Source organism: Dasypus novemcinctus, chromosome 21, assembly GCF_030445035.2.
Source record: "Dasypus novemcinctus isolate mDasNov1 chromosome 21, mDasNov1.1.hap2, whole genome shotgun sequence".
NCBI classification, from domain to species: domain Eukaryota; kingdom Metazoa; phylum Chordata; class Mammalia; order Cingulata; family Dasypodidae; genus Dasypus; species Dasypus novemcinctus.
The window spans coordinates 11,077,432-11,149,520 of NC_080693.1; the positions used below are offsets into that span (position 1 = coordinate 11,077,432).

General features: G+C 41.5%; 3 long non-coding RNA genes across 4 annotated transcripts; 2 read left to right on the plus strand and 1 right to left on the minus strand.

The window, feature by feature from the left end:
- The first annotated feature begins 13,727 nt into the window (after nucleotides 1-13,727).
- Nucleotides 13,728-20,406, plus strand: LOC131274952 (uncharacterized). Its single transcript, XR_009182282.2, has 3 exons — nucleotides 13,728-13,959; nucleotides 19,145-19,233; nucleotides 20,031-20,406. It is a non-coding gene; the product is annotated as an uncharacterized lncRNA (long non-coding RNA).
- A 5,077-nt stretch (nucleotides 20,407-25,483) lies between these two features.
- Nucleotides 25,484-46,341, plus strand: LOC139437119 (uncharacterized). Of its 2 annotated transcripts, XR_011646745.1 has the most exons (4): nucleotides 25,484-27,172; nucleotides 31,466-31,552; nucleotides 44,954-45,002; nucleotides 46,075-46,341. It is a non-coding gene; the product is annotated as an uncharacterized lncRNA (long non-coding RNA). The 2 variants fall into 2 exon arrangements; XR_011646744.1 differs by lacking the exon at nucleotides 44,954-45,002.
- On the minus strand, nucleotides 37,961-46,182 carry LOC139437118 (uncharacterized). Its single transcript, XR_011646743.1, has 4 exons — nucleotides 46,089-46,182; nucleotides 43,042-43,066; nucleotides 38,448-38,506; nucleotides 37,961-38,358 (listed from the first exon to the last, which is right to left on the minus strand). It is a non-coding gene; the product is annotated as an uncharacterized lncRNA (long non-coding RNA).
- Nucleotides 46,342-72,089: the final 25,748 nt, after the last annotated feature.

Here is a 72,089-nt window from a genome sequence, read left to right on the forward strand (position 1 = left end):
ACTGAATAGAAGTTAGCCACGAGAAGATTCCTGAAGGATGCTTTATTTTCAACAGGACTAAGGGCAGCAATCAACCCATAAATTAAAAAGAAAATGAGAATAGCCAACTGTGGGGTCCAGGTGGATAGGGCTTTGTTACAGGCTTCCACAGAATGCATCCTGAGAACCTTTGAAAATATATCAAAGTAGGACTTCAGCACAAAAGCAGAACATGCTAGTAGAATACAAGCACTAAGAACTATGGCAATAAACTCAGAAAACTGAACATCCGAAGATGAGACCCTCAAAATTTGAGCTAATTCACATAAGTATTGATGGATCACATTGGATTCTGTGAAGGGAAGCCAGAACATGATGCCAGTGTGGACAGCAGAATAGATGAACCCACTTGTCCATGAGCCACCAGCCGCCTGTGTGCACAGACATGGGGAGATGGTGAGTTCATAGTGCAGAGGGTGGCAAATGGCAACATAGTGATCATAGGACATCACCACAAGGAGGACCAACTCTGTGAATGCCAGCAAAATAGACATGAAAATCTGAGCAACACATGCTAGGAGAGAAATCAGTTTACAGTCTGAAAGAGAATTCACAAATATTTTGGGAACAGAAACTGAAAGGCAACAAAGGTCTATGAGGGATAGACTGCCTAGAAAGAAGTACATTGGAGAGTGCAGATGAGGGTCAGTTACAATGACACTAACAGTTAGAAGAGTCCCAGTCAGGGCTCCCAGGTAAATCACTAGAAAGAGCAGACCTTGCAGGATTTAGAGCTCTCAGGAGTTTGAGCGATCCATAAGGTGGAATTCAATGCAGATAGTTAGATTGTCCATTTCTCCTAATATGCTATTTCCCTGTAGTCAAAATATCAAAATGAGAGTAATATATTAAAATCAAATGGAAACAGTCCACATTACTCACAAGGAAAATACCAGCATCATGGGTATCAATGAGCATTTGTATCTTATGAGCAATTCAGCGTAGAGGAAATGGACCTAAGACAGTATTTTGAAATCAATGGATTCACCTATTTTCCTGTACACTTTCTTTCCCAACTCTGCTCTAATATGGCAGTTTCAACATTTACACAATCAGACAATCTAAATTATCACATTATTTTAAATGAAATCAAGGCCAATAAACCTTTAAGGTATAATTCCTGTTTATAGTAGTTTAGTAATCTATCTTTTCAAACTCTTCCAGGAGACATTCAGTAATTATTTTTCCATTTTATGCATTAACAAAGTTTTATTCCAAATATTCATAGTAAGAAAGCATCTTAATTAGCTCTTTTGTTTGAACGCTGAACAACTATTCTCATCATATACAAGGTGGCTACAATAATTGATAATACCACCCTGGTTTGACTAGCTGAATAACAATTGGCTTCAGTAACAGAGTTCCTGAGGTATTACTCAGAATGGTTTTAATCCAAAGGACAATAGAGATGATGCCTCATCACTCTTTCTTTCATCCTTTGAGCTTTTACATCCTTTCTGTCATCCTTTGCAGCAATGTAAAGAAAGAAGATTCTCTTTAGAATCTACTTGTTTCCTATTTTCCATTTCAGTGTTTCCAAAATTTCCTTGTTGTCTTTCAAGTTTATCTTTGCAACTGGCACAATGTCTAAGAAATGCATCCCATCTAATATTTCCCTTCTTCAAAGCATCATTCCTTTCATCAGACGTGAATTCCAATGTTTGATGAAAGACTAATTTTCTGTCCAGATATATTGCCTACATGCTCTTCTAGATTTTACAGAAACTTTCTTATTCAAAATAACTACTGAAACCACAACTATTTTATTTTTCCTTGAATTGAAACCTACCAAATAATAAGAAATCCTATTTCAGTCTCAATTATACTTTCAGTTATAAAACTAATAATCTTGAGGATCTCATTTGAAAAATATTTAATTTTATAATTGGAATAATTAAATGGAAGATAACAGCATATAATATGACTAGGATTTTATGTGTGTAATATAAATGGTGTTGATTTAGTCACATTGATTATAACCATAATAATTAATAGGATTTATGCAAAACATTAATGTAAATTATCTTACTATAATAATCTTTTCCATTATGCATATTTCTTATATCCTCAACTTTAAAAGTAAGAGAAAGTTCTTTTGACATAAGTTTTAATAGATATAAAAAACAATTAATTTGGGAAGCGGACTTGGCCCAGTGGTTAGGGTATCCATCTACCACATGGGAGGTCCGCAGTTCAAACCCCGGGCCTCCTTGACCCGTGTGGAGCTGGCCCATGCGCAGTGCTGATGCACGCAAGGAGTGCTGTGCCACACAGGGGTGTGGGAGCCCCACGCACAAGGAGTGTGTCCCGTAAGGAGAGCTGCCCAGTGCAAAAGAAAGTGCAGCCTGCCCAGGAATGGCCCCGCACACACGGAGAGCTGACACAACAAGATGATGCAACAAAAAGAAGCACAGATTCCCGTGCTGCTGATAAGGATAGAAGCGGTCACAGAAGAACACACAGCAAGTGCACACAGGGAGCAGACAACTGGAAGGGGAAGGGGAGAGAAATAAATAAATAATTCTTAAAAAAGTTAATTTGATGCTATTTACATAAGAATTGGTTATTGAACATAACTAAAATTCCAGATGACTTTTAAATTTACTTTATCAAATCACACATGTATATTCATCCTTAGAAATTTCATTCCTGCCCTTTTTCTCTTTAGATTGCATCTTTCCACTGGGTCTGTAAATTTCTAAAGTTTCCCTAGGATAAATTTACTATATATTTTCTACTTCAGAGTGCTTAGTGACAGCATTAGCCATAAGAATGAGAGAGAGTTCATGGTTTTTCCTGCTATTTATTATCTCAGAGATAAGTAGATAATATTTACTTCACAGTTTTTTAATGTAGAAAAAATGTGTGAGATACTATTACTCCTCAATTGTTAAGTACATGAAATACAAGAGCATAATAAAAATCTTATTTCTTAATATCTGAATATAAATTTAAAAATTATCATAAACTTCACTGTATTTATCTACAAATGCATCCATATATGAAGGACTGTTTTGCTTACAAACATTGGTTTATATGAAATGCTATGGTAACTCATTGCTGTCTCTTAATTTGTTAGCTATCCTTTACAATCTAGTTCAAGTAGTATTTAATTTATGGTGGTTTCACTAGTTCAATTTCTTGGTAATTTGAATCATTATGTTTCAGTATTGGAATACAGCCTATGAATCATATACATTTGATCAGGTATCATTTGTAAAATTAAACAACAATAACAAAACCAGAATCAGAAACTCAGAATTTCTATGAGTGTCAATTTATAATATAAGTAAGAAATAATTATGGTAATGATCTTAAAACATATCATGGCTATCTCAGTGCATTTTATTAGCTATTTTTAAAAAGCAGTTGAATTAAAGCATACAAAATATACCTGAGTAATGAGGAAACATTTTAATCTTCTGTAATATGAATATTTCTTTAGCACAATTGTGAAGACTTTACAAAATTTGTAACCTTGCTTCATTCTTCCCTTATTCTAATTTTGCAAGTCACTTCTCCAAGAAATTCATATTTACCAATAATCATAGGAACAATTCTGCTTCTAAATTCTCTATAAATATGACTGTTATTTAGGATGAATACATATGGGTCAAATCTCTCAGGAGACTGGTTATTTCCCCCATCTAGAGGAGCCAATTTTCTTTCAACTCCTTATTGATGAGGAATTTTTCTCTAAACTCTTCTGATTAGTTAAATTTTAGCAGTGCTTATTAGCAATAAAATTAACAAAGTTTTTTGGTTGCTTTACTTAATAAACAAGAAGTATTTCAAAATGTTTCATAGTTACTTGTAATTCAGTACATTTTCAATTTTATATTAGGTCATAAATATAATTTATTAATATAAAAATATATCCATAAATCAAGCAACCACAATAAAATTATATTTTAACGGTTTATAAAAATATTATTGCCTGAAGGAAAGTCATTTACTATTATGCATGTCTATTTTATAAGTTCACAAATTTTACTATACATTTATTATTTATATATTCATGTATGCATGATACACTTTAATAAAATTTTTAAAAATTAAAAAAAATCAACAAGATAAACAAATTTGGCCTGTAGCTACTAAGGTAAAGAAAATTGGGAATCACTTTAGAATGAATTATTTAAAAAATCAAGTAAAAGAATTTGGGACATATAGTAAAACTCTTACCAAAAGCGCCTCCTTGCAGGAAGAGTGCAAGGACTATGGTCAATGACAGTAACTGTTAGGAAATAGAGTAGATCATGAGTCACTGCTCCCACAAGAAGGTTATAGGGGAGTAGTCCATTTTTCATCATTCTGAAAAATGTTTGTTTATTGCTGCCAGTCAGGAGAGTATCAGAACATGGAAAGTACTAGAAGCTCAAAGGAAAGACTCGGAAATGAAGGCTCAAAAATAAAAGTCTCCAAATACCCTTACAGTCCTCAGCACAGTCATGAAAGTTGGCAGGTGGTGTGTGGTGGGTAGAGATAAGAAGTCAACTCTATGAAATCAGAAGCATTCCTTGACTTAGTATAGGGCATTTTTAGCTTAACCAGAGCCAGGTAACTTCACAAAGCCCAAGAAAACCTTTGTCAATTTTCATAATCACTCCATCTTCTTGTATTTCTTTATATTTATATTCACGGTAAAAATAAGCAAATACATGAAGGAATGCTCAGCTTAGAGGTAGAAAAATTCCCCAGTATGGCAAGGATATTGAGAGAGAAACAAAATACATTTAAGAATTGGACAGGATGACTATGAGTGAAATGATGGCCAGACATCTAATAAAGCCATACTAGTATTTTCGTGAAATCTAGCACTGGGAAGAAGGTAAGGGTAGGAAAAATACATGCAAAAATATATTCCCTTAGTTTCCTAGAAATATGGCAGAACATGATTTAATATAATTTACATAAATCATTGTTTCTTGTGTTTTTTTCTTTCAGGGTCTCTTTGCAGTCTAGAAATTATTGAAAATCTTACATAACTTATATTTCTGTTGCAGATATCTAGGGAAATTACCATATTAGAAATTAAAGCTGATATATGTATAACATTTAAATTATTAGAAATAAAAAAAGATTTCTATTTTAATGCAATATTGTATTTCAAAAATGTTATTTTCCAAAACCAAAATACATTTTGAGGAAATAGAAAAGTTTTCCTTCTTTTTGAAATTAAGTATATTTCTGGCTTACTGGGAAATAGCTGAAGTATCATATCTGCTTCTCCATTTTTTTTGCAATATATTGGTTTGGCTGAAGAGTTTGAAGAAAAGATTGTGTTACACAGCTATATATTTAGAAAGGTAAGAAATATTTGTTTAGAGCTTTAAGATGGTTTATAATATTCTACAAAAATAATAATACTCTTGGGAAGTGACTGCAGCTCAATTGATTGGGCTCCCATTTACCACATGGGAGGCCCTGGGTTCACGTCCCAGGGCCTCCGTGTGAAGGCAGCCTCGCCCACAGCCGTGGAGAGCTGATGGCCTGTGCCCACAGAGAGCTGGTGCAGCAAGATGATGCAACAAAGGGAAACAAGCAGACACAGAAGAACACACAGCAAATGGACACAGAGATCAGACAGCAAAACAAGCCACAAGGGGGGGATAAATAAGTAAATAATAAATCTTTTTTAAAAAATAATAATACTCTAAAATAAAACCAACAAGTGAAAATTTCTTCTAGAGTAGATCTTATTTGGAATGAATTTTTTTATTTTATTAGATTTGTAACATCAAGTAGTATTTATCTGCAAAATATTTGTTCCCAGAATGATTTGCAATTTTAAAATAACTATATTTATTAATATCACCAATCCTTTTAGACAAGATCTTTAAATATTGGAAAGTTCTCAAGCTCAAGCATAAGGTACAATTTTTCTAAAATTAATTTTTCTCTTGAAACAATCTTCACCATGATTTTAGTAGTTGTTGTCACTATAGTCATGTTATTATTAGAGCAGTTGGTTAATCAAAAAATTCTTGCAGAAAATAGAGAATTTCCATATATCCTGCACTTGTTTTCATTATCATTAATAATTTATATTCCTCTTTTTCTTTATTGATCTTCTGTCTAAATGGTCGATCCCTTATTGAATGTGGTGTATTGAATTCTCCCATTAGTAATGTACCATTATCTATTTCTCCATTCAAATTTATCAATATTTGCCACATATATTTTGTAGCTTCACTGTATATATATATATATATATAATGGCTCATATATTTATTTATTTGTTGTTTTTGTCTTTAACTGACCCCTTTATCATAATATGGTGTTTTTCTTTGTCCTAGCAGCAGTTTTATTTTTAAATTATCACTGTTATGGTTTACTAAAAAGTCATGCAGAATGAAGAGAGTTCCCATATAACCCCCTATTAATATTAATGAAATATTAATATTATCATTAATATTTTACATTATTGTGTGGTATCTTTTTATAATTGATAAACCAATATTATTATTCTTATAGGGTTAATCACAGTCCATACACATGTAAACTGTTTCTATTCCTTTCTGTCACCCCTTTTTTTGTTGTAATGTTACATATTATACCTTCATACTTTGTATATGCCAAACCATAGACTATCTTTAACTTTTATGCCCTTGAATTTTAGAAATTGTAAAATATGGAGTTACATATCAAAAACCCAATACATTATTACTGGCTTTTATAATTACAAAAAAGTTTACCATTACCAGAGATCTTAATTTTTATGTAATTTAACCCACTGCTGAATACCCTTTCATTTCTGTCTCAAAAACCTGCTTAAAATTGTGTATAAGGCAGCACAAGTGATGACGAACTTCCTCTGGGTTTTTTGTTTCTTTGTTTTAATATGGGAATGCAAGATAATCTTCTCCTCACTTTGAAAGTCTGTCTCACCAGATATATTATTAGAAGTGAATCACTTTCTGCCAATACTTTAAATATTTCATCTCACTTTGCTGTTTTGCCTTCTTGGATTTGTCTTCATGATTTCTGTTGAGAAATTCTGTTGCTTAATTTTATTGGAACTCACGTGGACAAAGCACATTGCTTTACTCCTGCAGCTTTCGGAACTTGCTCCTTTTCCTTGGTGTTTGGCTGTGGATGATAATGTTTCTGGGCATGGTTTTCTATAATTTTATCCTGCATGGTGCTCTTTGGGCTCCTTGATTGTGCATATACATGTCTTTCATTACATCTGAGAAGTTTCCTGCCTTATATCTTTGAATATTCTTTCTGCCACTTTCTATTTTCTTTCTGTATCTCCCACAAAGCATGTAATAGTATTCTTGATCTTATACCATATGTCCATTCCATCAGGTGTAGAAGGGCATTCAGATTCCTGCAAGCTGTGAACTTCATAAGGTTATTAGCACATGCCACAGACAAGACTCAGGCTCAGAAAATAGAGAAAGGAATGCATGTTTTGTCTAAGGCTGATCTTTTCTGTAGGAGGGCCCAACTTGATAACAAGAGGATCAAGATAAAATATGAAAATGTATAGTGTAGAGCAATAGAATACAAGACAAAAATATGAACTGCTGTCCCATACAAAGAAAAAGCATAAAACATCAGAAACAATTTTGAATTAAGAGAAGACATACCAAACAAAGAAGTAAAATTGGTTTTCAAAATGCTCAAAAACATGCAGAAAGAGCTACAGGATTTCAGGGAACCATGAATTAATATAAGGAAAAGGAACTAAACTAAAACACTGGAATTGAATAACACAATAGAAGAAAAAAAAGTCCCCAGATGGTTTCAATAGCAGATTAGACCTGACAGAAGAAAAAAATAAGCAGGAATATAAGATAATTGACATGATCCAAGCTGTGAGGATTTTGCTCAACCTAAACTTTCATGTATTTTGTTGGTAATGTGAGATATTTTAAATGTTTTGCAAAGGGTGAGCATTTCCTTTATAAAACTAATTATCATCTATCCTATGAATGAACAATTTCAGTCTCCATTATTTACCCAATAGAACTGAAAATTATTTTCAAAGGAAGTTGCACAAAATTGCCCATAGCAGATTTTTAAAAAATAACTAAACCATGGATATGGCACCAGAATCCATCAAAGAAAAAGTGGTAAGCAAACGGAAATGTTTATAAAATATAATATTATCCACAATTTAAAATGAAGAAACTACTAGTATACTCAACAATGTGGTTGAACCTCAGAAACAGTTCCAGTTTGGAAAAAATAAAAGACTGTTACACAAAAATTTACCATTGCATGATATAATGTATATAAAGGTTTTGAACAGGAACATTGAAACAATGGAAAAATAAATGAATAAATTAATAGAGTAGTAGTTGTCAACACAATGAATTACTGCTATAAATTCAGTAGACTGGAAAAAAGTAATCTGAAACCCCTAAATGTTGGTGAGGATTTGGAGTGAAGAAAGTCCTTGTATATCACTGGTATATGTGTACAAGTCAAAAATCATTTGATATTGTACCAGCTAACTAAGACCAAGTTATGTTGCAATAACCAATAAAATTTAAGTACTGGTGATGAAAGCAGCAAAGATTATTTTCAACTTGTGAAAATGGCTTTGCTACACAGCATCCTAATATTATGCTCAGGCTATAGAGCAGCCACAATATGGAAAGATAATGTTCCTGTGAAGAAAGAAGAGATATTTAAACATACCAATATGCTGGAGCTTATATACACATTCCTAATTTGTTCAAATGTATTTGCTAAAGAAGTAGCTAAATCTACCTTTCATGAATTGGGATATTATACTCCTCTCTTAAAAGGGGCACCAAAGAGAGAGCCATCTCAAAGAGTGCACCTTTTGAATACTGGTCTAACTAGGCTTTATTAAATTAGAACACACATGCTATGACCCTGCATTTCCAGTCAAGAGAGTGCTTACTTGCGAGGTGGAAGAAAAGGTCATGGAAAATGAGAAAACACACTAAAACTCTATGATTCTGGTGAGATTACATTAAGAGTATTTTTATTGTCATGGGTTTTATAAAGCATGATCTTGTGCACATCTGCATTCCTAGCCCAGTTAATTCTTCAGGAGACTTCCTTCTCAGGGGCCCAGAAATGAGACTTCTGACCTCTGCTGAGAACTCCTTCTCAGAGGGAGGAGGGGGAGAAGTTGAGGACAGTTTCTCCAAAATGATTCAATTCTCAGCAGTTTTTCACTTGTAGACCCTGGGACCATAAAACTGCAGGAGCCTTTTGCTCAAAGCTCCCTCAACAATGAGATGATGCCATGTCTGTGCTGACCCATCCACATCTCCCTCTCTACCACTGCTCCATTGGGAAATGGAACAGGGACAAAGCAGCAGCTCTACTCAGTTAGTACTTTGGCATATACTTTTTTGGTAAGTGATTAATATTGACTTTCTAGTTACATGTTTACTTAAACATTTTAATTGACTGCCATTGATCCCCAGAAGCTCAGCTCATACTTGACCAAATTAGCACCCAGAGCAAGGTAGCCAATTAAGCACCGTGATGTCCTGGGAAAGCAGAAGGTTTAGGGATCCCATGGGACATTCTTGAGAGATGCTATCTGTACTGTGAGGCACTTCATTTCATAAAGAGGATGACAGCAGAATCCATGGAATCTTCTTGAGGGGCATTAGTGAAATCCATGGGGACATTTCTTCAGCCTTAATATTGGGTCTGGAGAAATGTGAGTGAAAGCTGTGATCAGTCTTGGTGAATGCTAGTGTATTGTATGAATAAGCTTTGCAATACCAAGTGGGAATATTTGTCCTTCTCTTTAGCCCTTCCTTCCTGGCAGGGCTTGCCTGCTGTGTCAGACTGGAGACACAACAGAGGGATGACAAAAAAGTTTGTGAAATGGTTCTCTAGTCAACCACTGAGGTTCACATAGAACCCATGAGCTGAGCAACTCCCAAGAGACCTGCTCCAGATTCCCACCCTATGGTAATTGCAAATTGTTGAAATTTTAGTTAAAAAGAATATAGAAATTTTGCAAGAATAGCCAGAAATGGCAGCTCTGTACAGCAGGAGAAACTGAGAGAATGAGAGGTGAAGAATTTTCCTGTTTGTCTGTTTTCTGTTTATTATTATTACTACTACTGAAATAATGAAAATGCTCTAATAATGAATGAAGTGATGAATGAAGGATTAACTGGGCTAGGAATGCAGATGCGCACAAGATCATGCTTTATTATACCAAATACCAAATACCTCTGATTGTATACTTTGAATGAACTGTATGTTTTATTAATATGTATCAAAAAATTGATTTGTTAAAAATTTTTTAAAAATAGGATGATATGGAATTCTTTTGTTTGGACTAAGGAAAACGTCCAAAAATTTACTGAGGTAATGACTACACAACTCTGTGGTGAAAGTGAGAGCCACTGAGAGCACACTTTGGACACATCGTACAAGGCATGGGACTGTATAACACAGAGTATGATGATGATGTGCTGGAAGATGGACTGTGGTTAACAGTACAAATATGAGAGTGTTCCCTCATGAACTATAACAAATGCACAATGCTAACACATGGTGTTAATAATAGGGGTGTATAGAAAAACATACTAAATATAAGCTATGGCCCACAAAAAAGGAGAAGAATCAGAACACTTCAGCATCACTCTGACCAGCAGCCCTAAAGAGAACTTAGACAACTAGTTCCCCTGCACAGAAATAGAGGTCATGTAGTTAATGCTGGTAAGGGGGGTGCAGTCCGAGGAGAGCAGATTCTATCCTCTACCTCCTCAGAGTCCCCTGACGGCAGCACCATGAAGAGAGCAATGGCAGAAGCAGTAGTGTTGGGGAGGGGGTCTCCATCCCAGAGTCATTTGGCACAGAAGGTGTATCCAGTGAAGGCACTTGAGCAGCTGCGGCAGCAGAGGGGGCCCTTCCTAGGTTTTGCCAGGGGCAGGGTCCACACAAGTTCACAACATGAGCAATGGGGTAATGAAGCCTGTTGCATGTGTGCTCCTGGGGTAACCAGCACGTCCTGCCTTCAAGGTTAAAGAACAGGTGAGATGAACTACCTAAGAAAACTCTCCTCCAGCTAGGAAAGTCTCCAGTAGCTGGCTTTGCAGGAGCTGCCTCTGCTTCAAGCTAAACATGAAAGTTGTGCAGACTCGGGTGGACCCACCCTGTTCCACACTGGGAGGCTTGGCCTGAAAAGAGCTGATTTGCAGGGCTCTCAGCTCCTTCTGCCCTCACAACCAAAGGAACTTCTGTGGTCCTACTATGTTGGACTCATGACAGACAAAGGGCTGTTCCCTCCACCCCTTCCTATGTGCTCTGGGACAGGTTAGAGGGCCCAATATCCTTTCTACCTGGACCTTTCCACAGAGGACCTTCTGTCTCCAGGTGTACAAAGGCCCTGCATCAATGGGAGAGTGGGGGAAACAAATTCCATTCCTTGGCCTTTTAGATACAGGTATACAGTGATCCCTGTAACTCCTGACACCAAGAGTAAAACTGATAATGCTCTCTGATTTTGATCTGAGGACACTTGCCAAACACAATAATGGTGGGTCCTTTATGGCCCCTACAAACCTCCATTGTATGAACCCAATTAATGAATGCATTATTGGTATTGATCTGTTCTATGTGCATCCTTGAGAGCCTTCACCTAAACTGATGGGAATTGCCATAGTTAGGGCCGTTCTAGTAGAGCAAATGAGTAACTGTGAAGTTCACCGAATCATGGGCTTGGTCATATTTTCTGGCCACTGGCAAGACTTGGACAGGCATAAAAAATAACCTCCCATATGGGGGTGAGACATCTGGATAAAAATCATCTCTTCTAATAAGCTTTTGTTACCCATGTGAATGTTCTGCTTTCTTTCCTGAAGAGGAGTATCTTAACCACAAAAGGGTCTTGTTTCTTGGTTGTATTTTCAAACCGAATAGTTCAGAGCAAGCTTTTATATGGCCGCTCTCCTCACGGACTGAAAAGAAGATGGCCCATGGAATTTCAGACTCCCCTAGACCGCCATGCATGTACCACCATGCATGTACCGCCACTGTCAACAGAAGAACCTGGAACAGAACGAAAGCCTGCCCCACCTGCCTGGTCTTGGCCAAGGATGAAAGTAATGCCCAGGATCATTCTTAAGCCAATGGGCCAAGAAGTTCTAAGAATGCTGTCTAATGGGTTTCTCACCCCATTCAGAAATTATCCCTGGATCCTGCCTGTAGATGACACTTTCTCTAGGTTTGATCTACCCATTCCCATTTGTTTCACTGACTCAGACACCACTATTCACACAAGGCCAATTGTTTTTCTCTGGAAAATTTTTACTGTAAATGTTCTTGGATACAGTGGTTAATCAGTGGCCCACAATCCCTCTACCTCATTCTGAGAATGCTCTCTAACCTTCCATAACAACCAGGCCAACCATGTTTCAGAGTTCTTCATGTTACAAGGTTCATGCCGGTGGTGGGAAAATTTCGTTAGCCAAGATCACAACAGTTTGCTAGAAACATCAATTACTTTAGAATACTTTAACTATAAAATACATTGAATTTCCATATATCAACCATATACAGTTGTCACAAGATAAGAGGTTCCATGCTCAGGTTACAGACTCTCCAGCTAAATTACCCACAGTAAGGTGCCCTGCGTTACAAACAAATCGCAAACATCAGTCAGCGAGCTCAGCAACCAACCGTACAAAATAGGCGGCTAAGCAAGTAGATAAGGCACTCCTTCCCAAGAAGCCACGAGAAGGGGAATCAACTCTAGGGGTCTGCAGAAGCCACCACCAGCTCGCTCTTAGCTCCTCGACTGCAGCGGGAGAGGCAGCCCAGCCACACCTCACAGGCGCCTCGAGGCAGCGCCTGCCCAGCGCCTCACGCCCTCCTTCCCCCCTGGACACGCCCATCTCCCAGACCAAGACCAGCGCCTGCAGCGAGTTCTCGGGGGCCTGAGGCCCCTTCCTCAAGTCGAGGGACAGAGGTGGGCCTCGCTGCCCGGGCTCCCCTGGGGAGGCACCAGCGTCAATCTCACCCCACTTTGGTCCACGGTCCTGAGCACAGGAGACCCAAGTTCCAGCAAGCTAAGGTGCTCCAGTGTTTTCGGCTCCTTTTCAAGGCGCCAGCCTGGGAAACGGAGGTCACGGCGGCCAGGCCGCTCTCCCGAGGACGGCTCTGCGCAGCACCTTCCCCTGGAAAGCGGAGCCAGGCCCCACCTTGCTGGTCCCTTCTCCCACCCCCCACCCCTCCTGTCTTCCTGCAGGGCGCGCGCCGCGGCCACCCCCAGCACAGGGACCCTGGGGCCGCCCTCTCCCTCCCTAAGAGCAGCTCAGCCTCCAGCTCTGCGCAGACCTGGGTGCCCGCCACAGCAGCCTCTGGGGGAGACCCCCTGGGTCCCCACCACAGCAGCCTCTGGGGGAGACCCCCTGAGCAGCCGCGGCGGCGCGAGGAGCGGCAGGGCCAGGAGAGGCCCTGGAGCCGGGCGTGGGCAGCGGGGCGCGGCCTGGGCGCTCAGCACGGCTAGATGGAGGCTGCGGGGCCGACTGCGCGGAGGACTGCGCGGAGGGCTGCCGGGAGGGCTGCGGGGAGGGCGCGGGCGCTGCACGGCCGACTGCGCGGAGGACTGCGCGGAGGGCTGCGGGGAGGGCTGCGGGGAGGGCTGCGGGGAGGGCGCGGGCGCTGCACGGCCGACTGCGCGGAGGACTGCGGGGAGGGGGCGGGCGCGGGCGCTGCGGGGCCGCCAGGCAGCAGCCGGAGCGGGCGCACCTGGGCGCAGCCCTCGGGGCTCGGCGCAGCGGGGCTGACCTGGCAGGGGCTCTAGTCCAGGCGCCCCTCCAGAGACCACCAGGAAGCGAAGGCTACGGAGCCACGTGGGCCGCCCGCCGCTGTGAGGGGCCGGGGTCTGCGGGCCTTCGGCACCAGGACAGCCTGGAGCACGGGCCAGTTTTGTCTCCTGTTTGACTATGTCACTTTAAGGTATGTACATTTTTTTACAAAATTTCAAGGAGATGACCAAGAGGAGACTCAGGAGCTTGGCTCCAGGCGCGGTGGTTTCTACTAGGCAGGCAATCGTGGATTGGGGAGAGGTGGGTTATGATACTGTTGCTCATAATTATGCGCGTTTGAAAATGACCATTAAAACTTTTATTTAAGGAAGACACACAGGACTATTAAGTATATGAAAAGATGTTCTTATTCACTGATCATCAAAGAAATGCAGATTCAAACCACAGTGATATACCAATTCACACCCGCGAGGATGGTTATTAATTTAAAAAAAACTTGTTGAAGATGTGGAGAACTTGAATGTCAGTCGTACATATGAAAAATGGTTTAGCTGGTTTGCAAATCAGTTTAGCAGCTCCTCTAAAAGAGGAGCATAAAGTCACCATATGCTCAAGCAAACCCATATTTAGGTATATAGTCAATAGAACTGTAAACAGGGACTCAAGCAGACATTTTGTCCGTAAACATTCATTGCAGCCTTACTCACAATAGCTGAGAGATTGAAGCAACCCAAGTAACTATCTACAGATGAATGGACAAACAAAATGTAGTAAATAATACAGTGTAATATTATTCATCCACACAAAGGAATGAAGTCCTGATGCATGCAACAACCTGGGTGAATACTGAAGACATCATGTTTAGTGAAATGAGCAAGATGTAAAAGGACAAATATTGTTTGATTTCACTTATATGAAATACCTAGGATAAGCAAATTTAGGGACAGAAAGCTGATTATAAATTATTAGGGGTTGGGGGATGGGGAGGAGTCAGAATGTGGATTCTTTGCTTAAAGGTATAGATCTTCTGTTTGGGGTGAGGAAAAAGTTTTGGTAATGTGAGGTGATGACAGTAGGGCAATGTGTGAATAATTAATACTCCTGAATTGAACACTTGAAAATACATAAAATGGAAAATTTTGAGTGGTATCTATGTTACCACAATAAAATATTTTTAAAACTTGTATTTAAGGAACATTCAACAGTGCTTCTGGAATTATAAACAAGGAAGGTAAAATTAAAAGAACAGAAGCTACATAGTTAAAGTTCAAGTTAAAATATTATCCCCCAAAGCAGGATTAAACAAAGATAGGCATTAGGAAACACACAACAGAGCAGTTTCTCAGTGGAGAGCACTCTGGAAATGCAGGGCATGAACTCACACTTAGTCCTTAGATGGCAAGGGCAGCCGGCACTAGGAGTCCTGCAAAGCGCAAGCTAAGTTCAGCAAACATTTCCTTAATGAGCCAGATAGTAAATATATTTGACTTGTGGGCCACAAGGCCTCCCTCAAAACTACTTCCTCTTGCCTTTGTAACATGTAAGCAGGCATGACCAATATGTTAAAAATGTTGGGGCTGTGTTCCAACAAAACTTTACTTAAACAATCAGATGACTCACAGGCCCTGGGTTAGGGCATTATGTGACGTGTTGGCAGAATTTACTTCTTCTAGTAAATGGGGCGTGAAATGGAGGAGGACTATACCAGGAGAAAAATAGTGAGATAAAGGATAAGACTGAACACTTGCTGGGATGGGGTGTCAACTCTAAAATGTGTGCACATTTACATGAGACATGTCTACAGATGTGTGCTGAGAGCAATTTCTAGAGCATGTATCTGAGAGAGAAGGCATGGGTAAAAGTTTGAGACCCTATGTAAGGAAGTGTGGAGGGGAGATGAGAGGGCTGATCTATGGTAAGTGTGTCCTCTAAGAGGGAGAAGGTCTAAGACTGAGAAACTGTGTTCATGGTTCATGTGTGAGGTCCCAAGGAGTAACCTGTGAGTCATCCAGGAGGAGCTCTCAAACCCTGGCCACAAGGCCCGGGATCTCTGGCACCATCCACAAACTTGACAAAATTCCCCTCTCCTTCCCCCATTGTCCAGCTCCCCAGCGTAAAACTGAGTTGAAAGGGGATTCCTCCACCAACCACTGCAGTGGAAAATCTCTGGGCAAAGACGCCCGGGATAGTAACACCCCGCACCACGCTCTGCTCAGCCACTACTATGCCTTTGACTCTGCTCCAGGGGAACCCTCACCTGCACCAAGCGGGGATTTTCCTGCATATGGATAGAGGAAGCATTTCCTTTTGTGACATTTGCAATGGATTCCACACCTTTACATTCACCACAATTTCTACTGCAGACCCACTGTACCCATTTTTTGCTCCTACAAATCTAGGTAATGATTTTCTAGGCTTTCTGAGTATCTGCCCCATGATGTGAAACTGGGCCTTGGCACTGCACCAGTTTATCCTAGCAAAGTAAATAAAACTTGGAGCACAACACATTTATTAAAAAATGAGTTTGTGCTCATAGATAAATCTTTTTCTACATGTTTCATGCCTGGTACACAGTTACTGCAGAAAAGTAGGATCTAATGAAGCATGTACATAAGTTAAGTAGATAAACTAGGAAAAATTACCTTTCAAATACTAAATATTGACATAGTTGTATTCTTTGGTTCTTAGGTTTATAGTTCCATTCCAATAAATGTCATGAACTTTCAGATCAATTTCTGAATGCTTTCCTTTTAATTTTCTGTAAAATAAACAATATGTTATGGAGATGATAAATTAAATATTTGGGATGTGAAAAAATCAGATTATATAATTTTCTAAATGATAAAGAATCAAGGTAGTATAAACAGTAAAAAATACAAAAGTGGATGTACCCAGTTGAGAAATGGATCAATGCCACTCTAATAACTAGAATTGTGAAGACAAATTTTTACCATCACAGCAAATTTTCTCAAACATTTTTTTGGTCCTTTGCTTGTCTAGGACTTAGCTTGTGTAGGGATTAGCATGCAGTTTATGTCCAAAAAATGTTTGCTAACTGACTGAGATCAAAAGAGAGAACTGGCCTGTATCCATCATTGCAATGTCATGCAGGACAATTCCAATATCCTGAAAATGTCCCCATGTTACCTATTCTTTCATTCCCCTCCCCACAAAAACTTTGGTGGACACTGCCTTTATATCAGTGATGCAAATTCTTTGAATGCAAAAATAGTAATGTCTATAATAGAACAATAATAAACCTACTTTAGTCCATTGTTCACTCTCCAATCTTGAGGATTTGGGGATGATGATGCCCACTCTGCTTCTAATTGAAAAGGACTTAGATCCCATGGGGCAGATGAATGGTCCTGTCTTGCTTGTTACAAATACTGTTTCTTGGGATGGGCGCTGTCTGTCATCATCTCCTTATTAGTTGTCCTGTGTAAGTTCAATGAAATGAAGAGTAGGTGTTGCATCTCTGATGAGATGCAGGGCTCAACCAGCACATGAAGCGACCAAAGATTTAAGTCTCAGGGATGTATATTTAACAAGTATAGTGCTAATTATAGGTTCAAATAAAAGGGGCAGAAGAGCTATGTGTAGGGAAAGTATAAATGAGTCTAACTCTGTTACACTGGGGAGCATAAATTCCAAAGTAAGGCCTACTGACAAGATGCCAAATTCCTGAGCTTGTCTGTCTTGCTTATAGTGTCTAGATATCTCTAGAACCTCAGGAGCCCCACTGTTTAAGGCACTGACTGTAGCAGTCAATGAGGTCCTGCGGAAGCATGAATTAGTGTAACCTCTGGAATGACCTCTGGACTCACTTTGAAATGGCTTAGTCATAAAAACTCTTGCAAAGATGGATCCAGGCCATCGTACATTTTATCAAAACACATAAAATTGTGTGCAGCAGAGTGTAAAGTGTAATGTAAACTATAGTCAATGGTTAGTAGAAATGCTTCAATATATGTTCATCGGTTGTAACACGTGTACCATGCAAATGGAAAATGTTGTTAATGTGGGAAAGTGTCAGAAGAGAAGGGGGTGGGGCATATGGGAATCTCTTATATTTTTGATGTAACATTTATGTAATCTAAAATTTCTTTTGAAAAATTAAAAATAATAAAATAAATAAAATAATATAAAATAAATGAGAGAGAAATAAAGACCAGGTCAAAGACATTCTTGCATATGGTGATGAGTTTAGGCTTCACCATGAAAATAATGGGAAGTGAATGAGTGTTTTTAAACTGAGTAAAGCAGTCTCCCTTGCCACAATATTAAACATTGTTCTAAGTATTACAACTGGCATGTAGGATAAATAACAGTGAGGAGATTCTGCAATATTTTTTTAACATACATACATACATAAAAAATATACTATGAGCCAGAATTTGTTCTAAAAGCTTTACAAATATTAATTTAGTTTACAGAACACTTCTAGAGATTGGCTCTATTATCTGCAGTTTATAAATAGGAAGCTGAGGCTCAGTGAGGCTAAACTGAGCAGTCATTGCAATAAGAAGATAACAGGTGAGAGGAGGAAGTGGCTGGACAGAAGAAGCAAGATTCAGAAATCCAAAGGATCAACTGAGACTTTTGCCAAATTACAAGAGAGAAACCCCAGTGTGTTCCTCTACCAGCTCTAAATGGTTGAGGGACTGGTGAATTTTGAAACAGACTTCATGGCAAGGCAGATAAAAGGGTGCCCCATACACAATATGTATGCAGTGGATATTGTTGAAGGGAAAGTGAAATGTGCAGTAACCTTTGTATCAATAAGGGAAGAACCTTTTTTAAACAGCTTTATATTGTATGTGTTACATGGATACAGTTCATCTGTTTTAAGTGTTCTGCTATATATCTATGCAATTATACAACTGTCACTACAGTCAGGTTTTACCCAATACCTTTAAAAGTTCTTTGCAGTCAATCTCTACCCAACTGAAGCCATAGCCTGTCCTGATGTTTTCTGTCACTGTAGTTTTGACTTTTCTAGAATTCCATATAAATGGGAAATCGTGAGTGAAAGTAATGTTTTCTCTCTGACCCAGTCTCAGTTTGTATGACATTTTTAAGATCCATCCATGTTGTTACTCATATTTACAGCTAATTCCATTTTATTGCCAGATAATATTCCATTGTATGTAATATCACTTTTTATTTCCCATGTACCAGTTGGTGGACATTTAGATGTTTTTCCTCTTTGGGGCTATTTTTAGAAGTAAGGAATATGAAATTCATGGATAAATCTTAATGTGTAAATATGCTTTTATAACTTCTGGATAAATAACTAGGAATGGAATTGCTGCATCATAGAGCAAATGCATATTTAAATTTTGAAGTAATTGTAAATCTCTTTTCAAAACTAGCTCAGGAGGACCTGCAGTACTGAAGACTAAAATAAAGGGACACTAGAAAATAACATAAAGTCACATGAAGAAATTTTTAAAAATCTAAGGTAATAACCAAATATAATGAGGTCAAATATTTTGCTTAAATAGTTTTTGTCCTAAGTCAAAATGTTGTCATCAACAGAAATAGCTGTTATGTGTCATCTAGAATGACACTATGTAAAATTTTGTTCATATTACAGAAAAAACATGCTGAGCATAAAATGTCCTCCTTTGTCCTAATCTCTCTAAATTATGAGTAAAACATTCATTTGTACAAAATTAAATAAAAATCTGATTGAATTAAAAAGGGGCAGGATGTAGATGAGTTAGTGAAGGCACCTCTATGTTAAAGCTTCTGGTCAGGGCATCTCACTCCAGACCCGAGCTGTGAGTTGAAACAGCTGTACTCCAGAGAAGACACTAGTGGAGGAGAGGAAAGTCCAATCTTATCATATATGTTTAGTTATCAGGTATCTTCAAGTGGAAGATATGATAGAGCAAGGTCCCAAAACTTAAGGAATATATTAACTCAGCAAATATTCTCTGAGGGCAACACACAATTATGTGCCATTAGAATGGCTCGAGCTCTCTACTCTAGGATCAGTAGTCAGAACCTAGATTTTCAATATCCAGGCTGAAAAAATGACATGAACTTTTAGCATTGATCAATTCAGAGCTTGGTCACTTCTATGAGATGGTAAAAAGTTCTCCCATTCGCTTATTCAACCTCTCAGCTGCTGCCAAAGACTATTGCAACACTCAGGTGGGACTGTCTGGGGATATTGGAAGGTCTCTGAACTTAGACAAAGAATGCCCAAGGGAAATATAGTAAGTTTCACTTATACAATTATTTTTTTCCTAGGAGCCAACTGATGAATAGATAAACAAAATGTGGTATATACATACAATGGACTACTATGCTGCTGTAAGAAGAAACGAAATTGGGACACATGTGATAACATGGGTGAACCTTGAAGACATTATGCTGAGTGAAATAAGCCAGACACAAAAGGACAAATATCGTGTGGTCTTGCTAATATTAACTAAATGTGAAGAATAAATGCATGGAGTTAAAACCTAGAGTACAGGTTATTAGGAGATAAGAGGAGGGCTGAGAAGGTGTACTGATCCTTAATATATGTAGAAGTTTGAAGAAGGACAACCACCACACCATGGAGCCTAGAGTGCCTACAACTGAAAGCGGGAGGATTGCATCCAGTATCCATGTGGAATCTGAGCCTCCTCTTGACATAGAGGTGCAATGGACACAACCAATCCAATGTCCACAGAGAAAAGGTGGCATTGGAATGGGAAAAGTGGACATGGTGGCTAATGGGTATGGGGAATGGCAGGAAGAGACGAGATGTGGAGGCGCCTTTGGGACTTGGAGCTGCCCTGGATGGTGCTTCAGGGGCAATCACTGGACATTGTAAATCCTCACAGGGCCCACTGGATGGAATGGGGGAGAGTGTGGGCCATGATGTGGACCAATGACCATGAGGTGCAGAGGTGCCCAGAGATGTACTTACCAAATGCAATGGATGTGTCATGATGATGGGAATGAGTGTTGCTGGGGGGGAGTGGTGGGGTGGGGGTGGTGGGGTTGAATGGGTCCTCATATATATTTTTTTAATGTAATATTTTTACAAAATCAATTAAAAAAAAAAACCTTGACTGTAAAAGTGTGGAAATGGATAGAGTTGATGGTAACACATTATAGTGAGTAGAACTAATAACACAGCTGGTTTATAAATGGGGTTGTGGCTGAAAAGGGTAATCTGGGGATGTAAATGTCAATTGAAAGAAAGCTAGAGAATAATCTAGGATCTGAATAATATATTGAACACAGAGGTGGCTGATAGTGGTTAGTAGTACAAATATAAGAATATCCTTTTATGAACTAGAACAAATGTACACCACTATTGCAAGATGTGGAGGAGCAGTGGGAAAATACAATTAATGTAACCTATGGACTATAGTTAACAGCAATTCTGTAATATTCTTGCATCAATGTCAAAGATGTGCTGAGTTAACAATAGGGGGGTAGGGAAAAAATATGCCAGATGTATGCCATAGACCATAGTTGGAGGTAATAGTCTGGTATTATAATCTGTAACAAATATTCCACAGCAATGTAGTGTGTTGGTGGAGGGGTGTTGTATGGGAATTCCGCACATGTGCATGATTGCTTTGTAAGTGTACAACTTCTCTAATGAAACTATAGTTTTTTAAAAAAAGAAGAGGTGGGAAACGGACTTTGGCCCAGTGGTTAGGGCGACCGTCTACCATAGGGGAGGTCCGCGGTTCAAACCCCGGGCCTCCTTGACCCGTGTGGAGCTGGCCATGCGCAGCGCTGATGCGCGCAAGGAGTGCCGTGCCACGCAAGGGTGTCCCCCGCGTGGGGGAGCCCCACGCGCAAGGAGTGCACCCATAAGGAGAGCCGCCCAGCGTGAAAAGAAGGAGCAGCCTGCCCAGGAATGGCGCCGCCCACACTTCCCGTGCCGCTGACGACAACAGAAGCGGACAAAGAAACAAGACGCAGCAAATAGACACCAAGAACAGACAACCAGGGGAGGGGGGGGGAAATTAAATAAATAAATAAATCTTTAAAAAAAAAAAAAAGAAGAGGTGGTTGAAATAGTGGGGAGAAAAGGCCCTAAAGGGCATACGAAAATATTGGAATATAGACTGGAAATTTTATATTGATGCTGAAGTTCTTGAACTTGATAAATCTGTACTTAAAGTGGTTACATAATCCTGCTCCTAGGAAAGGTACATAGGAGTGTTATGTGTTCAGGAAACACGATGTAACAACCTCTCAAATATTTAGAAAATAAACAGATATTTGGACTGATGATAGCTAAATAGACCAATGAAGCAAATGAAACAAAATGTTAAAATCGTGGCTCTGGATATGGGTGGGGGGAAGAGGTATATTGGAGTTCTCTGGGTCGATTTTGTATTATTTTTGCAACTGTCTTGTTAGTTTGAAATTATGTGAAAATAAAAAGTTTAAGGGAGGAAAAAAAAGAGTGAGTGTTTTTTTGAGAGGTGGTGAACATGCAGTTCTTAGCACAGAGGCTGGCATTCAGAGGGTGCTCATGAGCGCAGCTAAAACCAGAGCTCCCACGGTGACCGCAGGCTCCACAGCCCGCGCAGGGCCAGGGATCGGGGGCGGGGGTGCTGTGCCCATGGGGGATGCGCCCGGGCCTGGCTCAGGAGGCGGGGAGGGGGCCCCTCGCCAGAGGCCCTTCTAGAAGGTTCTTGTCTACTTTTTGAGACTCAGCCTATGGCGCCTCCTCCTGCTGGTTTGAATTAGAAGGCGGCTTGTGCCTTCTGGAACACCCAGGGAGAAAAATCATTGTGGGAGGTCAGACTTCTGCTGACAGAGCCCCTGCCCTGGCCTGGCGTGCCAGAGCACAACCGCCTTGGGTCTCCCTCCGCCCGCCTCCTCCCCCGGCTGTCCCCTGGGCCTGGTGAACCCTGGATGGGAGCCGAGACAAGGAGCCTCTGGCTGTCCGAGCTCAGCGGGGCGGTGCAGTGGTGGACCCAGGTCTGACTCAACCCCCAGCTGGCAGAGGACCGGGTGCCTGGCGCAGCGCAGAGGTGGTACCCTCTGGAGAGGGGGGTGGGGAAGCACGGGGAAGGAAGGGGCCAGCAGGAAGGTGGTTAACATGTTGGTGGGGCACTAGATTTGGACAAGGAAGGGTGGGGTTACTGCTTTTTTTTTTTTTTTTTTGGAGTCAGGAATTGACCTCATACCTCGAATGTGGGAAGCCGGCGCTCAGCCACTGAGCTACACCAGCTCCCCCGAGTTGATTGTTTTTAGGAGGTACCTGAGATTGAACTCAGGACCTCGTACATGGGAGGCAGTCGCCCAACCGCTCGAGCCACATCAGCTCGCCTGCTTTCATTTTACAGATGAGGAAGCCCAGGCTTGGGCACTGCCAGGAATGAGTGGTCTGGGGACGGGAAGGCCAGGTGGGCTTGCTCCTCACGCTGCTGATGGGAGCGCGAGCGCTTCAGGAGCCGGCAGGCGCGCGCCCACGGGAGAGGTTTAAATACATTGCCGTCGCTGGTTTCCTCGCCAGGCCTTGCCCTTCCCCACCTCCCTAACCGGGTAGCAGGGGAGGGGCTTGGCTGGGCCACCAGCAGTCAGGGCCTGGTGACCTCCTCGAGGCCGGCGGGCGCGTGCCCGAGGGCCCCTCAGAGGCGCGGCGGGTGTCAGGCCCGGGGCGCCCTGGTGAGGCCCGCCTGCGAGGCGCCTGCCCGCCCCTTCCTCTTCCCTTTCCCCGCTGTGCGCGGCTTCTAAGCGCCTTCTGCCCCGCGAGGACCCCCGGGGGGGCGCTGGGCGCGGCTGGCACCCCCCACAACCAGCTGGCGTTTCCGGGACCCGCCGTCCCCCCGGCCCTGGGTGGGAGCCTCAGCCCCTCACAGCAGCGCGGGGTGGGTGGGCTCGGGGACCCGTGCTGAATGAGGCCGCTCCGTGTTCCCCCGCGGGGACCCGTGCTGAATGAGGCCGCTCCGTGTTCCCCCGCGGGTGGTTGGGGGTTGAAGCGCGGGCGCGGCCGTGGGCGGGAGCAGGGCTGGCCGCGGGTGCGCTCGGCAGCCCCATTTTATTAGCTCCTTTCCCAGCTTGGCTGTCGTCCCCCTTGGGCGGAATCCCGTCTCTGTTCCTGTGCTCTTTTCAACCCCTGCCCCTCCTGTTAAAAAGAAAGCCGCACCTGTAACAAAACTAAAGCTCCCCCGAGTGTGGAGGAGAAACGACTTAATTAACCATCTTGCAAGAAGGCGCGCAGACCTGGATAAAATGACCGACGCCCAAACAGCAAGAATGCTGAGGCTTATACCCCCCACCTAGCACCAGGGCCCTCCCTGGTCCCCACTGACTCGGCCCTTCAGGGGTCCCAGCCTCTCCGCGTGGCCTAACTAAGCTCCGCGACCCGCGCCAGTCCCTGCTCCCGCCTCTCCACACCGCGGGCTGGGCCTCGGCGCCGCCTCCACAGCTGGCCACTTTTCCAATTTGGCGCCGTCTTCACTGTTGACCCCGCCCCTTCTCACCATTGGCCCTTCTCACCATTGGCCCCGCCCCCGACACTCACCCTTGGCCCTTTCACCATTAGCCCCGCCCCCGACACTCACCATTGGCCCTTCTCACCACTGGCCCCGCCCCCGACACTCACCATTGGCCCTCTCATTTTGGCGCCATTTTTCAAATTCCCTGCGCGCCAAAGCCGCCGGAAGCCCGTTCCCTCCCTCCTCAGCGCAGAGCGGCTCCAGCTTCCGCTTTGAGGAAATTAAACTTAGCCCTTTCCCACACTCCCCGAGGTCCATCCTGAACCCCACCTTCTCTCCAGAAGCCTGCCTGGACCTCTCCAGCCACGGGACGTCCCCGTGCAGTCATGTCTCAGGCACTTGGAATTTTTTTTGCCCCTTCGGGGTGAATTTTTTTCTTTTCTTTTAAAGACTGGAAGAAGAGACCCCACAGGATGACGAGGCTGCCGGGGGTGGTGAGTTACAGATGATGGGGGCTTTCATTTCCCACCGCGCGTGTGTACCCACCTTTCCTGCACGGTGCGTCATTAAATTTAGCTGGAAGAGAATTCCAGGTAAATGCTGCTGTAAAGAGGAGTCTGCTGCAGCAAAGGCGGGAAAATGCTGAAAGCGGGTGGTGGGCCTGGGTGGGGGTATGTTGGAGTTCTCTTGTGTGTAGGGGGGTTGTATTGTTTTTGCCACAGTACGTGAGTTTGAAATTATTTAAAAAGTAAAGTGTTAAAGAAATTATATGCATCCAGTACATTTAAAAAACGGTGTTAGAGTGGAAACAATCTGAAGCGCCTGCTCCCCGCGCTGGCGGCGTCTCTCACGCTGGGCCGCCTGGGCCCTCTGGACCTCATCCCGGGGCTCCCCGGCTCCTCCTGCCCCCGCGCCCACCACGTCCCTCCGCAGAGCTCCCTCACCCCGACCCCGGGCTCACCGCTGCCTGTCGCCGGGGGTCCAGCTGCTGTCCCCGCGCAGCCCGTCCCCGCTCCCGGGGCCCCTGCCCGCAGGACGCCCCCCTCTGCACGGGGCTGCAGATTCTCGGGGGAGGGAGGACCCAGGAACCCCGTTCGGGCCCCCCGGGAAGGCGCTTCGTCGTCGTCACGAGGCAGCCCCGGCCTTGAGCTCCACCTGCTCAGCGCTTTACCTGGATGTGTCACGTGACCCCCCAGCCCCCCAGAGCCAAGGCGCTAGGACGTGCATCTTGCACGGGGGTGGGGGAGGCTGCCCCGATGAGGAGAGGCACACCTACTGTGCGGCCCAGGAAGGCACACCACCCCCTGCCTCAGTTTCCCCCTCTGTACAGGGGCCGGACACCTGCTCCCTCCAGGTGGTTGTAAGGATCAAACAAGACCACTGGGCATTTTGTCAAGTGCAAACAGCTGCTGGAATGGCGGGGCAGAATCACTGCTTGATGGAGGAGGGATCCAAGGCCATCTGGGGGCGCGGCAGGGTCATGGGAATTTTAAAAATTCCCTTTTCCACTTGCTCTCTAAGGATAAGAGGGAAGGAAAGACGAGCGCGGTAGCCCCAGGTCCTACCCAGGCCGTGTCCTCTCCTTGGGGTGCTCTCCCACTCTGCCTGCCTCACTCCCACCCACTCTTCAGGCTTCTGCTGCAAGGTCAGCCCTGCGGGTCAGGCTCCCCGGCTCCCAGCCCAGGCCGGTGCCTGAGAGGCTGGCCTCTGACCCTGCACCCATGAAACAATTAACTTTGTAATTAGGGAGCTCGTGCCTGCCTCTCCTGCCAGGCCACAACTTGCTCAGACTGTGGCCTCAGGGCCAGAGCTCGCAGGTGGGTCTCCTTGAAGGCTCCTGACTGACCTCCACATTTCCTGTAGTGCTGATCCCTCACCCAAACTCACCCCACCTGTGCTGGCAGCCTCTCTGGGTCCAGCTGGGGATGCTAATTGTCCTGAGGTTTTAGCAGCCTCTAGACGCTGGGCTTTAAGCCTGATGGAGTCCATGTCCCAGCAGTGCTGCCTCTTGGCTTGTGATGTTGGAAAAGTTACTTAACTGCTCTGTGCCTTGCTGTGAAAACAGATAATAATAGCTCCTTCCTCACTGGTGCCACTGGTGTGAGGACTACATGAGTTAGAGATGATGATGAGGATGATTGTAATTATTATTGCTGCAGGAATGACTGAAAGGGTTCTTTCTCCTAATTAACATCTTCGTCCTTCCAGCAGTGGCCAAGGTCTCACCTGGGTTGGAAAGGCCTGGGCAGGGAGCCAGGGACTCCATCTACCCTGCTAAGCAGATGACTAACACTGGCAGCAGTCACATTTCCTAATTTGCTGCCTGATTGTGGTGTGGGAGAAGATCAAATCAAGGAATGAAGGTATGCACCTACCATATTCTGGGCCTCTAGGAGAGCCAAGCAGGGAGCAGAACCCCTGTCCTGCAGGAATGCACAGCAAAGTCACAAAGTGTGCAAGTGTCTTGTAAACAAGCATTCTCCTCCAGGAGGTGAGTGTGTGGTGGCCGAGGCATTTCTGTGAGTCGAGCCTCCGTTGACATACTCCTTGGCCCACCTGCTCTGGAGAGGAGATCGGGTGCCTGCCTTCCCCTTCAAAGCATCCGAGTCTTGGTTTCTGAAATGGGATTTTAGCAGGGATTGAAGTATACATTTTTTTGCTTTTATCCCCTCCCCCACTGCCCACCCCCATTTTTTGCTTGTGCTTGCTGTCTGCTCTCTGTTTATCTTTTTAGGAGGCAGTGGGAACTGAACCCAGACATCCCATGTGGGAGGGAGGCACCCAATCACTTGAGCCACCTGCAGTCCCTGCTTATGTCTTTCATTGTGTCTCTCATTTTGTTTCCTTGCTGTTTCTCTTCATTGCATCAACTCCCTGCATCATCTTGTTGCATGAGCTCACCACACCTGGCCCACACATCACATGCATGCTTCACTCATCATCTTAAGGAGGCATCAGGAACTGAATCCAGGACCTCCCATGTGGTAGGTGAGTACTTAGCTGCTTAAGCCACATCCACTTCCAATAACTTCTTCTTAGGGATGCTGCAAAGGTGTTTTGCAAAGGGAATCATTGAAGGTAGTGATTGAATGTGAGCACACCTGCAGGAGGCAATAAAAAGTATTGAAATATATTCAAGCAAAAATTTTTAAAAGGGCACTGTAGCAGTTTGATATGGTTATGAATTCCAAAAATAGATATTGGATTATGTTTGTCATCTGGTCTGTACCTGGGCACGATTAAGTTATGATTAGGGCTTTGACTGGGATATATCATTAGGGCATTAAGTCCCCACTGACCAAGGGGTGGGGACTCACAGATAAAAGGCATAGCAAAGGACAGAGTTGAAGGCTTTTTTATGTTGGAGTTTTGATGTTGGAATTTGATGCTGAAGCATTAAGCTGGAGCCCCATAAAGAGGAAAGAGAAGCCAGCCTCAGGAAGAAAGGAACCCTGAGTCCAGGAAGAAGCAAGCCCTGGGAAGAAAGGAAACTTGAACTCAGAGACGCTAGGCCCTGGAAGAAAGGTACCAGGAAGCCTGAACACTTACAGCGTCGGCAGCTGTCTTGCTCTAACATGTGAAAATAGACTTTGGTGAGGGAAGTAACTTATGCTTTATGGCCTGGTATCTGTAATCTCCTACCCCAAATAAATACCCTTCATAAAAGTCAACCAACTTCTGGTATTTTATGTCAGCACCCCTTTGGCTGACTAACACAGGCTCACAGTTTCCTCTTGTTCTACTTGTGTGTTCCACACTTTCTGGTTGAGCCACCTAACTAATTATACTTCCTGTCTATCCTCCTGGCAACCCTGTCACCCTAGCACCTACAGTAACATTCATCATGCACTAAGGTCTCAGATTCCAGTTGAGTCACACCTGACTTCCACCCAGACCCAAATTTAAATCCCCAACTTGACTCATTCAAAATAAGTGGTGCAGTTCCACAGGAATGCATGGTGTTGCTGAAGGGGTGCTATACGGGAAGTTTGCATGTTATGTATGATTGTTTTGTAAGCTCGCAACTTCTCTAAGAAAATACATATTAAAAGTAAGTGGTGCAATAGGGAGGGTGTGTTGGTCACAGCCATTGGATGTGAGGCATAGTGCCTCTTGATTGCTCTTAGCTTACTAACTGGTTCTCAGAAAACTAATACTATCTGGGAGGTTCCATGGCTTGGTGACTTAATGTGTGTTCTACTTTGTGCTGATGCTTGTTGTTTATGTTGGGTTTTGCCAAAACTCCCTAAATTGTGGCTTTTGCAAATCTGAGTTGTCCGTGGGTTTTATAGACAGCTAGCCCTTGTATGTCAAGAGGGGAAACCTTGGTTTCCAGTTTTCCCCAGAATGGGCATGATTAGTCTGAGTCAAATTGGCTAATTTTATCCAAAAGTCATTGACCTAATGGAATTGGTATAGGGACAGGAGGTGGGCAACCCCTGCCCTGGTGCTAGGGCTGCTGGGGCAGGTAGTACATGGGAATTACGAGGCTTTGCCTGAAAGTAACTGGGAGACTATATGGGAACAAACAGTGCGTCTGTATACTGTGCCCCAGAGGCCAAAGGCAGGGGTTCCACTGTGCAATAGGGGCACCTCCTTCACAGGAAGTATAACGTGGCAGCCCACAGGCAGTGGTGTTCCTGGGGCCTGTAGCCCCTTTGTGGCTATTGTTCTCTGCTACTGTCACTCTCTGAACCCTGACTCCATGGATTACTGTGGATCCAGTCCCTGGCAAGGTGGCTAAAGGGTTATGGGCAAGACAAATTCCAAGCCAGGGTGCCAGCTTCTTCCTACAACTACAGAGGTTGTCTCAAAATTAGAAAAAAAACGGTAAAATGCCCATACCATGTACTCAGGCCCTATTAAGCCCTGATGCCTATCATGGGGCAACACCCTATTAGTGAACTGTGCAGGCCAGGGGTTCTTCTGAATGATCCTGCCACCATCCTGCTAGTAGAAACCTACCCCAACATGGATGGGAGACCCTAGAGAAAGGCAATTGCCTATGAGTCTGGTATGTGCAGGGTTCCAAAGAGGACCCCAAATTAAAACCAAAGTTCCAAATTTTAGTTGATTGGAGAGTCAAACCATACTTGGAGATTTTGTTCAGGGTGACAATGAGAAAGGGGCCAATTGACAACTGAGAGTCTTTTGAAGACTCCATACCCCTCTCCTATCAACTTAGGTATTTATGACAGTAAGAAAACGTCCATTTGTCTATGGTGGGTATTACTGCCTAGTCAGATGCCCACTGGCTAACGACTGATGAAGTCCAATTTTACTTAGAAAGATTGGGATGATGCGATGGACAAGCATTTTTGAGCACAGAGACAAGAGACTCAGAATCCATCTCCAACCTGAGGAGGCCTCCTTTGACACTGAATCATGGAAACTTCTTACATGGAGACCCCTGTCCTCCAAAGTACTGGGCTGCTTTATTCAACCTTTTATGGCATGGCCCATCCCATTTACAAGGCCATGGATGGGGATGCGTGATTGGCAGGACACTAGGGACCTCATTTCAGAATCACAGATCCTGGCTTAACAGGCCCAGGCAGCCACCTTCAGGGGACCATGTGGCCCTTCCCTGGAGGGACTCTGTCTCCTCCTTCTGCACACCAAGGGTCCAGTCCCCAACCCCAGGGGTGTTGTGACTATTGGAACAGTTCTTATTAAACAGCTGCCTCCAGAGGGGGCCCCTTTTGTCCTTACTTTCCTCCCTACATGTATCTTTTTCATAGACTATGTAGCAATTTGATATTGTTTATGTGTTCCAAAAATAGATATTGGCTTATGTTTGTAACCTGGTCTGTTCCTCCAGGCATGTTAGATTGTATTGAATTGAGAGGTTTCACTTTTACTTGATTAAATAATGATTACGCCTTTGATTGGGTCATGTCAGTAGGACATTGCATCCCTGCACATACAGAGACTTACAGAGAAAAGACATGGCAAAGGACAGAACTGGGAGTTTTTGAGCTGGAGCCTGGGAAGGAAACACACAGAGAAGCAGATACGGCAGAGGCCCCGGGAAGAGAGATGTGCCATTTGCCTTATAATCTACAGCTGGCCTTGTGGAGAGAGCAAAGCAGCTGACCCGGGAAAGGAGCAAGCCTCAGGAAGAGAGGAGCCCAGGAAGCCTGACCCCTTGCTGGCGTCGGCAGCCATCTCGCTCCAGCATGTGGCAATAGACTTTGGTGAGGGAGGTAGCTTGCCCTTTAAGGCCTGGTAACTGTAAGCTTCTACCCCAAATAAATACCCTTTATGAAAAACAACCAATTTCTGCTATTTTGCATCAGTTCTTTTTTTACTAATAGAGTATATATGTGCATTTTAACCTAATACAACGTATTTGTAGCTATATACAGTCACCTTTATAATTTGTTTTATTCACTCAATGTTATGTTACAAATATTTTCCTCTACTGGTTTACAGTCTTGATAATGACTATTTTGAAGGGTTAAATGGTACTTTATCTTATTTATTTATTTATTCTGTTTTGTTTTGTTTGGGGTACAGGGCCAGGGATTGAACCTGGGAACTTGTGAATGGGAAGCTGGCGCTTAACCACTGAACCACAGTGGCTCCCTGAGTTAATTTGTTTTGTTGATTTGTTTGTTGTTTCCTTCTTTTTTTTATTTTCAGGAGGCACCAGGGATCAAACCTAGGACCTTCCCTGGGGGAAGCAGTTGCTCAACTGCTTGAGCCACATTAGCTCCTGGTACTTCATCTTATTAAAGAATCAAGATTTACTAATTCACTTCCCAGTTGTTTAGCAGTGAAGTAATTTATATTTTTTAGTGTATAGCCCTGTAATACATATCTTTATGTATGTAGTTGCCCCGGCCTGCGGGATGGCAACGGAGACCCGAAACCTGCCGAGAAAGAATGGTGGGGCAAGAGACACAAAGTATGACAGCAAGACAGGGTTCTGATCAAACTGCAACTTTATTAAAGGGGGCAAAGTATATATACCCTTGGGTGGGGGAGGAGCGGGGAGTGAGGTAGTAGAGGCTAAGGATTGGTTGTTGCTGTCGCCCGGGTGGGAGGCAGACCTTAGTTTCATGCCTTGCGCCTGTGCACTATCTTATCGGTCTGGGCAGTGGCGGGAAACAAAAAAGGAGCAGGGAGGGAGAAGAACAAGGAAGTGGGCTCTGCTCTGGTGGCCATGTTGCCTGCATTGCTGAACTCAGTGTATACGCGTATTGACCGCTCCCAACATGTAGTGTTTTCCTTCTTTTGAATTTTTTTAAGGTGTAATGCTTTTTGTTTAAATGACAGGTGAGAAAACTGAATCCAGTGGTATCTGTAAAGAATCCTGATTTAGCCCCAATTATGAGAACTCCACTGTTGCGTCAGACATATCAAGTAAGTGATTTTGATCCTGTGATACTTTTAGTGTCCTAGCCTGTTGTTCAAATGCACTAGTTGGAATCCTGAAAATTTTACTTGAACAATTCATAGAAAACTAATGATGACCTCTACCATTATTATTATTCTGTTGATATTCTAACTGATGCACAAATTCAAGACAGCCTTAAATTGAGGACAGAATAAGCTGCTGTGCTCTCCTTTCAACATTGGTGGAGTTCTGCCATTTTACTAGCAGGGGGCAATGTGGGTCTACCTGTGGTTCCTGAGCTTGGCTCAGGAGGGCCAATTCCCTGAAAGGGGACTTGCCTGGGAGACTAGGCCCTATGCTCACTGTTAGGGACTCGGCAGCTATGTCCCCTCTAGCCTGGCACAGACCCTGAACAAGTATCTTTGTGTCATTTCAGCAGCTGCTTCCCAGGGATATAGAAACCGTCAACCCCTGGCTTAGTGGAAACTGACCTCATTTTTCCTAGTGTGTATCCTCTGAGACATAGGCAACAACAGGTTATTATTATAAACTAATGAAACCAATGGAAAACTTGAATGTTCCCTTGTACATCTGGCCATATCTAGTCATTGCTGGCCACTGCAGGAGTCCAAAACTGCAACATAGTCTCCATCCTCTATCCAGCAATTGCCAGCTGCTCTAGGAGTCCAAAAGTGCAACATATTCTCCATCCACTCTCCAGCAATTGCCAGCTGCTGCAGGCGTCTGATCCTGCAACCTACTGAGGGACTTAGTTTTCATATACTTGATTTTCATATACTTACTAAATATTTCCAATGCAATGCATAACACATCAAATACACTTACCTTGCTTCTTACTTCTACAACCCCACTGTGATACTGGTAATTAACCAGGTATTTTACTTCAGCACAAAAAACTACTTTCTTATTTTATGATCTTCCACTTTAATATGCTGATTAAGGTGGCCTCTGCATCTTTACAAAACACATTCCTTTAGTAGCCTAGCCTACTGTTCAGATGCACTAGTTGGAATCCTGAATATTTTACTTGGACAATTTACAGAAAACAAATTAGTACTTCTACCATTATTATTATTATTTCGTTGATATGATTCTGCAGAAGAGAGGTGAAATGTGAACTGAAAGTGTTTGTTTAATTTTTGCTTATTTAGTCATAAATTATTGGAAGAGGGAAGAAAGAGAAGACAGAATTTAAGCTGTAATCTGTAAGTGCAGTCAGATGAGATTTTTGCATTAAATTATATGAATGCCAGAGCTATAAATACCAAGTTGTGATTTTCTATGGCCAGGTAAAAGCTCAGAGTCTATAGCCAGTGAGTGGTGACAAGTTAACTTTAGACTAGTGGACTTGCTGGGGGGACAGGCTGGCAGGCAGACTGTGTTAGCTTATGATATGTGATGAAATACCATGGCTTGGAATCTGATTCTAACCACTGCTTTAAAGATAAACTGTCAGAAGGTAAATGCCCTCCAGCAATTCAGATCAGGTGGCCTTTGCCATTTGACACTACCTGTCATTTCATCACATTCCATGTAGTAATTTGTTTTGAATATGAGCGGTACCACATATACCTGAGGATTTAAATATTCAGGATTCTTTTCATGAATTTGGTCCACCAGAGTCAGAGAAGCAAAGTAAAAAACCCAGTGGACTTTGAAATCAGATAGAGAGCATCTCCTCTTTATAGAAATGCCATGGAGACTGAGACAGGTTTAGTGATTTATCAATGTGTGAGAGAATTGAGACTTGATGCTCTAGCATCTGTATCATCTTATTTCATATCTCCTGCTTGTTACATTATACACCACTGCCTTTTTAAAAGAAATGAAGAGAGGAATCACTTTTCACTGGAGTTCATACTCTGCTAGGTGAGAGAGAATACATAAAGAAATTCAAGGAAAACAATTATAACCCAATTTAAGATCAAATATAGAAAATATATAATAAAAATTGCACGCATAACTAATAAGGAAGGAGGAAGCAAATGAAATGGTTGTCATGGAAAACACAAAGGTCTCAGAAAGGAGGAGAGTTTTTGAGCAAAGTTTCAAGTGTCAGGACATCAAGAATTCTTTTCACAGATTAATTCTAATTCATTGTTTTTTCCTTCGTAATTTTCTTGAGTAAGCTACCTGGAAACAAAAAGGACCCATATCTAAACTTCTAGTGATGATAAAATTTCTCCCTCTTAGTAACATAATAAAACTTGCATTTGAAACTATATATTTTTGATTAATACACTTTCATTCTAAATGTTTTCATTCCTGAAAAAATAATGTAACTTTAGAGACTTTTAAAAAATTCACCTATCAAAACAATCCATCTATGTATTTTTTTACTCTTTGGGTTAAAAGGAACAGAGACTCACTCAGTCTGACTGAAATAAGTGGTTTTGTTGATGGGATACTTAGGCCAGTAAAGGAAATACACTATATGGGATCCCGAGGATCGGAGTCATTGTTTGTCTGGAACAGAGAAAGGCACTGTAACCAGAGAGCATTTTGGTCCAGGAAAACCTCAGGGGCCCCAGGTGTGAACTGGGTAATGATGATGACTATGATAGTTATAGCATTTATTAGGTGCTTTCCATGTGCCAGGCACTATTGCATGTATTAAAGCATTTAGTCCTCACAGCCACCCAGTAATGTAGCTCAACACAAGAACCCGTTAGAGTGGGTGACTGTGCAGGACTGTGCAGGACTGTGTATCAATGTGGGGGCCAATAAAGGGATATGTGGCCTAGATGTAGGATAGGTATTACAACATGCCCTGGTTGGAAACACTTCAGAAGGGGAAAGGCGGGTTGCCCTCCTGGTATCAGCTGCACCAATTGTAGGGAGACAGTCTGGGTGGAAGGATTGTGAACATAGACTGTGTGGCAGGCAGACCCTTGTTAACCTTGGGCAAGTGACTTCATCTCTATAAGCCTAAGTTTTCTCATCTGTAAAAAAGTCCCTTCTTAATAGGGTGGTTTGTAAAGGTTAAATGAAATAACACATAATTTGGTACTTTGCAACAGTTCTTAATACATAGGGCTAAAAATCAAAGTGTTCATCATTATAATTTGAAATCATTTTATTTTATTTATTTATTTATTTTGTCTTTATTTTTTTAATATTACATTAAAAATATGAGGTCTCCATATACCCACCACTCCCTCACCCCACTCCTCCTCCCATAACAACAATCTCCTCCATCATCATGAGACAGTCATTGTATTTGGTGAATACATCTCTGAGCACTGCTACACCTCAATGTTTTTATTAAAGTTAATAGATCACATGGAATGTTACATTAAAAAAAACATGAGGTTCCCATATAACCCACTTCCCCCCCATCATTTTTATGAATTGTGGTTTTTTGAAGATACATACATCACAGAAAAGGTTATGTTATGAAAAACATAAGAGGCTCCCGTATACCCCCCACTCTCCCACCCCACTCCTCCCACACCAGAATATTCTTGCCTTTCAACCAAATTGTTTCCTTCATAAAACTTTAAACCAGATCTTCAGTTCTGCAAAGTCACTTATTGAAATAATGCAACCAAAACCTGAAATTCCTTTTCATATGATTTAACTGAATTTCTCTGTGTGTGAAGCATGGCCTACCTCTCCCTTTGCAAAGAGATAGAGCTATCTCCCCATCATTCCCAAACAATACAGCTCTTTAATTCTTTCCATACTCTTTAATTCTTTTCCATAGAAGTGAGAGGTGTGCACTTTCATCTGTCTTCTGCTATGTGGAAAAGTCCATTGCTTAACTGATTTTAAGCTGTTTATAATTATAAAATATAAACTAATTCTTAATTGCTATTTTTTTTCATTTTAGCAGTTTTTAATAGAAGTTGTACATAAGATTCTTATTTCCCTGCATCTTCTCAGTTGTTTCTTCCTTATATTTGCCCTTTTCCTTTCCTACTTGGTGAGATTTGGCTTTATGTTCGAGGGTCTTTTGCGGTCTTTATCCAGTTTTAGCCTAGTGATAACTACCTTGCTGGGGTGAATGCCCACATGGACAGTGGTGCCATTAGCCTTCTCCCGCTGCTCCCATTCGATGTAGATGACATATTCCTTCCTGTAAACCTGGACTACTTTGCCAATTTGCTGACCTTTGTAGTGTCCTCTCACAACCTGGAACTTCATCATCTTTTCGGATAGGCATGGATCGAACATTATATTTCTGTCTCAGCTCCTTGGAAAGAGGGGAAGACATAATCTTCCTCCGAATGTGGGAAGGTGCATTGAAATGCCTTTTATGGTTCTTGCTCCGACCAGAGGTCACAAAGGGATTGAACTTCATTTTGGTCCCTGCCACTTCAGCGATGGCTGCAAAAGGAAAAAGAGCTGCTCTCTATTTTTGATGCTAATTTTAACTGTATTTAACACTGAAAACTACTTAAATTCATTATCACATTATTAAAGGGCAAGTGTACTCAAAAGTACACTTCTTGCACCTGTATGTTTCTGTGTACATGTGTATGTTTTCTGGTTTGTGATTTGTTCTAGTAATTTTTAAAAAAAATTTTCCCTTAATCATCCATTTCTTTAGTGTGTATTAATCCTCATTGTGAGCAGTGATGAAATTAGTGTATTTTCTCTTCCTTCTCTTTTCCCACCCTCTCCTCTAGTACCTTTTAGGTGATTATATAATTTTGCTTAAGTGTTTGCCTTTATTCTGTAAATATGCCTATACTAATGACTATCTTGAGATACTGATGATGGCAACTTCATTGTCCCCTCCTCTGGCCAGGTGGTGAGTTCCATGGGACCAAATGTCAGACAAGGACAGGGAATGGTTCTGTCACACCGAAGACAATACCTGAATGAGTGATAGGCAGGTAACATCACCCATCACTGCTCCTCTACCCTAGTATATACCACCTGATTGCTTGGCTCAACTCCCTTGCTCACATAAGATCTCTAATATATTCTCTTTCTCCTCAGAAAAGCCAAGAATTTGATATCCTTGTCTTAGGTTCTGTGTTTCCTAGAGGCAATCAAGGCCTTCTGCCATCATTTGGAAAGCAAGTGCAGAACAAGAACTTAGCTTGCTTTTCTTAGTTTTTGTTAGTTCATGAATTGATTTAGATCAATGGTTTTTTTTTCTTTTTACCCATTATCTCTGTTTGGTCCAGAGATTCGAAGATTCTCTCACATTCAGCCATGGAAGTAAGGTAGAGCAGGCATAGAATCTCATTTCTTGCCCAGTATTCCTCTGCCATGTCAAATTCTATGTAATTCATAAATTCAGCCAAACTTTACTGGAAGATACTGGAACAACTCACTTGTTCAGAGCATGGGAGGTCAAGTGCAAGAAGGAGGCTTAAATGATGTAGCTCTTGTTATTTGTTTAAGAGATACACCACAAGAATGTGTTATAGATGTAGCTGTGATCAGGGCTCAATGACTTCCACAGATGGCAGTCTACTCAGTGAGCAGCATAATGTCCCCACATACAGGAAGCCTGGGAGTACATTTGTGAAATCTCAGTGTAAGCCCATTTGTAGGAGTCCAGCATTTTTATGGTTTCAGTTTACGTGTTGGCAAGATGCTGGGTAATAAGATCATGGCATAATGTGGCTGACAGGTTTTTATGTGTATAGGCATTTTAAAAATCAGCAAACCAAATTAAAGCAATTTTTTCCTACAGGTTATTTCTAAGATAGTGCTTTTAAATGCAGGATGGCCAAGTATTAGTGATTATTTGACAAATTTGAGAAAAAAAATGTCAGAAATTGAAGACAAGCATACAAAGTATGATATATGAATAACTGGAGTGCCTGAATGAGAAAACCAAAGCAAAGACATGAAAAAATATTAAAAATTATACTTCCTTATTTTTTCTGGAAAGAAATTCTTTGAAGCTGCATTATAAAACCTTACACTGAGTATTGACTCAGAATGACTAATAGCAAGACATATTCTAGCTAAAATTACTAGGGTGTAAAGGAAGAATGAAGTCTTTTGTGCATTAGAGTAAAGCAAGTGCATTATGAAAAGAACATTAGCATCTCATCATCGGTTTTGATAATACTTTGTGCCAGAAGAAAATGGGGTAATATATTTATGGAAAGAAATGTGAATCATGGTGTTATAAACAGCAAAATGGACATGAAAGTGAAAACAGCACTGAAATCCAACTTCACTGGCTTGAAGTTGGGTAATATTGTTCCCATGATCCCTTTCAGTTGAGGGAACAGATTTCAGGAAATGAAATGTCTAGAAGACATTGGTAGGAAAGATGTTAAGAAAGATGTTAAGTCTTAAATTTACAGTTATTTGTCCATTCATTCACTCTAAGTTTGTTTAGGGTGCTTATCTATGTGTTTATTTTATTGATAAGGATGAAGAAAAACAAGTAGTTGGAGAGAAATTGTTTAATGTATTAACACCTAAAATTAAATGCCAAACCTATTTCTAAAACTCAGTGTAAGTCTTTCAAACTGAAAAATAAATTTTCCCTCAATTGGCTGATTAGGGAATTGGGTAAAAGGGGCTGAGCACTGAGGCATCTCCATTTCTTTGGTATTATATCCCCTTTCAGTCTCCAAACATCATGTAATCTCCAGATCTTCTGAGACTCAGACTGAGGCCTCCAGCTCAAGGTCTTTGTGCTGTCAGTAGTAGGGATCACTGGGGAGGCACAGAGGTGGATGGAGGAGTTTTTCTGAAGTGGGTAGCAGGACCCAGAAGACATCTCGGATCCTTGATTGTCTGCATTTACTTTGACCAGCCAGTTCATGTTTCCACCTCCATGTTCACATAGAATACTGGAAACCTCAGTTTCTTCTCAGTTTTGCTGATTTTCCTAAAGTGCCAAAAGAAGGTTAGGAAAGCAATGGAATGCACGTGAACTTGTTTCCCTTCCTCTCTTTATCCTATCCACTCCACACTCACATTTCCTCTTCCTCTTCTTCCTGCCTTTTCATCCATTTCTTCAGTGTCTTCAGTGTATTCTAGGAAAAGAGAATTTATGAAAAGAGACTCCTCTTCCTTGAACAGTGTAGACAGCTGCAAGGAAAGGAACCCACTGGATGACCATGTGCACATGTGCAGGAACACCCTGCAAGGGGAGAGCCCACCCCAGAACTAACTTCACAGGTGCTCCTTCCACTGGGTGTGGCCCAAAGCTTCTGACAACCAGCCCAGTTCCCTGCCTGGACCATTCAGGCTTATGCAGACTGATTCAGTGATGCACGTATGTTAAAACCAGGGCAATGCTAAGAAAATAGGTAAAGAGGATGGAAGAAATTTGTAGACATTGTTGTTCCCATGACCTCAACTTCCTGGATGAGACCACTTCCTTCAGGATAAGATTCATAAAATAAGGAACAGACAGAATGGAGAAAAGCTATAAAGAGGAGTTATGAATAAGAAAGGGAGAGATTACAAAATAGAAAGAGGAAGGAAATTATATGCAAATTGTTGTTCTCTGTATCTGATACTTCAGAAGCTGTGAAGTAAGCCTCCTGGTAACCAGGGCAGGAATGGTGATCTATCAACCTTGTGAAAGGAAATGGGAAAGTTAGGGTTGAGGGCAGAATTCAAGCTCCTGTTGGTTATGACAGCGTTTGGTCTGCTCCCAGGACACAATTCTGTCCTCACCACCACACTCCTCTCCTAGGGCCTCAGTCACTTCACCTTGGCTGTGAAGGAGTGGGTCTAAGATTCCAGAGTCCCTTTCCCAGCTCTCAAATACTATAACTGTGGCCAGTGAGGAATGCCTGTATCCTCTTTTTCCTCTAAGAAGGCAGATACTCTCCATGTCTTTTTATACATGATGTTGTCTTTCTTCTCCTTTTTACCACCTTCACTACCTCCCTGCCTCTTTTCTCTCTCTGTATTACTGCCCATTTGTTTTCTCCTTGTCAGTTTCCACCAATCATATTGTTCTATAATACAGGAACACTGGAGAACAATCATTGTTCCCATATTATTCCCTTATTATGCTGTCACCCTCTCCAAAATATCAAGTAGTCAATTAACCAATCCATTCTAATCACGGAGCAACTATCAGAAGCATGGAGTTAAATCAGGTGTTCTGTTCTAGCCAGTCAACTCTGCCTTGTTCCCCACTTGACAGTCATGCCCTTCCATGTACCTTTCCTCAGTCTTGTCCAGGCACCCATCAATGCTAGTACTTCAGTGGTTTAACGAATTCCCAAAAGATTACACTTATTTAAGTGGCCTGTAGATCCCCTATTATATCACTTTCAGACTAAGTGGATACAGACACGTTACTTTACCTCTAATCTTACATTCAACCCCTCCAATCAATTCAGAAACCTATAGGGATGCTGTGAGGACAAAGTGTCTTCCATGAACCTAAGGTCATATCAGTCTCAGGACAATGACTTGATTTATAGGATTAATGGTCACTATCACCCACAGGACATGATTCAACTCCGTGCGTCTGAGAGTTGCTCCCTGGTTTAAAATGGATTGGTTAATTGATCCATTGATTTACTGAAGAAGGTGGCAGTGTAATATGGGAATAATATGAGAGGAGCAGGGACAGCAAGAGCCAATATGTGAAGCAAGCCTGGCAGGCCATTCACCCAAGGCCTCCAGAAACCCAGCCAGGCTTTGGAATGTGTTGGAGAAAGAGTTGTACATAAACCTCTCAAATGGAAGCAATTTCAGGTTTTAATCTAATCCCAGGATTTTGGATTTGTGTGAGCAGTAGAGAATAGAAGGATGTTCAAGGATATGTTTCTTTTGATACCTTTCCAACAGCCAGGTGCATGTGTAGTAAGCCCAGAGCATATGTTCTTTATGTCAGAAAGGATAAAACATTAATGAAGTGCTACCAGACTGGTAAGTACAGAGGGAGAAGCCCTAATTCTCAACCACCACCTGGCACTCAGTAGAAGAACTTTGTCCCAAGTCTAGTTGATAGTCTGGGAGAGCTTGTGTCCTGCCAGATCCCCTCCATTGTAGGTAAACACCAAAACCTCATCTACACTCTCTTGTGCTTTATTCCCAAGAGCTGCTAACCAAGGAAAAACAAAGGCTTTGATAACTGGTCTTATGGGAAAGTGAATCTTAAATAGCACAGCAAGGAAAGATGATTGCAAACACAGTACACTCAAAGAACATGATCATAATACTTCTTACTATTGTTATTAAATATGGAAAGAATAAAGCAGATCTCCATGTATATTTCCATTACTTTCTGATTTCACAGTCCCTTCTTCAGTTGCTAAAGTAGCAGTGTTACCAGAGTGTTTCTGATAACCCACTCTCATTGGATCCTATCTTGAGTGATATTGCCTACCTGGATTATCATTTTCATCACTGCTGGTGGAGTCATACCTCTGATCCACAAACCAATCTTTAGGAACACAAACATTTGCAAGAAAGTTTTTGGAGAATGTGGCACACCCATCCCTTCCTTCTCCACTTGATGGCTTGCTGGCTACCCAAGATCACCACAGGTTCTTAGACCATCCCTAGACTCTGTGGAGTCAGAGGCCTTCAATAAGACATTATAAATGGTTTGCAAATGAGCAAGGTGGAGAAAGAATCCCCTTTTAACTATTTACTTCCCCTATTTTGATGGACCATTAAAGCTCTTACCTCCAAACTTATCACCCTGAAATTCTGACTGTTCTGGAAATACTCTGTATGAGATGAGTTCAATGAAAAGACCAATGGCAGGCTCAGAGCAACTGCCTGGGAAAGTGTATTGTGAGGATGGAAATGTTCTTTTTGCATTGTCCATGCCATAGCTACTAGCACAAATAGCTGTTGGGCTTTTGAAAACTGGATAATACTACATTGTGCTGCAGATGCCCTGAAGGTGTGGTGCTCAGTAATAAGAATTGAAATCATGACTGTTCCAAACTCATAGACGATTCGAGATCCCACCAGGCCAAAGAGATGTGAACAAAGTGTATAGAATTTGGAATCAAAGCACTTAATATCTCCAGAATATGGTTTCCTATTCTCTAGATTTGAAACTGGAAAATTGATTCACTTCTCAATCCTTCCATATCTCATGTGGATAATGGTTTACATTGTAGTTTTCACTCTCCCCCAGTCCACTCAGTGGGCCATGGCAGGACATACAATGTCCAGCACCCGTTTCTGCAGGATTTTGCTGTTATTTGTACACAAGCATTTTATTAGCTTTCTAAAGTTTAATAATTGGGTAATTGTTTTAAAGACATTTTATTTATAACTTTTTATTGTGGGACTAGATTCAAGTCTAGGCAAAACATTGTTTTATTATTATTTTTAATCCTTTATCATAAAGATACTCTGTTGTAGAAGATTTGAAGATATTTAAATACTGCTGTTTAAAAATTGACCACTATAAATCATGTAGTATTTTTCCTTCCAGTCTTCCTTTTCTATACCCTGAATGCTTATTCATTGTATGTGTTGGATGTCCATCTTTATAAACTCCAGGCACCAATTTGATAGTTCATTACTAAGGGGAGACATGAGTTGAGTGCTAAGACTCTAATGCAGTTATAAAAGTTGCAGCAAGGATGATATACCCCAGATCAATAGCGAAATGGTAACTTGAGTTCTTTTTGGTCACTGTCCCTAAGGCATGCAGCAAACAGTGCCGAGCATTTCTAGGACTCAAGATGCTGATATTATGAAATACGCTAATATCTCCCAATTCCTATCTGTTTGGGCTGTAGTGTAGAGGAATGCCTTAGGTAAACCAGATTGTGCTTGCAGTTCTTCAGAATCTGAGCTGAGCAGGCATGTGGAATTTCTAAGTGCTTTTCACACTATGTCAATTCATAGTCTGCAGTAACGGCAATAATAACAGGTCTGGGTCATGTGATCAGTGAGTTGACTTATAATGATGGACAGGATGTGGGGTCTGTGCAGGTCTGATACATCCAGGAATACACACAAATGATCAGTTTCCATTGCTGGCAAGGTGTAGAATCATCCCATGGCCAAGTGATGGGGCTAGATTATGGCTATAGCTTAAGGATCAGGGACACTCATGTTTGAAATTGTAGGCTAATTGTCTCTGTACCTCAGTTCTTCATCAGAAGAGTGGGAATAAACAGTCATAGTATGGTAGTGTTGAAGATGGAAGGAGTAAATATATGTAAAGGGTGTAGTAGTGGTTTTTTTGAGAAGTTGTCACTGGCAATTGTGCTGCTATATAGGTGGAAAATAGTTTCTCCACCCCCACCTTCACAATCTCATCTCAAAGATTCTAAAATAGATAGCTCCAGCCCTGGTACACAAACCCTCACCAGCTAAAGGGAACACAGCTGCCTACAAAGACTGTAGAACTTGGCTATCACTTAACTAGAAAATAATCACATCCCCATTTCTCATTCTCACCTGGAAGCTGGAATCAGGGTGGCTCTTCAGAGTAAAGCAAGCACACAGTCCCTGGGGATTGAACACAGGCCCTCATACATGGAAAGGAGGTGCTCAACCACTGAGCTACATCAGCTCCACCCTGGTTTTTTAATTATCTAGATTTTTTCAGAAGTTCAAAAATACTTACCATTTTCTCTTGTACCTGAGGCCACCTGTAATTATATTAAAGAAAATACTCAGGATCAGATCATGCTGTGTAGTGTTGACACAGTCTTTTGTAGTTTTGGTACAGATGGGAAACAGTGGTTGAGTGAAAGATCCTATAAGTAATTGTAGCAGACACACATGGAAAGACAGAAGCTTTTCCTAGATAATGCATCTCTCATGTCTATTTTGGTTGGCACAAAAAAATTCTTACTCTTAGGAGGAAAAACTGCTGCCAATTAAAAAGCCCATATACTTGATACCCTGCTGTTGCTATTTGTAAATAACAACTTGAAGCAGTAATAGAATACTCTTAAATAAGGAAAGTGTATATGTCATCTGTAATGTACACGGTCAGAATTTTCATATCTGAACTCAATTGAAAATGAAAGAAATAAGTAAAGTGATGATTTTCTCAGACAAAGAAAGGCAACCTTGCCTTGGAATTAGATGGGGTCTCCTCCTGTGCACTGTCACTAGGTGGTTCCTCCGTCAGGCCAAGGCCTCTCTTTAAAAGGTGGTACACATTCTAATAGTGTTTAAGTGCCCATCCTGTGTTGACTAAAAATAATCTGCTTGCTCACAAAAGCCAAATTGATTGTTAGGGAGGCATCCCCCACTTAGAAGAGCTCATTATCAAAGCTGAATTTTAAAAGTCCCATTCAAGTACTTGCCAAACAAATCAATTTTCCCTATATACAAAAAAAAAAAAAAGTACAACAGAAAGGCCTTATGTCACCAGGCCAAACCAGAAGAAAAAAGGTTCAAGTATACAAACAGGACTGCTGTTAGCAGCTTAAACCATAAGAACCAAAGTTCAAAATGCCAAAGTTCAAAAGTCACCCCTAAAAGATCTAGAACCTCAACCAAAAAGGGATTTTCAGAACCAGAGGACTCACAGACAAGAACTCAGGGCTTTTGGGGAGATGGCAGAGCTGAAGGGGCTTTTACCTTTACCATGCTTAAGCTCAACAGTAGCTCCAGAGTCAGGTTGGTAGTTACTTAGAATCCTGTTTCTAACACTATATAATGTCAACTGAGAAATAAACTAAGCTTCAAGCAACAAAGGCATTGATTTACGGTCTTAGAGTTGCAATTAGGGGAACACAGATTCAGGTAGCAATCCAAATCATGTCCCATCTTTGTATTTCCAGGCAAGGGGCTTTAAAGAAGACTTGAGAAGTTGTTTGTAGTTGCAGTGTATTTGGGATATTCAGTATTCTATATTGTCCTTCAGGTTAGTTAACTGAGTTCTTTATCTCGTGTGTGTGTGTGTTTTAATGGTCAAAGATCAGAGAAGAAATACTTTCAAATATTAGCATTGGAGTATGGATGTGGCTCAAGCAGTTGAGCACCTGCTTCCCACATGGGAGGTCCTAGATTTGGTTCCCGGTGCCTCCTAAAAAAAAAAACCAAAACCAACCAACCAACAATCAAACAAAAGAAACCAACTCAGGGGAAATGATGTGCTTCAGTGCTTAAGCACTGGCTTCCCACATATGAGGTCTCAGTTTTAATCCCCAACCCCAGTATGTTAAAAAAAAAAAAAAAAGCATTGGTATTTTTTCAGTGGTGAGCTTGTGATTTTGATTCCCTTTGCTGTGTCATCTGAAGTTTCTTAAATAGTATGTATAAGTTGCATAGAGAAATAACTACTTTGAGTGCTAATTGACACCTGTAAAAGTAAAAAGGTCGAATGTGCTTCTGAACACTTGCCTTGAAATGCTTTTCTAATGCCTTACCCAGCATATTTTTGACAGCAACTGTGATGCTCAAGGCCAGAAGATGAATGTGATCGGGAACTTGGACATTGGAATTACATGTTCAGGGCTGATTCCTGACTCTGCTTCATGTCAGCTGGGAAATTTACTAAATTGTCTGTGTCTCATTTCCAGATCTGAAATACAGAGCAAGTACCATTGGCCTCATCGGCTGCCCTCAGAAGTAACTAATGGTCCTGGCTCAAATCAGAGACACAATCCATGTTAATTTATTGATATATCTAGTGTTCTTTTTCTTATTATTCACTTGTTTACTCAGTTACTTTTCTTCATATGGTAATTCATAAATAAATGTATAAGTATTGTGAGACAAAACGCATCCTAAATTCCAAGAGCAATACCCACAGTGGAGTTCTGACCTTTTTCTACCCTCCCATTGATAGATATTTATGGACAGCAAAGGCAGACTGGATAAACTGGGGGCAAAATAATAGATAGTTGGCACACTGTTCTTGTTGTGCTAAAAACTTCTGCCAAAGGACTAGGCCCAAACTGAGTGTGAAATACTACAATATCTGTCTGGAAGACCAGAGCATGGAATATTGGAAACTACTTCACAATACTTGTGAATTAAAGACAGCCAAGGTGTCTTTTGTTGTTGTTGTTGGTACTGTTTTCAGGAAAGTTTATTACCAATCCCTTAGGAGTGCATTACAATTAATGGGGATAGAAACCCAAACCAAACCTTGAAACACTTGAAAACAGGCCTGCTAGAGAAGCAGATGGCACCAAGTTGTCAGGGAAAGGAAGTAAAGGAGAGGCATTCTAGACAGTGACCTACCCTGGAGCCTGAGTCTGTACATTAGTGTGACTATTCTGGGGAAAGAGGGGGTCAGAAATCCTCACCTCCATAACCCCAGTGTTGCCCTGGATGGTGGGGAGGAAAGGCAGAAGCAAGCACTGAGGGCACAGACCTTACTGAGTCTAATCTTGGTGTCACTGCCTCCAAAACTGTGAAACAATAAACTCCTTTAAGCCAACAAGTATGTGTTATATGACATGTCAACCATGGTGTACTGAAACAGTTCCTTTGAAAAATCTTCTTGCCCCAAAGTTCCTGAGGGGAAGAATTGATGCCCTGGAGGAGGTGACTCACCCACAAGAAGAGTACATATCCTGACCCAGCCTCCTGTCTCTACATTTCCATCCTTGATATAAAATATGAGGTAGTTTTCCCTACATAAAGGCCTTCTGAAGTACCACGTATGTCTAAATTTTTGGCCCTCCTCCCCCAGCATCTTCAGAATACCTTCTGCCTCATGTGAGTCTTCCTGGGAGTTGACCTACCACCCCAAGTGACCAGTGGTCTGCTTGGCTCCTCTACTGGCTCAGAACCTAAGACATTCCAGACCAACTGCCAGATAACAGCTATGCAAAGAATTAGCTTCACCTTTAACTGAACTACTCTGGAAGAACAGTTAATGTCATCAACTGGCAAAGTCACCCACCTGGCTGAGGTTTGGTGAGTTAATGAATGAAGTCTCCATGTTCCCAATTATCTCCCTGACTAAATATTTGAACAACTCTCTTAGTGTGGAGTCTGTACCTTCCCTGCTGAAGTCTTTCGCATCCTAAGAGTACCCCTTCTGTAAGATATGGGCATGAGACTTTGTGGTTCTAATATGTATTTTACTGATCACTAGTGGTGTTGAATGCATTTTCATACTCCTCATTCTGAACTCACTGCAGAAATTATGATTTATGGTTTACAGAAGAGGGGCCACGGTGAATCATTTTTTCTTTGAGATGTCTACATCCTTCGAGAACCCAATCTTGCTCAGAGTAATCTCAAATCCCCAAGGGAGACAAACACACAGCCCTGTTCTCAGAAATGCTTCATGTTCCTGCATCAAGAGTCCCCACTAGACTTAGAGAAGAAAGATGGCCCTCCATGAAGAGGGGGTTTTCACCCCCATACTCCAGGAAGGCCAGTATCCCTCAGAGGACCCCAGAAATTCTTACATATCTAGGTCAGCCAGATCTCAACCAAAGCCCTCTTCATATTGTATCAATTAATCCAACCCAGTCTCACAAGAGAGAATGATGTTCCCACCATGAGTTTTCACAAGGCTTTATCTCCTTTTAGGAGCAATGACAACAGCAGGTATGTAGACAATGAGGACAATAGGGAACTTTCAGAAATGAACACATCAAGAGCCCACTCCATAAAATGCAAAAGATGACCAGTTCTATTCAGTAAACTCACCACAGCCTTGGGATTCAACTGACCGTCCAGTCCTTTTTTGTATCTCACCCCATCTACCTTCTGTGTATTCAAAAGATAGAGTTACAGATGTGAAGACACAAGATTTGCAGTGAACCCTTTTGAAGTGGGCTGGTGGATGAAGTGGATATTTTGGCGTGAATTCATGATGTTGATTCCATAAATAGATACAGGATTAAGTACAAGGCAGTTAAGACTAGAAGTTTGCATGGTGTTGCCTGTCTAAGATGGACTCAGTCTTCCTCTACCCCCAATGCATTGTTAAGTCTGTGAAGTGCTGCTTTCTTTCCCAAGTCTAGAATCAGAATAGTGACCTCATTGCCTGAGGGTGGAACATCAGAGGGTTCCCTTGCTTATGTGGCACCTGAGGAAGCTTGCCTTTATGGTGACTGGATTTGATTAAGCAATTCCTTGAATTTATTTTATCCCAGAGATCACATCTAAACCCTTTTCTCTCTGGATCTTCCTCTGGGGTACCACAAAAGCTGACAAACTAGACCAATGGCCATTGTGACTTACTTTCCTTGTGGACCTCTGGGGCAGCCTGGAGGGGGCTGAACACCACTTCCTCTGCAGCTGTGGAAAACAGGTGTATGAGCTTGTGATGGTGCTTGCTTTGGTGCATGAGGTCACAGGAGTGGTCTGTTTGTTCTGGATGGATGGAGGTGCTTTCTGAGCTTTTAGAATGGAGGTTTCTCATCAGAACCCAGGCCTGGGGAGGAACGAAGAGAGTCATCCACTGAGCCCCAGAGTATATGCACTCCCAGTGCCATAGGAACCTGTCTCTGACTGTTTTGACTGCACCTTAGCTGCTCCTTAGCCAACTATGTGCAGGATGCAGGCATATCAAAAGCTGTGGCTCAGCCCCCTGGCTCCTCTGGCAACTCTGGGCTTTCTGATGCTGGAAGATGGAGTTTGTCACAAGGGAGACAGGACTTATTGGGAGACACAGCCACCATCCTCTACTCTGGTATCAGCAAAGTTGGCATCCACATGGGACAGGGTTCCCTTGAGCTGACAGCAGAAACAGGTGAACCATTGGGCTCAGATGCTTTGGAGCCTGCTGAAGGTGGCATCTTTGGGATTAGGGCCTGTGAAGCCCCTACCTTATCTCCTGAGGGACTGGGGAGAGCCACTCAGATCTAAAGAGCAGAAGCCACCAGTCCTGTTGTGGTGGAGGTGACTATGGTGGGGGGAAGGACAGGCTAGGAGAATGGAGTTACCATCAGACCCAGCAATCCTGCTTGTAGGTATTTGTCCAAGAGAGTTATTTTTCACTTAATAACTTGTATACTGATGCTTTAGCTACTTTATTCCTATCTCTTAGAAAAAGGACCATTTAGGTTATACAATTTTTCTGGAGTTCCTTTGGAATTCTTTTTTAGTGGTTTCTTTGAGAATAATACAGGTATCACAGTCTAAAAGAATTAATTTTTTACCCATCCAAGTAACATGTGGACACCTTACAGCCATAGGAACATTTAACCCCCTTCTTTGCTGAAGTGGTCTTCTGAGTTCCCAGTCTAGGGTATAACTTCTGCAAACATTTTGTATTTTTATAATTTTTCAAAATTCATTCATATATTTAACCATTTAACAGTTGAAAAATAATTTATTCTTTCTCCCCAGATACTCACCATTCCTGATCCACATCTTTTATTCCTGAAGTTGAAAGCTTTCTTCTTGAATTATTTCCATTTAGCCTGAAGTTCCTTTCCCATCTTTGTAGAGAACATCATCAGGTGATGAAGTCACTTGGTTTTCGATCCTCTCCTTCTGTCTTTATTTTGCCTTTAAATCTTAAGCAACTTTTGATGAATGCAGTATTCTTGGTTGAGGGTTTTTTCTTTTAGCAATTTAATGATGTTTTTTCACTCTCTTATGGCCTCTATATTTTCTAAAGAGAAATCAAAGGCCTTCAAATTGTTATTCTTCTACAAATAAATTGTCAAATTTTCTGACTCCTTTCAAGATTTTTTTCTTCATATTTAGTTTTCAGCAGTTTGATTATGGTGTATCAGGGTGAGATTTTGAGCCCCTTGGATCTCTATTTCATAGAGTAGTGTTCAGTCATTTTTCCCCTTTCCCTTTTTATTGGCACCAGCCTCTTTCTGCTGAACCCAGTGTTTTGAATGAATATTAAAACTTTTAGTATTGCCCCACAGATCATGAGGCTCAGTTTTGGATCAATTCTCTCTTTCTCACTCGCTCTCTATTCTCAGATTATATCATTTCTACTCATCTAAATTCCATCTCACCAATTCATTCATCCCTTACTTGTCTTCTCTAATTGAGATTGCTCAATGAATTTTTTTTATTTTCTATAACTTTATGTTTAGATCTAAAGTTGTCATTTACATCTTTTTGTTTGTTTGTATGTTTCTTTTTCTCTGCTGAGAACTCCTATCTTTCCATTCAATTAAAGAGAATGCCCTTTGATGGAGTTGGATGGAGATGTGACCTCTGTACACATTGCCTTTTCTGTCAATTTCACTGAACCTGTGGTTGGGGCTGGGGTTGGTGTGTGCACAGGAGGCTTGGGTCTCTGGACCATGTGCCAGCTTGGCCCTGAGCCTCAGCAGAGTAGCAATACCTACTTTCCAGTTCATTGGACTTACCCAGGTCAGCTAAGAGGGAGGTGAGTATAGCCAACCACCACACCAGGGTACCAAGAGAGTCTACAACTGCTAATGGAATAATACAGTCCATCAGCCATGTGGGCTGCAAGCCCCCTCTCAATTTATACTTGGAGTGGACATTTGCCCTCCTGGGGTCCACAAGATGGAGGAAGAGAGTATGGAATGGAGTAGATTTGCTGGTATTCTACTATAGAACTATTGTGATTCTAGCATTGGAAGAAATTGTATCCTTTATGTCAATACAGTGGCAACAGGGGTTGCTGAGGGCAGGGAGATGGAAGAAGAGTTGTGATATGCAGATATTTTTGGGATTTTGGGTTGACCTGAATGGTATTATGGGGACAGATGGAGGACAGATGGACTGGGGGAGAGTGTAGACTGTACAGTGTAAACTGCAGCCCTTGTGGCATAGCAGTGCTCCAAAATGTTTACAGCAAATGCAGTGAATGTTCCGTGCCAATGAAAGAGGTTGTTGATGTGGGAGGAGTAGGGGTGGTGGGGAGTAGTGTATTTGGGAGCCTCTTATATTTTTTAATGTAACACTTTGTCTGATCTATGTATCTTTAAAAACAAAAAGGACAAAAAAATTTAAGAGAATGTACCTTAATCTCATTGAGCATAGACAGAACAACCATTTTGTCTGATAAATCCTTCAGTGTCTACTGATTGAGTTTTCCCTTAAGAATAGGTCAGGTTTTCCTAGCTTTTTGTATATTACATTGGGTAAATTTGAGTGATATTTTGATAAGCGTGTTTACATTGTGAAACTATTTGAAGACTGTCTAGGCTACTTAGCCATTTAATGATTCCATGGGAATTTAAGGACCAGCTTTTCCATTTCTGTAAAAAAAAGTCTACTCAATTTTGATTTTGAATTTAATCTGTAGTTTCTTTGCATAGTATTGATAGCAGAACAATATTTAGTAGATGAACAATGGACATCTTGCTATTTGATTAGGTCTTCAGTGTCACTCAGCAGTGTTTTCTAATTTTAGTATATAAATGCTTCACCTTTTGTTAAATTCTTAGATATTTTATTCATTAGAGGCTATTTGATTGGAATTTTTAAAAAGTTCCATTTAAGATTGTTCTTTGCTGGATTATAGAAACAAAAATGACTTTTGCTTTGTATATCTTGTATCTGTCAATTTTGCTGAATGCCTTTATTAGTGTCATTACTATTCTTGTGGATTCTTTGGCATTTTGTTTGTAAAGGTTTAGGTCATCTTTGTTTATAGAAATAGCTTTACTTCTTCCTTTTCAGTTTGGATGCCTTTCATTTCTTTTTCTTGCCTTATTGCTCTAAAAAGAACTCCAGTATAATGTCGAATAGCAGTGATGAAAGTTCACTACCTTATCTTGTTCCTGATCTCAGGGAAAGACATGTAGCTACAATTTATGTAGATGCAGTGCAGCTGCTAATGGAGTTGAATGACTTCCACTAATGACCATCCACTCAGTGAGCAGTAGAACATCCCCAGGGTACAGGAAGTCTGGGAATGCGTTTCTGAAGTCCTGGAATTTTAGCTAATTTGAGGAGGCCAACATTCTAATCATTGTGAATGGCATCTTTCTTGTTAATGTGTATGTATTCAGGTGTTCATAATGAGATCATGATATGATATAGCTGAAATATTTTTACATGGTCCTAAATTTTAATATTCTGTAAACCATTTTAAATGACTTTTTTTGTTTGTAGAGTTTATTTCTAAAATAGTGCTTTTAATGTAGCAAGGACAGGTATTAAGGACAATCTTTGGGGACCATGGAAAATATATAGATTGCTTTGGGGGTTGTTGGTGTATGTGCCTGAGGATAGTTATAAAGCTACTTGGTGCTATATATGTAGTCCAGATATACATAGCATTTTTCTTATGTGATTATGAATCAAAACACTATAAATTAAAATATTATTTAAAAATGAATTGCCATTGCTAAAGCCAAATATGTTTGAAAAATACATTAATTTAAAACTAAGTAAAAAGAAAATAATACTGAAATTAATGACAACTATAATGTATACAGAACAAAGAAAATTCAATGTAAAATAAGTATAAGAAACCAAAATCTAATAATTGTGGAAATAAAATGCATATAAATATATACGAACAAAGTGATTCAGAAATGAAATACATTTCAAAACATACAATTAAAAATACCCTTAAAGATAATTGATTCTGGAAATATATAGACCTTTATCTTTTAGGGAATGACTAGATTTTGGCAAAGTGGTTTTAGCTGTTCCACATCAAGACAGGAGCATACATTCAAAGGAGATATTCACTAGTAAGATGCAGAAACAAACAGACAATAACAGGTGCAATAGAGGTAATGATAGTGAAGACCCATATTTAAGAGTGGTAGAAGTACAGAACCCAGAAATATCAGGAAGAAAGCTGTTATATATATTTTTAATTTCAAACAAAATTTGGAAAGAGACAGATCTGTGTTGTTGGGAAAGCTATTTTGAATCTTGTTTCTATCTACAAATTTTTAAAAAATCATATGAAATACCAACAGAAAAAATATTGATGTTATTTCCAATACAGATACAAAGGCAGAGTAACACTACCGCATGAATGGATGCTCTTCATTTTTATGTACATATGTAGTGAAATGTACTATCTCAAAAAGAAGGTAAAAGCATTGATGAAAGGAAACAGTATATGAGAGAATATCATCAGTGAGATAGGAAAAAAACTCAAATATGAAGGAACAGAAATCAGCAAAGAATAAGAAAAAATGGGGAAAAAGTCATTTCATGATTTACATATAAACTAGAAGAAACAGTGAAAAGGTGATACCTAAATAGAAAGGGAAGTTAAAAAGAAGAAATTACTTAAAAGAAATTTAATACAATGTAAAAGATTTGTGAAAAAAATGTGAAAAGTTTAAGATCAGCATAGAAAGGGCAATATATGAATACTGCAGTGTTTGAATGAGAAATTAAAAGCAAATACTTGTAGCAATGATTTAAAATTATTACTCCATTTTTTCTGGAAAGAATTATTTGAAGCTCCATATTAAAATTACACACTGAGCATTGATATAGAAGGTCTAAAGATAAGGCAAATTTTAGTGAAATTACTATGGTTTAAATAAAACATAAAACCATTTATTAGAGGAAAGCATGTGCCATTATGGAAAGAATATTAGAATCTCTTCAACATTTTTGAGAACAATATTTTGTGCTATGTGAAAATGGGGTAATATCTTTGTGGAAGGAAATGTGAATCATGGTTTTATCTCCAGCAAGACTGAAAAGAAAGTGAAAAAGACAGGGAATTTGAAGTTATCCTCCTAGAACAAGGGTGATGTTATTGCCATAATCCCTTCCAGGTGAGTAAACAGATTTTAGTAAATGAAATGTCTGGAAGACATTGTCCTGAGGACAGAGTTAAGCACTAAATTTTCAGTTACTTGTTCAACTATCAAACATTGAGTATTCTATGAGAGAGTAGTGACCTTGGTGGGAGCCAGGAGGGAGACCAAATTTTATAATTAATTTGGCTGTAACTTTGTTTAACATGCTGATCTAAATATGTGTTTAATTTTTTTTGATAAATTAAGAAACACAAATAGTAGGATAAAATATTGATTAATATAGTAATATCTAACATTAAATGTAAAATGTTTCTCTAAAACTCAATCTAAATTTATCTAACCAAATTCTAAATTGTCACGAAATTGATTTATTTGGGTATGGGTAGAAGAGGATAAGCACAAAGGCATCTCTAAACACCATATGATCTACAGCTCTTCTAAGCTCAGGCTGGGGCCTCCAGCGTAAGGCCTTTGTAGCTATCAATGTTGGGATCTGCAATAAAAGCACAGGGTATAGAATCACCAGATACACAGAGACGGATGGAGGAGGGGTTTTGCTGATGAAGGTTGTGGGACTCAGAAAGTGCAATAGACCCTGGAGAAGCAAAGTTGGCTCCCAATACCTAGGAACCAGATCCACATGGCACTGAATTCCTTTTGCTACTCTCGGCTTAAGGTACCATCTGTGTCTCAGTGTCTGTAAATGTCCAACTGAAGGGATTTAGTCTGGTTGCTTGGATGGGTGCCCTTGAAGTGACTCTTCCCTGAAGAGTAAGTCTTACTGTAGGACTCCAGGAAGAAAAGGCAGAGTCCTATATATCTGACCAGGTGAGAAGCAGGACATCTGAAGGATAGGTGTGGAAGTGATAACCCTGCTTCCCCAACCCCTGCCCCCTACACAGTCCAAGTCATGACTGCATCTTCACATTACTGTTGGACAGGTTCCTTTTTCTCTCTAAAAACTAGTTTCATTTTAAAACACCCCAAAACTTACCTGTGCTTTCCAGTTAAAAAACAGCTAGGCTCTAGTACTAAAAACATAAGTTTTCTTACACTAGTATATTCCAACATGAAAACATTACAGAAGACACTCCTTTTAACAAAATGCTGTAAGCATTATGTTTATCTTTAGTTACTTATGAAAGTAAAAAATAAAAGGAACATAAATAACTTGCAATTCTACCCATTTCACTCATCCCAAGTGAACTCTTCATTGACCATTCTTTCAGGTGTCTTTGAATTATACATACATAAAAACCTTCTCAAGAACCACAGCTTGAGGAAAGGTGGCGTGAGCTGACCAGGGATCTGAACAGGCCCCTACAGAGGGTGAGAACCCTCAGGGCTTGGGCAACTGCCAGTCAGGACTTAAGTTTCCCCCTAAAATGGAAACTGGCCTAGAATACCTACCCTACCTGCCTGTGAGGGACCCCAGAGTGCCATGGTCCTTATGATGGATTGAATCAGATCCGCCCATAAAGTCATGTTTTTGTCCTAACCTCCGCTCTTACAAACGTGAACTCATTTCTAAGAACGTCAAATGTCATACTAATGAATGTGAGTCCAACTTTAATCAGGGGGGCCTTAATCTAATATGACTGGAGACCTTATAAGGAGAAAATTAGGCACATTCAGGCACAGGAGATAGGAGGCAGATGACCAAGAGATGGAGGCAGAGGTTCAGTTATGGATTGCTGGCAAGCTGCCATCAACTTCAGAGAAAGCACAGTGCAGCCCAAACCATGATTTTGGGCTTCTAATCTCCCAAACTCTCCCTCTGTTTGAGCTAGCTGGTTACGAGTATTGATTAAAGCAGCCCTGGCAAACTAAGACAGCCTAATTCACCCTTTTGCCAGAGACCTGAATTGGTGTCATTTAGGTTCACTCCACCTTGTTCCCCAGACTCATTAATAACCAGGAGAGGCTTTTGTTGACTGTAAATGGATTATTAGTGCAAACTTCACTTCAGCAGGGCTGAGGTGTTGAACTAATCCAGGGGCGATCTTCACAAAGAATGCAGTGTGAGTGCACATAAGGCTTAAAAGGGACTAGTGCCCTCTCCTGCAAATTAAGGAGCCTTTGGAGGCTGTGGCTTGTATGGAATGAGGTTTTGTTCCCTGAGAAGAGGTTATGAGGATATATTCTACTTGCTTGTGCTTATTTTTTTACCAGGCAGTTCTTGTCTCCACCTCCATGTTCACCCTCATTTGTTGCAACGCCAATGTTCTCCTTAGTTTTACTGATTTTCCTGAAGTGCCAAAGAGAAAATTAGGAAAGAAATGTAATGTGTGTAACTTAATTCCCTTCCTTTTTCATCCTATTCCCTCCACATTCACATTTCCTTTTCCTCTTCTTCTTCTCTTTTCATTTCTTCGATGCCTTCTGGGTATTCCAGGAAAAGAGAAATTATGAAAAGAGACTCCTCCTTCACCTCAAACAGTGTAGTAAGCTGTAAGGAACAGAAAAAACTTGCTTGTCCAGAGATACCATTTGCAGGAACATACCTGTGAGGGGAGAGCGCAGCCCAGAACCAAGTTCATAAGTGCCCTCCGAAAGAGTGGCCCAAGGCACCTGACTCCCAGCCCAGCTCCCATCCTGTTACATTCTGGTTTACTTGAGATTGTGCATGCTGCATAGTAGGTTTGGAAATGATGGAAATGCTAAAGCAGCTGTTGAGAAGGATGTAGAAAGTTGTTAAAAACCTTCTCAAACCCATGACCTCAACTTCCTAGATGAGATCAAATCCTTCAAGATGAATATCATAAAAAGAGAAGATGGGAGAGGTTCAAAGAGAAGTTTATGAGCAGGAATAGATGATAAAAGACAGAAGACATGTATTACATGCAGATTGTCATCCCTGTGGCTGAATCATCTGACTTGAAGAATGCTACTGAATGTACCATGGCAGTAACCATGATGGGGCATCCTTGTAAAAGGAAAGGAAAATGTTAGGGTTGAGGGGAGAGCTTGAACAATAATATTGTTCATGCCTGGTTATGAACTTGTCCCAGCACGTAATTTTGTCCTTATCACAACATTGCATTCCTTGGGCCTTGATTGCTTCACCTTTACCATCTAAGTTTGGTCTAAGATCTCCACAATTCCTTTTCCAGTCCTCACCTACTCTAAATGTAGGGAAGACTGTCCACCTTTTCCCTCTAAGAAGGCAATCACTTTGTCCATGTCTTCCTGACCATGACATTATAGGATCTCTTACTATCATCTTACTGAAATATGAAAAGAACAAAGCAGATCTCAATAAATATTTCCTTTACTTTCTGATTTCACACCCCTCTCCTCCATCTCCAATGCAGAAGGGGTAATGCATCTGCTCCCAGGAACTCTCTCTCTCATTGGATACTTCCGTGAGCATTGTTACCTACTTGGATTGTTACCGTCATCACTGCTGGTAGAGTCATACCTCCAATCCACAAGCCAATTGGAGGTATTGTTTAGGAACACAGATATCACCAAGAACTTTAATTGAGAGAATGGCACACCAGACCCTTCCTTTTCCAGTTGAGACCAGGCTGGCCACCCAAGATCACCTCAACTCTTTACCCCAGGTTCTCAGACCTTCCCTGAGCTCTGTGGAGTCAGAGACCTTCCACAGGACATTGGACACAGTATGCAAATGAAAGAGAAGTGGGGATGGAAATCTTTCTCAACCTCTCACTTTCCCATTTTGCTGGACTGTTACAGCACAAGCCTCCAAGCTTATCACCCTGAAAGTTGGACTCTTGTGGATGTGGTCTATGTTAGAAGAGCCCAATGGGTTAGATGAGTTCAGCGGCCGACTCTGAGCAGCCTCTCAGGAGATGTTTTGTGAGGATGAATATGTTCACTCTGCATTGTCTGCATCATAGTTACTAACACACGTGGCAATTGGGCTTTTGACAAATGGATGACATGGACTTGTGCTGCAGGTGCCCTGGTGGTGTGGTGCTCAGTAACAAGAATTAAAAATGACAAATGTTGCCAAATTCATAGTAGAAGATTAGAGATTGCCAGGCAGAAGAGGCATGATGAAATTGTGCTTTGGTATCAAACCACCTAATATCTCAGTGCCTAGTTTCCTGTTTGGTACTTTGCATTTCTGCAAAATTAATTCGGATTCTAAGCCTCTTTTCTCCTATGTTCAAAAGGACAGATAGGGCTGCTTTTCTTTCATCATCATCAATGAAAGTGCCATTAGGGTAAGTAAAGTGCTCTACACAGGCTATACTATTCCGTATTAAATGAATTCTTCTCATTAAATCCTAATGACAGTGATTTTGTAACATAATATTTTCACTTGGAGTCCTTTGAACATTTTCCTGGATTGTTATGGGATACTTTCCAGGTTTATTGAGGCATACTTGACTTATAATGAACTATATTATTTGAAGTATATAATTTGATAATATGGACATATGTATATGTCCTTGAGGAAATTATTATGGAAATGCACAGGTAATTGTGCTGGTTATAGGAGAGAAATCTAGGAAGGCACAGAGCAGACATAGGATCTCACACATGCACATTGGCAATCACATTCATTACACTGAGAATCACAGCACATACTCATATACACACACAACACTCACATGAACACAAACCCATGCCATCTACACAGAAACCAACTATTCAAGAAACATCACTCTAGTTCTTGCCTGAAATACCCATTTACTTCCCCATACCCAAATCCTTGTTCCTACCTGGGAATTTTAATCAGGGGGCTCTTGACTGAAGCCAGCAAGAAAGACCCACATTATCATGTAGATTTTTTTCCTCAGCCCACCTACCATTGACACTTTCTTTTCAGGCCAGCTGCAATTACAGACAAGAATACATTGTAAGAATTATAAATTATTATGTAATGCTAACAGAAGGATTTTGTCCTCTTGGTGACTTTAGAATATCAGATAGGAAAGAATGGTCAAACGAAGGAAAGCCAAAACCGGTGAGGGGACACCTGTGGAAAAGGAATGAGTTTTTCCTCATTGATGCATCTCTCAAATCCATTTTGGTTGCCAGTTACAAAATTCTTTTTTTTTTTTTTTTTTTAAAGATTTATTTATTTATTTAATTTCCCCCCCTCCCCTGGTTGTCTGTTCTTGGTGTCTATTTGCTGCGTCTTGTTTCTTTGTCCGCTTCTGTTGTCGTCAGCGGCACGGAAAGTGTGGGCGGCGCCATTCCTGGGCAGGCTGCTCTTTCTTTTCACACTGGGCGGCTTTCCTCACGGGCGCACTCCTTGCGCGTGGGGCTCCCCCATGCGGGGGACACCCCTGCGTGGCACGGCACTCCTTGCGCGCATCAGCACTGCGCATGGCCAGCTCCACATGGGTCAAGGAGGTCCGGCGTACCGCGGACCTCCCATATGGTAGACGGACGCCCTAACCACTGGGCCAAAGTCCGTTTCCCCAAAATTCTTAATCCAAGGTAAAAGTATTGCTCTTTAGGGTGGGCCTAATACCATATAGTTAATAAATTGATGCTGCCTTTGTGATTTTACTCTTGAAACAGGAATCAGCTAGTAATAGACTCCCATTGAAGACATTCCCCAATAATTTTGTGCATATCACCTATAATAATGTACATGGTCAGATTATCCAAATTGGATTGAAAAAGACGGAAACCAAGAAAGCAACAGCTTGATCTCAGACAAAGAAAGGTGACCTCACCTTGGAATCAGATGGAGTTTACTCTACTGCTCTGACATTCAGAAGCTCCTCCAACATGCCCCCAGGGAACTAGGAGGACAGAGAGTAACAGTCAGTAGCTCGGGGCTGTTTCTCCTGGATTACTAACGGTGCTTTGTTTATCTTGGGGAAGGGATTAGAGTATTATGGAGGCAGTTTTCAACTAGTATGGAGTGAGCTGCTCAGGAGTGGAAGAAGCAAAATGGAGGAGCAGGAGAATAAAAGGAAGCAGTCCTTGGCTTTGTCATTAAAGACATTCCAAAGCAACATGACATAGTCAATTTACAAAGGGTAGGAAAATACATGCTACAATGAATTCTTATCACTTCTGCCTTTTAAAAAATAAGTCAAACTTTTATTTATGGATTTGTAGGGTAAAACCACAGCTCATACCTCATGCATGCAAATATGTCATAATTTAAAAATATTTCTATTTCTATTTTGAGCCCCCTTTTGGTAGCATATGGGAAACACAGTCTCAGGCTCCTGCAGGTCTCCTTCTGTGTTTCCCCGGGGGCCAGGAGTTCCAGGAGACTTACACGATATCAAAGCATCAGGCTGGAGCATCTGCCTGTTTCACTTGATCTTTACTTTTCAGTCTGTGTAGGCGAGTTCTGCATCCTTGTCCCAGTATAAAGATTCATCAGGTCTGTCAGATGTCTGTCAACCACTTCACTCCTCTCATTGCTGGGTAGAGGAAATCATCATAATATTTTAGTCTCCTATTATATGCTGGGTACTCAGAATTGTTTCAGGCCCCTTTGCATAGACAGGATCAGATGCGTAATTTGTGGGGCCTGGTTCAATATGAAAATGTGAGGTCCCTTGTTTAAAATGTGTTAAGAATCTCAGGATGGCAACAGGCATTAAACCATGCACAGAGTCCCGTGTGACTGCACAAGTCACATGTTTCCTGATGCTCAAACACCATGCTGGATGCCAAGAAAAGCATGATTCTTCCTCCTAAGACAAGCATAGGGCTCTGAGTTTTCAGTAACTGGACATTCTGTCTCTCCTACCAGCCCTTATCCTGGGATGCAAGTGGCTGGTACATAGGACATATTGCCCAAATTGTCTTCTTTCTCTCTTTCTCCCTCCACATAAACAATCATGGGTACTCCATCAAGTCTGGGAGTGTGCCAGCCTGCCTCTTTTCTATTCTCAGTATCTTGTTCAAAGGGAAGAAAATTCTTTAAGCCCTGAGACCTTTAGAGCTTAGACTTTTAAACAAAGCAAAACATAAAATGAGCAGCCTGTGTTAACTCAAAGCCCTTTTCTTTCAATACTATTCTGTCATTTGCTTTAAAAACCTGTTCTGAAATTCAAAAGCACTGTTTTGGTCCTTTTTTTCTCTTTTGACTATGGCATCCCTTTCTGGAGTAAGCAAGCATATAAAGGCCAGATGCTAAAACAACTGCAAAGGAGCCAATGAGTAAGATAAATGGGAAATAACATTGGTTCTTAATTCACTGATGAGAGGGTTAAGTATGTTGCCCAAGGTCATGCAACTTATTAATTGGCAGAGGTGGGAATTCAGTTTATGTGGTTTAGTTCCAGAGTATGGAATCTGAGTCATAATGCTCTACTGCCTCTTTTAGTAAGCTCTACTAAATGACAGCTTCATTACTGATTATAATGTAAAGTAGCAATAACAAAAAAGCTTCATTATTTATTGTGATGATAAAGTACCAGAAACAAAAGAATATCTGGATCATTAAAACAAATATATTTAAGGCACAAGAAAATTTGTTTAGTGTGACATTTATTAGCTCGTCACCATCTTTAACAAAAGATTAATACTTAAACAATAATAGAAAGTAGTTAATAATTGATAATATAGTTTCTCTCATTTGTATTTTTTTAAAGAAGTTGGGAGTTTACAAGAGAATCATGTGTAACGTACAGAATTCCCATACAACACCTGGGGCAGTTTGATATTACTTATAAATTCCAGAAAGGGATACTGATTATGTTTGTAAACTGGCCTTTTCCTCTGGACGTGATACCCTTTGACTGACCTAAATTCAAAGACTTTGCATTTACTTGATTAAATCAAGATTAGGACTTTGATTCGACTACATCATTAGGGTGTGCAGGGTTGAGTTCCCCACTCCCTTGGGGGGCTGATAAAACAGACTCTCAGACAAAGGCAGGCACACAGAGAATATACACAGAGGGAGAGAGACAGCTCCATAGACATGGCAGAGGCCCTGGGAAGAGAGAAGAGCTGTTCCCCTGATAGTAAACAGCTGACCTTGTGAAGAGACTAGAACTGAGCCTGGAAAGAAATGAGCCCTGAAGAGAGATGAGTCTTATGCCAGCCTATGCTAAGATCAGAAGAAGCTAGACCCATGGAGTCTTAAGAGGAAAGAGGAAGGCTGAACTCTGAAGAGATCAGCAGCCATCTTGTTCAACATGTAGTAACAGATATTTGGTGAGAAAATACCACTACCACTTAGGGTACCTTGAGTAGGACTCTTTAGGGCCGTGTAACTATAAGCTTCTACCCCAAATAAATACCCTTTACAAAAACCAGAATATTTCTGGTACTTTGCATCAGCACCCCTTTGGGTAATACTATCCTACCACAAGCATCCTGCATTGTTGTGGAATGTTCGTTGTAATTGATAAAATAACATCTAAATATTACTACTAAGTATGGTCTAAAGCTTGCATTAGGTATAGTTTATGGAGAAAAATTTCCCCATAAAACACTCTATTATCAGCACCATGTATTTGTATTATACATTTGCTATAATTCACATAAAGAATGTCCTCATATTTGTACTGTTAACAAAAATCCACCATCCACCACAGGGTTCACTATTAAACTGCCCCATGTCTTGTGCAATCCAAATCCTCCTGACATTTTGAAGCCAAACTCAAATGCCACTATCTTCTTGACATATTCAAAAAACATTTTAGCCTCCATGGCTCCACCTCTACTACACTGCATTTATTAGCTGTTGTATAGGATTTTGCACTTGATTGGCTGCCAACAAAGTATTTTCTTCCCAAAATGTAACAATAGAATAATTGCTTTAAAGACATTTTTATTCATAACCTTTTGTTGTGGGACTGGATTCAATTCTACATACTATTGTATTTATTCACTAATCATTCATCAGAAATATAATCAATTAAACAAGGCTGGAAACTACTAAAATACTACCATTTAAAATGGACAGTTATATATCATGTAATAGTTTTTCTTCCAGTCTTCCTTTTCTATGCCCCGTGTGTGTGTTCATTGACTGGGTTTGTTGTCCATGTTTACACTCCCCATGGCTAAGGGGAAGTGTGGGGTTAGCATTTAGACTCTAACTCAGCTGTAAAACTTGAAATAAGGACTATGTGCACCAGGCTGGTCATGAAGTGGTAACTTGAGTTCTTATGGTCACTGTCCCTTGGTTGTGGAGCTACAGGATTTGAACATTTCTAAAGCTCATGTTGATGGTATTATCAAATACACTAAAACATATCCCTGATACTTATCTGGTTGGGGCCAGGTTGGAGGATTTACTACAGTAAACACCTCTCAGAATCTCTTTTTTTTTTTTTTTTTTTAAGATTTATTTATTTATTTAATTTCCCCCCCTCCCCTAGTTGTCTGTTCTTGGTGTCTATTTGTTGCGTCTTGTTTCTTTGTCTGCTTTTGTTTCTTTGTCTGCTTCTGTTGTCGTCAGCGGCACAGGAAGTGTGGGCGGCGCCATTCCTGGGCAGGCTGCTCTTTCTTTTCACGCTGGGTGACTTTCCTCACGGGCGCACTCCTTGCGCGTGGGGGCTCCCCCACGCGGGGGACACCCTTGCGTGGCACGGCACTCCTTGCGTGCATCAGCACTGCGCATGGCCAGCTCTACACGGGTCGAGGAGGCCCAGGGTTTGAACCGCGGACCTCCCATATGATAGACGGACGCCCTAACCACTGGGCCAAAGTCCGTTTCCCCCTCTCAGAATCTCTGAACTGACCACAAGAATGGGGGCTTTCTCTGTGCGGTATTGTGTCGAGGCCATAGTGGGTACAGGCATCTGTCACCTCTTTGTCTCATGACACCACTGAGACTACTTACAATGAGGAACAGGGATTGGGGTCTCCGCAGTTTGGATACATCCAGGAATACAAATGGAGGTTCAGCCTCCCTTGCATGGTGTACACTGACCCCGTGGCTGAGCAGTGAATGAAGATAGTGGCTTGCGGCATGAGCATTGGGGCTGCATGCCTGATTTCACAAAGAGGCTCCTATATGTAGGAGCTTGAAATCCTAGGCTGTTCATCTCTGCACCACAGTTTTTCCACCCAAGGTGTGGAAATATTAAACAAAGCCCTAGTGCTGTAGTTTTGTGGACTGATTGAATAAATATATGTAAAGTGTGTAGTCAGGAAGGGATAAATTTGAGAAAGTTGACAATAATTGTCCTGCGTAGTTGGGAAATACCTCATAGGGAAACATACTCACCCTCACCTAACCTTCACAATCACAAACTATTCTTAAATGCGGTTCCCACTCAACTGCCATGTGCAAAACCACGCCACCTAAAGGGAACGCAGTTGTTTACAAGGACTGTAGAACATAGCCATTTTCCTTTACCTAGAACATAAACAGTGCCCATAACTCATTCCCATCTGGAAAGTGGTTTTAGGGTTCCCACACTACAGGAAGCACAAAAGCTGGGTTTTAATCATAGCTTCATTCTCAATAAATGAGTGGTTCCACAATATATACCGTTTTTTCTTGTTCCCGAGGCCACCTACAATTAGGCAAAAGACAAGCAAAAAACCCACAGAACTCTGAGGGCTGAGGGCTCGACCATGCCGACCATGCCGTATAGTGTTTGCACCGGCTTTTGTTCTCTGAGTACCTTTAGAAAAGCAAATGGGAATCAGGTCAAGTCAGTCTCCATAAATAATTGCAGCAGATGTGTGCAATGGCACAAGCTTTTCCTGAACGATGCTTCTCTCAAGTATACTTAGGTTGAGAATTTAGGTTGGGTGTTGAAATATTTTTAATCCTAGCAGGAAAAACTGCCTGTGAGGAAAAGTCACTGTACTGAACACTTGGTTGCTGCCACCCTCTTGAATCCAGGGTCAGTTAATTATAGGTTCTCATTGACCCCCCCCCCAAACAAAGGAATCCTATATCATCTATAATTACATGGTCAGATTTTCATGTCTGAACTCATTTGAAAAATAATAAAGTGACAATTTTAGCTCAGACAAAGAAAGGCAACATTACCTTGGAATTAGATGGGACCTCCTCCTCCCTATCACTAGGAATCTCCTCCACCAGGTCCTTAGGGAGAGCTAGAAGGATAGAGTAACTGTCAGTACATTGGGATGTTCCTCATGGGTTACTAAGGGAGCTGCACATGATGTGGTAACAGGCAAGAGAGCAAGGGGGTAGATGGATAGTAAGCCTGGAATGATCAGTTGCTGGACCAACCTCCTGGGTGGAAGGATTGTAAAGAGGAGGAGCAGAAAACAAATGAGAAATAAGTTTCTTTGGTTGTGTATGTAAAGGCATCCCATTGTAACATGAAATGATCTATAAATGGTACTAAAATGGACACTATGATTCATTGATAGAGTCCCATCACTCCTCCTGACCATTTTGTCACTGTCCTGTTGAACTTTCCAAGATCATTTCAAATTCCACACATTCAAAGTGTTGCTGCTAGAATTCTCATCTCTTATGAAGTATTTTTCTCTTTATAATAAGCAAACTTTTATTGGTGGACTGGATTTAATTCTAGGCAAAGCATTCTATTGTATTAAATCATTAGTCCTTATAAAGATAATTACAGTGGTTTTTGATAATACTGATACCCTACCATTTAAAAATAAGCAATTGTGACATAATATTTTCCCTCCATCTTCCTTTTCTTTATCACTTATGCACATTTGTTGAGTGCTGTGACACTCCGTGCTCACACTAACCAGCCATAGTGGGCCAGTTCATGAGGAGGGAGGCACAGGTTGAGCACGGAGGCTCTATACCAACTCTACAAGAGAGTTGCAAGAAGGGCAATGGAAAGTAGGCTAATGACTACATGGGACTTTACGATCTTATTGGTTATTGTCCCTTGAGTGTGTAGCTTAGATTTGATCATTTGAAGGGCTCAGGGTGATAAAGTTATCAAAGAGATGAAAACAAGTCCCTGATTATTATCTTGTTGGGCCAGGTACTTAGCAGTGACCCAGCACTGGCAAAGATTGTCAGGCTTGTCCTCAGATGCCTCCCAATTCTGAGAATCTGTGAGCTTGACAGAAACATGAGGACTTCTGTTGCTTTTGACACAAACAGCTATGTCTAAGTATCTAGTAAAATGCCCCTAATGGTAGCCTGGGTTATGTGACCCTCAGGCTTCCTAATATATAAGATCAGTGTTTAGGAGCCCTCTAGGCAAATGCCTATACATGGATGATGGGAATCCTTTGCATGGCCACTAATGAACCATGTCTGTGAGCTAAGTGAGAGTGGGTTATTCAGAGTATGAGCATATGGGCTCATGCCTGTGTTCTCATTTTCACTCTACCTCTTAGGAACTCGAGATCTTAGGTTATTAATCTGTGCCCCTCAGTCTGCGTGTAAGAGGTGGGGAGAGTAAACATAACCAGAATTTTGTGGTAAAGATTTTATGAGTGAATATATGCTACATGTGCGATATTAATGGTTTGGTTTTTGAGAAAGTTTGCAATGGCAAATGTACAGGGTGAGTTGGGCACATCTCTTGGGAAAGCAAACACTAACATCCCACAGTCACCCATTCACAATCACGCCACATAGGCTCACTCACTAACCCCTGTACACACAAATCCGTGCCACCTAAAGGGAACACAGCTGCTTTCAGGACTTTAGAGCATGCCCCATAACGCTTCCCCAATCCTCATTCCTCCCAATAACTAGAACCACTATCACTGCAGACAAATCCACTAATGACACACTGGTATCTTATCTTCCATGTTTTTCCAGATATCAGTAATTCTAGATACATACCATTTCACTTATTCCTAGAGCCACCTGCAATTAGAGAAAAATCTATGAGTATTACATCATGCTATACCCTGTTTGAACAGGACTTTTGCTTGCTTGATACCATTAGAAAAGCAGATAGGAAACAGTGGTGAAGGCAAAGCCCCATAAGAAAGTACAGCAGGACACATCTATTAAGGCACAAGCTTTTCCTAGAAAGTCTCGCAGGTCCATTTTGGTATGTGATTACACATTCTTACTCCAAGCAATAAAATAAAAATTGCAGCTGAGGAAAAGGACCTTTACCACATAGTTTATAATCTACTCTTGCCATTTCTAGATACCCTGTTGAATCATGGATCAGTTGGAACATGCTCCCATGAAACACTCTGCATTCCTAAAAAACTGTATATACCATCTATAATGCACACTATTAGGCATCCTTACCTGAAATCAGTTGCAAAAGATAGAATACAAAAAGCAACCCCTCTCCCTTAGACAAAGAATAGCATCCTCACCTTGGCATTGGGTGAGGCTTCCTCATCCTCTCGGTCCTTGGAAGCACCACCTTCAGTTGTTCCTGGGGAGCCAGGAGGATACAGAGTAATTCTCAGTATATTGGTGTGTTACATGTAAATTTCTCAGGGAGGATTCTAGTCTTGGGCAAGATACTAAAGGGTGTAGAGTTTGTAGTGTAAGAAGCCTAGTATGACCTGCTGTAGGGGCTATCTTCTGTACTGAAAGCAGGTTGGCCAGGAGTGTAGCAGGGAAGAAGCAGGAATCAAAATCCTTAGCTTTGTAGCTATTGGCAATCTATAACAACTGACCGTAGCCTATAAATAATACTAAATATATATATATATTATTATTCATTGATAGTCCCCAAATGCCTCCTGATTATTCCATATTTAGCCTAAGTTGCCAGGATCATGGGACATCTCCAGACAAATCCAACCTCCATGGATATACATATACTGACAAGGCATTTACTATATGTTCTTAGGAATTTCCACTTGATTAGAAGCAACCTTTTGGTGGACTACATTGAATCCTGGGCAAGTCATTCTATTGCATCTATTCACTAGTGCTTTGTTGTAAAGGTAATTGTAGATTTGAATATACTGAGATAATTTGATAATCATTACTTATTTATCATACAGTTTTCCTTCCAGTCTTCCTTTGCTGTGCCACGTGTGTGTATTCATTGCATGAGTGGCTCTCCATCATTGCCGTTTCAACACTGTGACAGTCATTATGGAGGGACACATGGATTTAGTGTTGACTCCCTCTAAGCCAGATCTCCAAGAGCATTTCAACAAGGGTGTTGAACACCAGGTTAAGAATGTATTGAAAGCCCAGTGTCTTTGGGTTCTATTTTATCAAGGACTCATAGAACTTGAGCATCTATAGGGTCCATTATGGTGATGATATCAAATGCACTAAATTGTCTTCCAATGTCTATCTGCTTTGAGCGACCTGCTGAGCTGACACCTCAACTCTGGCAGGGTTGACCAAGTCAGCATCACAACAGAGGATTTTGGGGTGATCAGAAGCATGTGGGCTTTCTATGTGTTTTTGACACTAATAACTATATCAAAGTCTGTGAAAATCTGCACAACCTGCTGCCCTAGGCTGTGTGACTACTGAGGCTATCTTAAAACGGTGGGCAGTTTGGTTTCTCTGTCGACTCAGGTAATTCCAAGACATAGGGAGATGCTAGAACTCCTTTGTCTGATGTCTACTGATCCAATGGCTAAATCATGCAATGTGTTTGAGAAAGTTGACACTGGCAATTCTCTGCATAAGTGGGACATAACACCTCGGGGAATTGCACATGATAATCCTATAGTTACCTAAAGGGAACACAGTTTCTACTGGGGACTTTAGAAACAAGGACAGAATACCTTAACAAAAACCCTTTCATCATACCCCCAATCCTGTGAAACTCCCATGGCTGAGTATAAAGCGCAGGTCTGTAGCTTAGAGCGTCAGCATTGGGGCCAAAAGCCTAGGTTCACATTGAGGCCCTTCCCCTCGGGAGCACACAGCTCAGGCTGTTGTTCATTTCTGCAACTCAGTTTCTCCACCTGTGTTGTGGGGATAAAAAGCACACCCTAGGTGCAGCTGGATGAAGTGAATGTGCATAAAATGTTCAGTGGTGATAGGGTTTATTTGAGAAAGTTGAGAAAGTTGGCCCTAGCAATTTTCCTTTGTAAATGGTACATATCACCCGGTTAAATGCACACAGACTCAAAATCAGACCCCAGAGACTCACATGTGGACTCCCATTAGCCCCTGTACACTGAAATCTCTACCACCTCAAGAGAACACAGCTGCTACTTGGAACTGTAGAAACAAGGACAGAACACCCTAATGAAAGCCTTTCGTCACACCCCAACCCTCATTTCCCAATGAAACTAGGATCAGGCTGGGTCCACAGGCTAAAGCTTGGAGGAAACTCCCTATTTTATTTTGATTTCTCCCACAACAGTTGCATGAACCAGAATAACTATCATTTTTGTTGTCTCTTGAGTTCACCTGCAATTGCAGAAAGTGAGTAATGAGAATCAGACTACGCAGTATTGTTTTTTTTCTCAGATCTCTGTGATTTTATAAAAACAAATGGGACACAGTGATAAAATCAAAGACCCCATGAATACATATGGTAGGCTCCTATGGGAAAGGCTCAAACTTTAACTGGGGGCTTTGTCTCTCAAGTCCATTTTGGCAGGAATTACAGAAGTCTTAATCCAAGTAAGGAAAGTGGTGCTGAGGCAAAAGCCTCCAACTCTATGGGTTATGACCTGGTGTTGCCATTTTTAATGCCTTCTTTTATCAGTGATCTATTAGTAGAAATCCCTCTGCAAATATTCCTTCCCCCAAACATCACCCATTATCTGTAATGTACATCATCATATATTAAGATCTATGCTTAGTTGAAAAAGCATAAATCTGAGAAAGGAACATTTCTATCTTAAAGGAAAACGTGACTACCTTAGCATTAGATGGGGCCTCCTCACCTGCCACGTCACTAGGAGCCTCCTCCACCATGTCTTCCAGGAGCTCTAGTGGGATATAGAATAACAACTAATACATTGGGGGAGCAGCTCATGCATTATTCAGGGGCATTTGCTTTATTAAGTCAACAGGCTCCAATGTATGGAGCTGGTTGGTTAGCGAGCGTAGACTCGCACTATTTGGCCTTCCTTGGCAGAAGAAAGACTAAGTTGAGGAACAGGAAAGCAAACAGAAACAGACTCCTTGGCTTTGTAGCTAAAGACAATCTAAATTAATGTGAAATAGTTCATCTATAAATGATAGAAATTTATAGCCTATGATTCAACACTTCTGCCCATTTTGAAGCCCATGTTATTTTCTGTTTTTAATAGCAACCGTTTTAGTGGATGTGAAAAGGTATCTCATTATGGTTTCCTTTTCTTTTAAGGTTTATTTTTTATTTATTCCTCTCCACATCCCCTCCCCCCTCCCCACTGTCTGTTCTCTGCGTCCATTCACTTTGTGTTCTTCTGAGTCTGCTCGCATTCTTGTCAGCGGCACAGGGATCTGGGTCTTTTTGTTGCATCATCTTGCTGTGTCAGCTCTCTGTGTGTGTGGTTCCACTCCTGGGCAGGCTGTGCTTTTTTCGCATGGTGCAGCTCTCCTCTTGGGATGCACACCTTGTACTTGGGGTTCCCCTATGTGGGGGACAACCCTGTGTGGCACAGCACTCCTTGAGCGTGTCAGCACTCTGCGTGGGCCAACTCACCACACAGGTCAGGAGGCCCTGGGTTTGAACCCTGAACATCCTATATAGTAGGCAGGTGCTCTATCAGTTGAGCCAAATCCTCTTTCCTCATTGTGGTTTCAATTTGCATTTTCCTAAAGGCGTTCAGCATCTTTTCAAGGTCCTTCTGGTCCTATGTATATCTTTCTTTGGAGAGTCATCTTTTCAAGTCTTTCTCTGATTGTTTGGAGGTTTTTGATGTTGATTTCATCCCTTTACATTTAACTGCTCTGTTGAGATTTTCTATCTTTTCTACAGTCACAAAGGTTGCTTGAGAGTTTCTAGGAATGTTTCTATTTCATCTAGGAGTCTACCTTGTTGGCATACAGTTGTTCCTAGTGTGCTCTTAAGATCTGTAACAGTTTAAAGTGTTTTGTGAATCCCAGAAGATCAAGTACTTAAACTAATACATGCCTGTGAGTGTGTGATCCTTTGATTGGACTGTATCAGTGAGGGGTAACACGGATTGGGCCTCCACCCTCTTGCTGGTGTCTTTTATACTATATAGTGAGAAGTGAATCAAAACACAAAGGCAGGTGTCATTTTTAAGCTGCCATGTGAGAGAGACCTGAGGATCTTTAGCTGCCATAGCTGAAGAAATGTGATACCCAACAGGCTAAGCACAGAATGTAGCTCCAAGATGAAGAGACCAGCCCTGCCATATGCTTCATTGCCCACAGCTAGCTCAAGGGGAATGCAGCCTGGAGGAGAGGGCACACACAGGCCACCAGTTTGCCTTGCTATGTGGCAGGGCTACAGGGTCTGCTAGCAGCCAACTTTGATGAGAAAGCATATCTGATGGCGCCTCAGTCTGGACATTTTTGCAGCCTCAGAACTGTAAGCTTTTACCCTAAGAAATTCTCTTTAGAAAAAGCTGATGCACTTTTGGTACACTGCATTAGCTATCTTTGACAAAGAAGAACAAGATCTTTTTTACTCCTGTGGGATCAGTGGTAATGTTCCCTGCTCATTTCTGAAGTTATTTATTTGCATCCTCTCCCTTTCTTCCTTTGTCTGTCTAGCTAAAGGTTTGCCAACTTTATTGATCTTTCCAAAGAACCAACATCTGGTTTTCTCAATACTTCTCTATTGTTTTTGCATTTTATTCTCTATCTCATTATTTATTATCTAATGTTTGTAATTTCCTTCTGCTAGTTTTGGATTTAGTCCGCTGTTCTTCTCCTAGTTCCTCCTGGTGTGCAGTTAGGTCTTTTATTTTTCCTCTTCTTTTGTAATATAATCATTTAGGGGTATAAATTTCCCTCTCAGTACTGCCTTTGCTACATCCCAAAAGTTTGGTTGTAGTGCATTTGTTGTCATTCATCTCAAAATATTTCCTAATTGCTTTTCTGCATATTTTTTGACTTGTTGGTTTGCCAGATGAGCCGTGGCATATTAGGACCCTCCCTTTAAAAAACATTCCTGCCACAAAGTAACTGGGGGTGAGAATCAAAGCCCCTGAGGATATTCCTGAGCCACAAGAGGGCCCAAATCCTGACCCAACCTCCTGATACTACATTACAAACCTTGACCTAAATGACAGTGTTATTTCCCTTACATGAAGTCCACTGATGGTGTAGATAAACTCCAAACTTGTGGCCTTCCTTCCCTGCATCATCAGTGCTTCTCTTTCCTGCTGTGAGACCTTCTGGGAGTCAAGTGACTATCTTGAATGACTAGTAGTCTGCATGGCTCACAAGCTGTCTCTAAACTGCAGGCATTCCAGACCAACTACCATGTAACAGATCATCAAAGGATTAGATTCACCTTCCATTGACCAACCTTAGATGACCAGTTGATGATCATCCACTGCAAAAGTCACCTGCTGCATTGGGGATTGTTGGTATTATGTATAAAGTCTGCAGGCCCCAATTATCTCCCTGACTACCATCTGCACACCTTCCTGAGGAGTCTAGACTGAGAGTGGGTAGTGAGTACACAAGCACTGAGTATGTATCTTTCCTGCTTGGGCCCTTTCTCACCAAATCGAGTCGACTCAGGAAGCTATTGCTCTGAAATCTGGCAGTCCATATCAATTTTACTGATCACAAGAGATATTAAATGCCTTTCCACACCCTTTTTCAGTTCAGGAACTCACTACAGATCCTATGATTTATTGTACACTGAATAAAGAGACTCTGTGAATAATTTGTTCTTTCACAGTCCTCCACATCCTGTTGATAACTCCAGCCTGCTTGCAGCCTGATCCCTAAACCCCAAGGGAGACAGCCAGTCCTTTTCCTAGAGATTGATTTTGTCCTTCCCTGAGAGTCCTAACAAGACATATGGGGAATTTTGTCCTTCTGTGAAGTGGGAGAATTACATGCCCATACTCAGTGAACACATATTTCCCTCAAGGAATCCCACCAATAACTATATATTTAGGTCAGCCAGATTGCAACCAAAGACCACACCATGTGATACGTTTTAAACCATCACAGTCTCACAAAAGAGAAGGGTTTCACCCATTATTAGCCGAGAACAGACAGTGAGCGCCATCCAGAATAGAAGGAAACAGACCAAGGACTCATGCAATATATTGTCTACGGAAGGGCCAGTTCCATTCACAAATCACACAATAATGAAAAGGATATTGAACTCCCATTCTGGGGAGTTCTGCTACATTC